The sequence below is a fragment of the Primulina eburnea genome, chromosome 9 (assembly GCF_022965805.1).
Source record: "Primulina eburnea isolate SZY01 chromosome 9, ASM2296580v1, whole genome shotgun sequence".
NCBI classification, from domain to species: Eukaryota; Viridiplantae; Streptophyta; class Magnoliopsida; order Lamiales; family Gesneriaceae; genus Primulina; species Primulina eburnea.
In genome coordinates, this window is record NC_133109.1 from 19635470 (window position 1) to 19707558 (window position 72089).

Sequence of the window (72089 nt, forward strand, 5' to 3'; positions counted from 1 at the left end):
ACAAACAACGCATAGGAAAGAAAGCGCTACTGCTGTATTCATTGGACAGCAAGTTGTGCTTCAGTTCAGAGGCTCGTTTAAGTTCTTGGTTGGATTTTAGCCTATGGCCTTGGACTGGAAAGTACCTCATCGCATTAAGAAGGTCATGTTTTTGGCCGTTTGTGATTCGGTTAAGTTTAGAGGTCGTACGAGAATTTACGGTACAATGTGCCAAAGTGACTCTCGAAAGAGCGTTGCATGTTTTTGGCCTCCATTCACCAAATTTCGAAGTACTGGAATTTTAGGAGCATTATTTCATCATTTTGGGTGAATTTTAATCATGATTAAATGATGGTTCGGTGTTGGTTCGGGTTGGCCGGAGTCATGATTAAATACCAAGTTGTTGGGCGTAATTGTCTCGTTTTTTGCCCAATTACGATGCGTTGGTCAAGTTAAATCATTTGCATATTTATCGTGTTAGATTTAGGTCGCAGCGAGCCTGGGAACGATCCAACCCATTTGGTGAAATAATACAGGATATTTAATTATGTCATTTAATATATTACGTGCATAAAAAATATAAAAGTTTATTTTTGAGATATATGCAATATTGCTTGTGGCCACCTCACTTCATGGGATAGTAGCTTATCATGGGATTATTAATTCACCCGGTGGTAACTGACCGGTTCATGTTCATGTATTGGTACGGATATCTAGTCCGAGGGCTGTGATGATATCTACCGCCCAATATACTGTGGTTTAGTCTGATCAGACGATTCAGTTCAGTTCATGGGCCACTCGCGTAGAACATATTCTCAACATAAAATTTTGTTATGCAATTTTATGACAGGGCTCTATTGAGAAAACATTTCACTTATGATTTTCAGTTAAGTTATGCACGTATTATAATTACTCATGATAAGATATTTTCACGTTACGCCTTACGATATGACATTTTTACTTTGCATGCGAGTTTATTATATTTACTTGTTATTTACGATATATGCATGCTGAGTCTTTAGACTCACTAGACTTGATTGTTGTAGGTACTGATGAGGTCGGGACTGAGGGCGGGGACCAGTAAGCCATCTTGGGTCGGCAGTAGTAGGAACCCTAGGACCTCATGCTTCATTTCATTTAACGTTTTTATGCTCAAACATTTTTATCGCGACTGCTTATGTTAAATGGTTGTTTCAGAATAGACATTTACTTCCGCTGCTATGTTGAACGTTAAAAATTTTGTCAGATTAATTCATGACTGAGGCATGTTACTTATTTTAAAATAAAATTTTTAATTTTTCCGTAAATTTTCAAATACGAATTTGGGGCCTCTACATCCATAGTGGGCTAGTTCAGGGCTGGTACGTCAGGGTTAGACAGATGGAGCGAGTTTTGGGAAAGGGAGTGCACAAGGTCGCGAAATAGGAGAGGCCGTGAGTTCTGTGATTTTTCTGGAACCGAGAGTTTTTGGGGCTGATATTATAGTATTAGGAGCTTTATTGTGTTTTTAAGATATGATAAAATGTTCGGAAAATTTTGGTTAAGTTTCGAGTCAATTCGGGTTAAAACCGGGACCCCGGTCCAAGTTTTAAAACGAATCGGTTAAGTTGTAAAATGGGCTTAAGTTTACGTCTAGGAATGCTTTAATTATGTTTTGGGACATTTTAAGGAGTTTGGTAAGTTTCGGGTCAATTTTAGAGGTCTATGGGTAAAACGATATTTTTTGGGTTTGTAGGGGCAAAATAGTCATTTTGCACCCGGGGTGAGATTTTGGTCCTTACATATCCATGAGCACAAATTTACGATATTTTAAATGTTTATGCATCATGTTTACGATTTTTACGAAATTATGATAAATACGTCGAATGCTTGGTTTAAAGGAAAAATTACGTTTATGCATGTTTTTATTAAGTGGTGATTATGATGTTATTTTTGAAGTATCGGATTGGGTTGTTACTGACGATAAATAAGTATATGATGATATGAGATATCATAAGCTGAGGCACGGGCTCAGTGGACGGGTAATGCTGTCGCTGTTGTCCCCCGCCGCCCGATACTGTGGTTACATGTAGATGGATCCATCGATAGAGCTGATACGAAAGTCACAACTAATGAAATGAATTCAATTAAATGAAAATGTATACGTATATGATGATATTAGATGACTTGCTTAGACACGTTACGATTTTACACTACACGTTTATGTTATGCTTTTAAGTTCATGGAAGTTATGTTGAGTATGATATTTTTCAATGCTGTGTGCCTGTATATGTACTTGTTATTCCTGGTACAGGTGTGTTGAGTCTTTAAACTCCCTAGGCATGTATGATGAAAGTGAGCTTTTTGCTGAGGAGACTGGAGGTGCCGAACTTTGAGTAGGCAGCCTGTTGCGACTTTGATTGTTGCACTCCCAAGAGCAGGTTGTCCACAAGTAATATAATTTGATGAGTCCGAATATCGTATCCACGAGGAAGCTAAGGTAATTACAAGTCCATTACAATGTCTTTTTATTTATTTTTTTTTTTAGTTGTTTGAATCTTTAATTGGTAATTTTTTTATTGTTCAAATTTAAATTTAAGTAGTTGAGATTAAAGGATCCACTCTTGGTATTTTAATAAAGTTAACATTAACGAACAATATTGAAATTCAATTAATGAAATGGTTCCAATATATTAAATAATCATATTTATATTATGTTATAAATTATTATCTTATAAGTATATAATATATACCAAAACTTATAAATGTGGTCAAGTATTTATTGTGCTATATATATTTGTAAACACTAAATCAAGGTTCCCACTTTAAATGGTTGGTAAAACCAAACAAACATTTAAATGGTACCAATAAATTAATATTATGATATATTCATATATAATAAATCAAGGAATCCAAGTTAAATGGTTGGTAAAACTAAACTAACATTTAAATGGTTCCAAGAATTTAATATTATAATATATTTATATATAATAACTCAAGGCATCCACTTTAAATGGTTGGTAATACCAAACTAACATTTAAATGGTTCCAAGAATTTAGTGTAACATATATCAACAATAAATCAAAACTCCCACTTATAAGTAGGGTATAAAAATGCTTAAAGAAATAAATATAACATAAACAATAAATAATGATTAAATAATATAAAACATAGATTCTTACCTTATAATAACCTTATTATCATGCAGAGAGCTTCACTTTATCATCTCAACATTAGGAAGTTAGCTATTCATTATTCAAAGTGTAAAACTTTGAATATGAAATTAACATGCTAATTATATTTAAATGAAGAAATAAAAGAAAAATATAGAGAGAAATATTATGAACTCAAAGATTTGTTTATAGAATGAGGGATATCCCAATACATTACAATGCACCCCTATTTATAGCCAAATTTGGGGAGACAACCACAAATAAAATATTATTTTTTACACATAAGTCTTCATTGGTGTTCCAAGAAATTAATATTATATTACACATCACTTTTGAAAATCTTCTTCTCCGAATTTGCTTCTTCACATAAAATGAAACATGTGGATAATTGAGTTGTCTAGTTGTGGTATTTTTTTCAGAATATTTGACCAAGTAATTTGAGAGATATGGTCAAAATACTAGAGCATGGTAAAACTGCCACTCCTTTGGTAACTTTAATTGTTGCTTAATTTGATCTCACTTGTGAGAGGATTTTTATCTCATGCTTGGCAACAATATTGTAGATCTTATAATCAACTTTCTACAGGTCCAAGAATCATCTTAATCCCATTTGCAACGCCAAGGTTATTCTTGTTTTATCGAACCTGTGAAAAATAGTAAAAACTTATAATTACACAACAACTTATATTTTATAAAATTTATTATAAAACATATAATATTTAAACATTTAATAAAACAAAAACTATATATTTATATTATAAAACATTTAATTAATGTACAATTTTTATGTTTATCACACCTCCCAACCAGCTTATTGCTAGTCCCTAGCAATTTAAGCGTTAATAGCATTACAAAACATATTGATTAATTTAAATAGAAATGTAATCAGAACTATCTAAGTGTTTAAATTAAATTTGAAAACTGTCAAAGTTATATCAAGATCATCATAATTATAATTTATGAAATAATTTGAGATGATTAATTCAAAGCTTATTTCAGGTAGTTAAATGTACACGGTCTTCAGAAATTCCTAGTAAGAGTCTCAACTCCATATCCTCACAGGTTTATAAATGTTTCAATTTATGGCAACGATTTCTCTCATGGAGCTGGAATACAGATAAATGCTCAGAAAAATGGTTTACAGAATGCAGACAGACAAACGAGCCAAACTAATCAAAAGATAGGAAATCCATTGATTTAAAATCCAGTTGTTCTTATTATATATATATATATTTTTTTCCTGATTTTTTATTATTTTTTTTTTACATCATAGAATCAAACTAAGTTTATGCTTCTTGAGCACATATTTATTTAATTTGTACAATGTATTTCTCTCTCTCTCTTTCTTTTTTTTTTAATTTGTCTTTTTATGAGAGAAAAATGGATCGCAACATATAACTTAAATTACATAAATCTTCAACATCTTTCTTTCTTTTTTTTTTCTTCGCTTTTTTTTTTCCAGGAAATATCAATTTTTTTTTTTCAAAATAAGAACTCAAGATCTAAACAATTGATAGCCTCTCCGATGATCAATAAAGGCTCGCAAGCTGTTTTCTCAATCCTCTCCACTCACTCACAAAATATGTGTGAGTTCAAAAATTTTATGCACTCTTATAAGGTATATCTTGGGCCATATAATTTAATACCTAATTTTATCACAATGGTTAATCACTCAAAAAGATTTCATAAATCATATTTTTATATTGATCAGAATATTAAAAATGACCTTTTTACAAATAAAAATTTAAACATTCTTAAATAGATTAATACATGTTCTAATTTAAATCTTTCAAATATGTAATGTATGACATTTTTGCAAAAATTACTAAGGTACAAACAATAAACATGGTTTTATTTTAAAATAATATTTAATTTTTTTTTAAATTTGTTTTTTTTTAAAATGTGTTCTCCCCCCAATCAGAATATGACATTGTCCCTAATGTCAAAATAGCTATTAATAAAGAGTACATAATGAAAGAGATATCACCTGGAATTTTATTGAAGATAACAAACTGAAACAAACGCAAACCAATCCACGACTTTTGAATCAATGATCCAACTTCCTTTTCTTACTGCTTGATTGCGACCAATTGATCTTTGTTATCATCGGATCAGGCTTATGAACAAAAGCTTCCAAATCATCAATTAATTGATCGGCAGTCGAAGCACAGATGAGCATCCGTCGTGAATTTTCTGAAATGAAATTCTGTTCCACAGCTTTATCAAGAAATGTCAACAAACTGTCATAATAATTATTGATATTCAACAAGCCCACAGGTTTATTATGGATATTAAGTTGTGCCCAAGAAACAGTGTGAAAAATTTCTTTTAATGTACCAAAACCACCTGGTAGTGCGATAAAAGCATCAGAATTTTCAATCATTTGAGTGATTCTTTCATACATAGAAGAAACTTTTAATTCCTCCCCAATCGTAACACCTGTAATATTTTCTTCAGCTAAAGCTATAGGAATAATACCCAAAACCTGACTACCTCCAAAATGAGCAGATGTTGAAACAGATCCCATTAACCCAATATTACATCCCCCATATACCAAGTGAATTTTTCTCTCAGCCAATATCTTTCCAAGATTATTCGCTACTTCTACAAACACTTCATTTTTTCCAGGACTCGACCCACAAAATACACAAATATTTTTCAATGTTTGTGCAGAGGATCCAGCCATGTTTTTACTTTCTTTTTTTTTTCTGCGAAAATAGAGAGAAAGATGAGAGATTTTATAGGGGTAATATGTTATCATGACAAAACTATGGGTCACTATCTGTAAACAGAATAAATAGTAAAAAAATAATGACACACATGCTTATAAACAGTAGTGTGATTGTGGCTCACAATTTTCCTCTGGTTTTACGTTCAGAAACGGCTTCAACGCCTTCTACGAGTCGATGATATGCTTCCCATCCAATTTTCTTATAAATTGGCAAACCGGGTCTTTTTTAGTCAGATTCCCAAGACTATGACGCTCATCTTGAAATTGTTTCCATAAACGGAGAAGTTCAATATGCACATGTCCACTAGAATGCGTCTCAAGAGTCAATAAGATGTTATCTAAAGACTCCTTACTCAGCCCATTCTTAATGAAATCAATTTTATCTTCTCTGTTATTGGAAACACATCCCAAAGATCTGCATCGTTTGTCACAAGTCCATCTTGCACACTTATGACAAACCCCTAAACTTTTTGCCCTTCGTTTTTTCGCATAAGTGCTTTTTCCTAATCCAGGCAAATACCGAATGAGCAATGATTGTGGAACTTCTCCTCCTAATCGGACCTTAGCTTCAATTACAAGACGAATATCTTCTAGAATTCCTTTTTGCATTAGCAATCTCAATCTTTCACACCTTCCTGCATAAATTTTTCTTAGAACATTTTCAGAAACAGAGGGAAAATATTTACAAATTTTTGAGAGAATTTCATCCATTTTGAAAAGAAAAGAAATGATTTTTTTTTATTTTTTTATCAGCAATTGTGGGAAACTGATTTAACCGACTATGAGAGTCACGGAGTACCGTTATCCGCCATTTAACCGGGAAAATAAAAAGATTAAGGAAACCTGAAATAAAAACAAACAAAATTAAATGCAACATAAAAATTTAAGGATTAGAAAGGGAAATAAACTCTTCTTGAAAGATTTCATTTTCCAAAAATGGTTTAAGCCTTTGTCCATTCACTTTAAAAACATCACCAATTTTAGGATTTTCAATATCCACAGCTCCATAAGGATACACATGCTTTACAACATATGGGCATGTCCATCTTGATCGTAATTTTCCTGGGAATATGTGAAGTCGAGAATTATAAAGCAAAACTTTTTTACCAATCTCAAAAGATTTTCTAAGAATTGTTTTATCATGAAATGATTTGATTTTTGCTTTATAAATCCATGAATTCTCATACGCATCATTTCTGAGTTCATCAAGTTCATTAAGTTGCAATTTACGCAATTTTTTGGCATCATCCATGCTTGAATTTAAAGTTTTGATCGCCCAATAAGCTTTATGTTCCAATTCCACAGGCAAATGACAATGTTTTCCATAAACCAACCTATAAGGAGACATATTCAATGATGTTTTAAAAGTTGTTCGATATGCCCACAGTGCATCATTAAGTCGCAGAGACCAATCTTTTTCTATTTGAGTTAACAGTTTTTTCCAAAATTTGCTTTATCTCCCTATTAGCTAATTCAACTTGTCCATTTGTTTGAGGATGATAAGGAGTTGTTACTTTGTGAGTAATACCATATTTTTTCATTAATGAAGCAAATGGTTTATTAACAAAGTGAGTTCCCCCATCACTTATCATAGCTCGAGGAATTCCGAATCTACTAAAAATATTTTCTTTCAAAAATTTGATGACGATTTTATGATCATTTGTTCGACATGGAATTGCCTCTATCCATTTTGAAACATAATCAACTGCAACTAAAATATACAAGTATCCAAACGACGGTGGAAAAGGTCCCATAAAATCAATTCCCCAACAGTCAAAGATTTCAATTTCAATGATAGGATTCAAAGGCATCATGCTTCTTTTTGAAATTGCACCCAATTTTTGACAATTTTCACAGATCTTGCAGATTTCGTGGGTGTCTTTAAACAAAGTGGGCCAATAAAATCCACACTGCAAAATTTTTGCAGCCGTTTTCTTTGAAGAAAAATGTCCTCCGCATGCTTCTGAATGACAAAATTTAATGACACTAATTACCTCATTGTCGGGTATGCAACGTCGAAAAATTTGATCTGGACAGTACTTGAACAGATACGGATCATCCCAATAAAAGTTTTTTACCTCATTCAAAAATTTTCTCTTATCTTGGGAACTCCATTGCGGTGGCATTTTTCCTGTCACAAGAAAATTTACTATGTTAGCAAACCAAGGTGTAGTAGTAACTGAAAATAGATGTTCATCAGGAAAATTATCGTTAATTGGTGTCATTTCAAAAGATGATCCTGTTACTAGTCTCGATAAATGATCGGTTATGACATTCTCGGTTCCTTTTTTTATCTTTGATCACAATGTCAAATTCTTGGAGCAACAAAATCCATCGTATCAGTCGTGGCTTTGCATCCTGTTTCGTCAACAAATATCTAATAGCAGAATGATCAGTAAATACAATAGTCGTTGATCCAATCAAATAAGAACGAAATTTACAGCAAGTAGTTCTTTTTCAGTTGTGGAGTAATTCATTTGAGCATTGTTTAATGTTCTACTTGCATAATATATCACATAAGGCTTACCGTTTCTTCTTTGACCTAGTACTGCACCGACTGCATAATCACTCGCGTCGCACATGATTTCAAATGGTAAAGACCAATCAGGAGGTTGCATGATAGGAGCTGATGTTAAATGTCGAATGATTTTATCAAAAGCATTTTGACATTCTTGAGTCCACTCAAATGCAGTGTCTTTTGTTAAGAGGTTACAAATGGGTTTAGAGATTAAACTAAAGTCCTTTATAAACCTCCTATAAAATCCAGCATGTCCCAAAAATGAGCGAATTTCTTTAATGGTTTTTGGAGGGGGTAAATTGGCAATGACATCAACTTTTGCTTTATCAACTTCAATTCCATGAGATGACACGACATGTCCCAAAACAATTCCAGAAGTAATCATGTAATGACATTTTTCCCAATTTAAAATAAGACCTTTTTCCTCGCATCTTTTTAAAACTTTTTCCAAATTTTCAAGACAATTATCAAATGTATTCCCAAAGACAGTTAAATCATCCATGAAAATTTCCAAACAATTTTCAACCATGTCGCAAAAAATGCTTAGCATACATCTTTGAAATGTTGCTGGGGCATTGCATAATCCAAATGACATCCTTCTAAATGCAAATGTTCCAAAAGGACATGTGAATGTAGTTTTATCTTGATCTTCGAGTGCAATGGGAATTTGACAATAGCCTGAATATCCGTCAAGAAAACAGTAGTAGGGATGACCAGCTACTCTTTCTAAAATTTGATCCAAAAATAGTAATGGAAAATGATCTTTTCTAGTGGCATCATTTAATTTTCTATAGTCAATACACATCAGCCAACTAGATGGGACTCGACTTCTTAACAATTCACCTTTTTCATTTTTTATCACTGTGATGCCAGATTTTTTTGGAACTACTTGTGTTGGGCTTACCCACTTACTATCAGAAATAGGGTATATAATCCCAACATCAAGTAGTTTGAGAACTTCAGTTTTCACAACATCTTTCATGTATGGATTTAATCTCCTTTGTGGTTGTTGAGATGTTTTTGCATTTTCTTCTAAGTGAATTTTGTGTGTGCAAATTAGTGGATTAATGCCCTTAAGATCTTTTAGTGTCCAACCAATTGCATTTTTATGTCTTTTAAGCATATCAACTAATTTACCTTCTTGATCACTTTCTAGTTTGGAAGAAATTACCACTGGATATGTTTCATCTTCTCCAAGAAATGCATACTTCAATTCTTCTGGCAAGGGTTTTAACTCCAATATTGGTGGTTCGTCTTTGTTCTCATATTCTGCATCAAATTCTTTCTCTGATCCTGTTAACGAGTGATACCTGATAAAATCATCAAGATCAATTTCAATATTTTCTTTAACAGTTTCAATTGAACAAATATCTAATTGATCACGAGTACTCTCTTCTTGAATGTTTTCTTCCACAAGAGTTTCAATAAGATTTTCATCTTCACTTTCATCTCCTTTGTCATGTGGTTGCTTACAAAGATTAAAAACATTGAGCTCCAAGGTCATGTTACCAAATGACAACTTCATTATTCCATTCCTGCAATTTATAAGAGCATTAGAAGTTGCTAAAAATAGACGACCCAAAATTACAGGAATTGCATTACAAGCTTCGATAGGTTGTGTATCTAAAACTATGAAATCGACAGGATATACAAAGTTATCAACTTGGACCAACACGTCTTCTACCATACCTCTTGGCACTTTAACAGATCTATTGGCAAGTAAAAGTGTTACCGAAGTAGGTTTTAACTCGCCTAGATTGAGTTCTTGATAAGCTGAATATGGAAGTAAATTCACACTAGCTCCAAGATCAAGCAAGGATTTTTTAATCTTTCGTTCTCCAATAATACAAGAAATAGTAGGACAACCAGGGTCTTTGTATTTCAAAGCATTATTATTTTGAATGATTGCACTTACTTGTTCTGCTAAAAATGCTTTCTTTTTCACATTCAATTTTTTTTTCACAGTGCACAAGTCTTTCAAAAATTTGGCATATGATGGTACCTGTTTTATTGCATTTAATAAAGGAATATTAAATTTTACTTGTTTAAAAATATCATATATATCAGAATTCAAATTTGATTTTTTTGTATTTTTCAATGCATGAGGGAATGGTGGTGACACTGTCTGTTGAACCTCCTCTTCGCAAGTTATGGGTTCCACTTCCTTACCCTTTGGAGTTGATTTATCATCATCTTCACAAGGTTCAAGAATGGATTTTTCCACAACCTTACCACTTCGAAGGGTAATAACAGATTTTACCTGATCCATCGGTTGAGTTCCAGAAGTTCCAGTTTGTGTATGATGATCCTTGGGATTAGGCAGAGGTTGTGAAGGAAATTTACCTTTTTCATGAACATTAAGTGCAGATGCAAATTTAGCAAGGGTATCTTTCAAATCTGTCATGGTTTGAGCAGTTTGAGTATTGATAGACTCTTGCTTTGCAATGAAAGAATTCAATGTATCTTCCAAATTTCTTTTCGGAGGAGGAACATAAGGTGCATAATTTTGAAAATTTTGTTGATTTTGAAAATGTGGTTGCGGAAATTGTGCAGCATTATCATTCCTCCAACTAAAATTTGGATGGTTTCGCCAACCTGGATTGTAATTTTGAGAAAATGGTTCAAAATTTGGCTTTTTGAAATTGTTCAAAACATTGGCTTGTTCATGGAGACATTCTTTAAAAGAGGGACAAAGTGGGACAATCTTTTGTAAAATGGTCACTTGTATCACAGATGCGACACGCAATTTCTTGAACAGATTTTAATTGACCATTCTTTTTCAATTCAAGTGCCTCAACTTTTCTTGCCAAAGAGGTAAATCTAGCTTGAAGATCATGTTCATCTTTGAGAGTGTACATACCTCCACCAGATGTAGGAGATTGAATCTTGTTTGATGGTTCGATTGTACCTATAGTGTCCCAATTTTGAGCATTTTCAGCTAATGAATCGAGATACTCAATTTCCTCGTTTGGATCTTTATCTTCAAATGTTCCATTACACATAAATTCAACCATTTGCCTATCTTTAGGTGTTAAGCCTTCATAAAATTGAGAAACAACTCTCCAAATTTCAAAACCATGATGTGGACAAAGATTAAGCAATTCTTTGTATCTATCCCAACACTGATAAAAAGTTTCTCCTTGTTTTTGAGTGAAAGTGATGATTTGCCTTTTGAAAGAATTTGTTCTATGAGATGGAAAAAACTTTTTCAAAAATTGTTGTTGCAATTCATCCCAAGTTCGAATGGATCCCGATCTAAGATTTTGTAGCCAAGTTTTAGCTTTATCTTTTAAAGAAAAAGGAAAAAGCTTAAGGCGAATGGTGTTCATGCTACAATTTAGATCATTATATGTGTTGCCTACTTCTTCAAACTCTCGTAAATGCATGTATGGATTTTCAGAATCTAAGCCATGAAAGTTGGGTAAAAGTTGGATAATACCAGGCTTAAAATTGAAATGAGATGCATCAGGGGAAAAACTAGACATGAAGGTGCACTAGTACGTGTAGGATTCATGCGATCTCTAAGTGTTCTTCGTCTATCATGATCATGTTGAGATTGAATTTCATCTTCATTTTCTTGGATGGGTTCTTCCGCCATGTTTTGTAAAAATAAAGGGTTATTTCGAATGAGTCGACCACTAAGTGTACGTGACCAAATGCTCATGCAAATGCAAATGCAAAAGAATAAAAACACACAAAAGCAATAAATATTCAAATAAATAAAAAAAAACTATAAACAAAATTAAATAGACTTGAAATTAAATTATACTTCCCCAGCAACGGCGCCAAAAACTTGTTGCGACTTTGATTGTTGCACTCCCAAGAGCAGGTTGTTCACAAGTAATATAATTCGATGAGTCCGAATATCGTATCCACGAGGAAGCTAAGGTAATTATAAGTCCATTACAATGTCTTTTTATTTATTTTTTTCTTTTAGTTGTTTGAATCTTTAATTGGTAAGTTTTTTATTGTTCAAATTTAAATTTAAGTAGTTGAGATTAAAGGATCCAGTCTTGGTATTTTAATAAAGTTAACATTAACGAACAATATTGAAATCCACTTAATAAAATGGTTCCAATATATTAAATAATCATATTTATATTATGTTATAAATTATTATCTTATAAGTATATAATATATACCAAAACTTATAAATGTGGTCAAGTATTTATTGTGCTATATATATTTGTAAACACTAAATCAAGGTTCCCACTTTAAATGGTTGGTAAAACCAAACAAACATTTAAATGGTACCAATAAATTAATATTATGATATATTCATATATAATAAATCAAGGAATCCAAGTTAAATGGTTGGTAAAACCAAACTAACATTTAAATGGTTCCAAGAATTTAATATTATAATATATTTATATATAATTACTCAAGGCATCCACTTTAAATGGTTGGTAATACTAAACTAACATTTAAATGGTTCCAAGAATTTAGTGTAACATATAGCAACAATAAATCAAAACTCCCACTTATAAGTAGGGTATAAAAATGCTTAAAGAAATAAATATAACATAAATAATAAATAATGATTAAATAATATAAAACATAGATTCTTACCTTATAATATCCTTATTATCATGCCAAGAGCTTCACCTTATCATCTCAACTTTAGGAAGTTAGCTATTCATTATTCAAAGTGTAAAACTTTGAATATGAAATTAACATGCTAATTATATTTAAATGAAGAAATAAAAGAAAAATATAGAGAGAAATATTATGAACTCAAATATTTGTTCATAGAATGAGGGATATCCCAATACATTACAATGCACCCCTATTTATAGCCAAATTTGGGGAGACAACCACAAATAAATATTATTTTTTACACACAAGTCTTCATTGGTGTTCCAAGAAATTAATATTATATTACACATCACTTTTGAAAATCTTCTTCTCCGAATTTGCTTCTTCATATAAAATGAAACATGTGGATAATTGCGTTGTCTAGTTGTGGTATTTTTTTCAGAATATTTGATCAAGTAATTTGAGAGATATGGTCAAAATACTAGAGCATGGTAAAACTGCCACTCCTTTGGTAACTTTAATTGTTGCTTAATTTGATCCCACTTGTGAGAGGATTTTTATCTCATGCTTGGCAACAATATTGTAGATCTTATAATCAACTTTCTACAGGTCCAAGAATCATCTTAATCCCATTTGCAACGCCAAGGTTATTCTTGTTTTATCGAACCTGTAAAAAATAGTAAAAACTTATAATTACACAACAACTTATATTTTATACAATTTATTATAAAACATATAATATTTAAACATTTAATAAAACAAAAACTATATATTTATATTATAAAACATTTAATTAATGTATAATTTTTATGTTTATCACAGCCCTGGTGCGGTGACATGACCCGAGGACCGCACAATTTTTCCGCATATTTATTTTAAAGATTTGAGAGGAGTTAAACATTTTATATACGTTGAGGATATTTTACGATTTTTACTTCTTTATGTTACATTTGATATTGGTTATTTTAAACTGTGAGATTTTTATTGTCAAATAAAGACGATTATTTTAAATGTTATTTTGTAATGGGGAGCTTTAAAAAAAAATATTTCCGCATTTTTAAAAATGAGTAGACGTTTCAGCCAAGCTTTTACGAAATTCTCATGTATAAAATGACCGTTTTGCCCCTAGACGTAAAATTTATCGATTTTGACTTTTTCTTACTTTTAATGACATGTGATTATCCCATTTTTAAGCTTAAATCTAATTTTTCATAATTTTATTCTGCTTAATTCGAGACTTTTCAATTAATTTTTTGATTAACAAATCGTGAGGCGTTTAATTCCTGAATAAATTAAAAACTTAATGTTCTCTTCCCAAATTTTAAACATAGACTTTTAATACCTAATCTACCCATGTGAGCCATGAACCACCCTCGTGGACCCATTGTTCCCATTTTTATTCATTAATTCGAAATATTGACCCATTATAGAACTCCCCAAGCCATCTCCTTATTCCACCGAGCCATGTTTGAGCCACCTCGAGCCAGACCCTAGCCAACCCACCTAGGCACCCTCTTGACCAACCCTGACCCTTAGAACCAGCCCCTAAGTCACGCACAAGCCCATCAACTTAGACACCTGAATCTGCGTGTGAACCTTCCACATAACTAGGACTCCTAGTGAACTAGGACTCTCCTAATTGAGCCACCACCGAGCCCACATGACCCTCACCGACCCTAGACCACGCTCAGACCTAACCAAGCCCATCCCAGACCCTGAACCAGGTTCGCGAGCCACATGAACTAGGAACAACATCATGCGCGCTCCTTATGTGTTTTCTCACGTCTTGATCGAGCCACGTCGAGCCACCTTGCACTAACCCATGACCCAACCCCTGGCCATCCTTCCTTGACCCTATCGGACCGACCACGAGCCACCTAGCCCAAGCAGCGAGCCCCATTGGCCACTGCTACACTTACCCGTGTGTGGGGGGAAGAGTCCCTCTTCACGTAGATTCTTTCCCAGCCCAAGACTCGAGCCCTAGCCCTCCTAGGACTCTTCCTAGGACCTAACCCCGACCAGCCTAGCCACCTAGCCGAGCCCTGCAAGCTAGCCTCCCCTTAACTTGAGTGCAAATCCTTACAAAACCCTCGGTCCTCTCCTTAGCCTTCCCTTTGGTTTTCCAGCTTGTTTTCCCTTTAAAATTAATCACATTTTTCATTCATATTTCATCTTATATTGGCAGCATAACCCTCGGGAATCAATACATTTCAAAACCAAGCATTAAATCGTTGAAACTTTGAAAATATTTGAAAAACCATTGAACAAATCGTACAAACGTATTTTTCATGCATAAAAAATTAAAACATGCATAATATGATTTGAATGATGCTTAGAAGGGTTTATAAAACATGCCTTTGCGTTTATAACGCTCGGATATTTAATCGTTGGCGAGGGTGCGAAGATGGACGACCGGACGAGGAATAACTCTAGCCTTTCCTTCCATGATGAATGTCGAATTTTGTGTGTGTGCAATTGAGTGATTTCGGCTGCTACAAGGCTGAATTACGGTGTTATGAAAGCCTATGAGTCCTTTTACAAATTTAATTAACATGATAATGGGCTTTGGTTTTGGGCCTCCAAGTATATGAGCAATTGGGCCTACTCAATTTGGTTAAATTGAGCCCAATAACTCTTATTTAATTAAAACATAAAAAAATATAAAATTATTTTCCAAAAAATAATATTTTGGATCCTTTAAAAACTCCTCGTTTTCCCAAAGCCGGCTTTCCGGGAAAAATCGAGCTCGACTAGTAAAATAATTCGAACTCTAAAATTTTCAAAAAAATTAAATCATTTTAATCATGTTAGGAAGCCTTGCAAATATTTAGTGAAAAATATTTTTTCTAGTCTTGGTCGTCCCTGGTCTCCTTTCCCCTACCTATTATCGAATATTCAGGAAATTTTTTTTAATTTCATGAATTCATGTTGTATAATCATTTAATCATGCAATCATACCTTTAATCATTAAAAAATCATGCAAGCATTTAAAATAAATTAAATAAAACAATTAATCGATCCCAGTAATTTGCATACATGTGGTTTACGTAGGTTTGGTTTTTCGGATGTTACACACATAACTTACCTTATTGGAGACTGAAGGAAATATATAGAAAGGAAGAAGCAACCCATCCCCTTTTGCAATTATCGTCACTTATGTAGCAGTCACCGAAATATCATCGTAACTCCTTCGTTCTTTGTCGAAATCTCAAAATTCTTGATGGGTTTTGTTCCCCACATCATAAGCTTTGATTCAAGCCATAAATCTTAGTTTTTTAGCAGAGATTCAGCCCGATCGAAGATGCCAGGTTGATTTAAATGAGTTTTCTTCATCCTTCAGACCATTTTCAGCATGTAATCGAGCCTTAGCATTTATTCGCTGATTTACCTAATTTTTCCAGTCAAGACTAGCTTCGTTTCCGGTGAGAAGTGGCCGGGAAGATGATGTTTTGATCTTTTTTCATTTAGCTTCGAGTTTGTCCAACATTTGAGCTTGATTTTGTAGCTGAAAATTACAGCCTTTTCCAACCCATTTTCCAGCTCGTGAACAGTGACTCCGGAGATTTTTTGGTGTGTTACCACCTCAAGACCGCTAGCGACTAGGGTAAGCTTCAATCTTGTGATTTCTAGGTCCAAAATTCCAGCTTTTGTTCGGTTTAGGGGCTGTCGAATTTCGGGTTTTACCCGTCCCGATTTAATTCGCTTTCGTTGATTAGAATGCATTATATTGATGTATATATTGGGTTTATATTATAGGTTCGATCGTCAGAGAGCTTTGTTGTAATGTCCGAAAATCAGTCCACGTATACCGCATACATGAAAATTATTAAATTGCTAAAATAGTTTAATTAAATGATTTTGGATGCATGAATGATATATTTTGAGTGAATAAATGATTAATTGTGTAATTTTGTTTGGTTTCATAATTTAAAGATTTTCAGATGATTATCGGTGTTGGCTGAGGACGGAGGACTGGAGACGGTTAAGGTGTTAAAGATTTAATAGCTAAATTTTAATTTTTGCTTAATAAAATATTTATTGTAAATAATTCAAGAATTTAAAGGATAAGAGATTTGAGTCCAACTGTTGGAAGACGGCTATGTCATTGTAAGAAGTTGGACTGATCGAATCATAGTTTATTTTTAGCTGAGCTGTTACTTCAGCCAGCTTCTTCACGCACATCAGATTAAATAAATAAGATCTCTTTTCTAGTGTCTGAGAGATGGTGATAACCTTAACTGTCTTTAGGACCAATGTTTCCAAAGCGATGAATCCATATAAAACTGATTTATTCTTCAATCGCCTGACAAACACTTCAGTCTGAAATTTGAACCGTTCATCGAAATTTTCCAACTTCAATTAGGCAAACTCATTTATTTCGTTCCAATGAGATCAATATGAGTCTGAATCGGGTTGGTTGTGTAGAGCCCAAAATCAATACACGTAAAACTCATGTATTCATTTAAATTTTTACTTATTTAATTAATTTTAAAATGATTTTTAGCGACACATAATTTATGAAATTGCAATATTTTGAATTATTACAAGTTTATGTGATGCACATTAAAATGTTTTCTTGAGTTTCATGTTTCAAGCGAATATTCGATATGTGATCGGGAAAAGAGATTGACGAAGATTTAGACAATTTACGAAAAATGTGGTATTTTATTTCAAGTCAATAAAATTAGTATTTTAAATGATTTATGAATTTTTAAGTATTTTAAAACCTAATTTAATTATTAAGTGATTTTAAGATTTTAAAGTTTCAAAGTTATCACTTGAGTATTTTATTCTAAATTATGGGATTTTTAGTAAAGTTAATAATGGGTTAATATTATTATTTAGCAAATTAATTATTAATTAAACCCTTAATACCCCACGAACCCACTAACACACACACACACACACTCACACTCACACACATTACACTCTCACACACATGCACTATATATACACACACTTGGCCTATGCACACACACATCTCTTGCACCCTTTAATTTCTTTTTTTTGGAGAGAATTGGTAGGGTTCTTAGTTCTTTGTCCAGCAGCCACCCTCCCCTTCAAATTATTTCAGCAACTACACGTTGATTTTAGTAGAAAAATCGTGCTTCAAGTCGCCCGGATTGCTTCCCGCACCGCGTCGCTTCGTTATTCGTCGTATCGTGAGTTTTAAAGTCAAAAACATGTATATTCTTTCCTTTTCGCATCGATCTTGTCATAGTAATTATTTTGATGTATATTGTATGAAATATTGTGAAGGTTATGCAAAAGTTTGAGCAAAAATGTTTGAAACGATTTTGGATAAAAAATTTTGGGCCTAAAAAACCGATTCTGTTGTCTCTTCGAATACTGTGAATTTCAGTCGATTTTCTGGAAAAATCTTTCAACAGATAAAACGTAGTACTTTTTGATACCTTCGATTCGACAGTAAATTCGTAATTTTTGGACATGAAACGAGTGAGTTATGATTATTTTCGTGAAACTACACAAGCTGTGAAATTTCTGCGTCATAAAATCTGTTACCCTCTATTATTTCAAATTCTGCGACTTATAGTTTGGTTTTCTGGAAATGTTTTTTTTACATATGATTTGTAGTACATTGTGTTAGCTTTGATTTGACAGTAAATTCGTATTTTTCTGATAAGAAATGAGGGAGATATGATTTTTACCGTGACATCGCTCAAGCTGCGAAAATTTGTGCATGTTTTTCTCGTTTTCTCAAGTTTTGGTTGCAAGCTTCATTGGGATCTTCTGAATCTTTGCTGCTTTGGTTAGGGCAGCATGTCAAGAGCATTCCAACGAAGCCCTCGACGTTTTTAAGTATTTTCGACGTGCAAAACAAAATGTTTTATTTTTGAGGTATGCTAAAGGACTTATGACCAAATATGGACGGGTTTGGAAGTTGGTGAACATGGCTGAGGACCTCTTAACCCCGGTAAAGTATGACCATGTTTGATCAGGATTGGAAAGCGGTAAAGTATGACCGGAGATCTTATGTATGTGTTAGTGGACATCCCTACCAGCCCAGTACTGTGGTTTAGTCTGATCAGGCGCATTTATGTATGAGTCACTTTCTTTGAAACATATCTCTACGTAAAATGATTATGTTTGTGTATGTCCAAGTATTTATGATGCAAGTATGTTTATGTAAAGTTTAACGATATGATGGCACGTCTACGTGTATGTAAGTATGTTCATGTTCAAGTATGTACGTCTTACTTTAAAATGCATTTGGTTTTATTATGTATCAGTTGTTATTCTCAGTTTATACATGTTGAGTCTTTAGACTCACTAGACTTGATCGATGCAGGTGAGAACTAATACGAGGAGACGATGGGTGAGGACCAATGAGCCGGCTCGGACTGCGCGGAGGCTAAACCCCAGGACCGCCTACGTTTTTAAGAACTTTATGCATGTTTCAAATACTCTGATTTTATGAGACTATTTTACGTTGTTTAAACGAATAATTTTTGCAAACTTTGTTGGTAATTGTTTTTATTTCAAATATTTTTAGATGAGCATTTTATTTTTATCGCAATTTGGAAGATTTTTATGTGTTTAAGAAAATTTTTATTTTTCCGTAAATTTCAAGTAGTTCAAAATACGGTACGTTACAGTTGGTATCAGAGCCAGGTTCTTGTAAAGGGCTATGCCTACTGCCAGTTGCAAGAATCTCACGAAGTCACACCTCAAGTCTGTAAGTTTTAAGTTTGAAATTCTTTCTAGTAGTAAGGCATCAAGTCATGATTTCAGCATGTTCATGTTTAAGTTCAAATTGTGTGCATATGATATAGATATTATGTTTATGCATGTTGGTTTACATGTTGGGTAAATTTTGGGATATTATTTCTCCTAGACGTATGATTGCACGTGGAGTAGGTGAAGAGAACAGAGAGGCTCGGGAAGAGGAGAGGGCCACTCCTCCTCGTCCACCGCTAGATATGCAAGCTCAGATGTTTGCTAGGATGACTCAATTCCTTGCACAGTTTGCGGGAAACAACGATGCCGTAGATACAGGTACTAGGCCCAGACCAGAGGCTGTTTATGAGCGATTCAGGAGGATGGGGGACCCAAAAGAGTTCTCGGGAACTACTGACCCGATCGTAGCTGAGGGATGGATTAAGTCCATCGAGATGATTTTCTCTTTCATGGAGCTGCAGGATGCAGACAAAGTTAGGTGTGCCACTTTCCTGCTGGCATGAGATGCCCTACTGTGGTGGGAGAGCGCATCTGTGTCGATGAATTTGCAAACACTGACTTGGGATAGTTTCATGGAGGTCTTCTGCTCCAAGTACTTCATTGAAGAAGTACGCTCCTGCCTCACTAGGGAGTTTATGACTTTGCGACAGGGAGACAGCAGCCTCGCAGAGTTTGTCAGGAAGTTTGAGAGGAGGTGTCACTTTGTGCCCCTAATTGCTAATGACGCCCAGGAGAAGCTGAGGCACTTCATTGATGGGTTATGGCCGATCTTGCACCGTGATGTGAGAGTTTTTCCTGGTCCCATCACCTATGCCATTGTCGTGTCGAGAGCCCTGGCAGCGGAGTAGGACCAGAGGGACATTGAGAACGACATGCAAGAGGCCCTATCAAGCACCTTAGCAGCCTCAATTTAAGAGACCTTTCCAGGGACAACAAGGGAAGAGGCCGTTTCAGGGACCCCCAAGAGGCAAGGGTCCTATTCCACAACAGAAGGCTCCTCAGAGACCGGAGTACCCAGTGTGTCCGAAGTGCAACCGCCAACACATGGGCCAGTGTTTATGGGGTTCTTGCAAATGATTCAAGTGCGGAGCCGGTGATCATATGCTGAAGGACTTCCCGCAGTGGAGGCAGCCTACCGAGGGGAGAGTGTTCGCCATGCAGGCAGAGGAGGTGAACCCAGATACAACTCTTCTGACGGGTAACCTATATAATTCAGCACCGTATTATTTTTTCTATGCATGTTTCGAATTTGAGTTGGGATTATTAGTGTGCTAGTTAGTATTTTCTGTGACTTGTGTAGATTTTCTATTATGCTTGTGGGAAAGATTAGTATTTTGGGATATAAGTTTGGTGCGTTGTGCTAACGTCTCTCAGGAAATATTTTCATAAAGAGAGTAGCCACGAAGGTCTTGATAGATTCCGGGGCCACTCACTCTTTTATCTCGGAGAAGTTTGCTAATCATTTGGACATCAAGTTCATTGGACTCAACGTGAACTATTCAGTGACAGTCCCATTAGGGGAAGAGTTATCAGCTACTAGCGTGGTCAGAGACATCGATCTCAAACTGAAAGGTTACCTAGTGTATGCCGATCTGATTGTGTTGACGATGCCAGAGTTTGACATTATCTTGGGAATGGACTGGCTAACAGAGAACAGAGTTCTTATTGACTTTAAGAAAAGATCAGTGTTGGTAAGACCATTGGGCATGGAGCAATTTCTCTTTGAGCCGGATAGATGGAGGAGTTTCTCTCGCATGATCTCTTGCATGCAGGCATAGAGACTGAAAGGGGATCGATTAAGTTGTTCAAATGCGCAACGGAAGTTTCAAAATAATTTTCTAGTATGAAAATTTCGAACACCCTAAGCCTATAATGTGTAGCAAATACGAAAACACCAAAATGTCATACATATGGTGTTTAGAAAATTACCTATCAATCACAAAGATTGATTTTGGCTCCAACTAAGTTGTAAACAATTTAGCTCTTGAAGATAGACAATCTACAACCTTCACCTTTATTTTGGAATCCTTTCTTAAAATTAGGTCCACCACTAACAAGGTAGATCCACTCTAATTTTGTACTAGAAAAATTAGAGCATTTTTCTTTGAGAAGTGTAAGCTTTCCTCAACCATCGAAGAACAAAAATTTGGAGAATTTTGGCTTCAAATTTTCGTCCATCACATGTGGAGTGAAGTGGAGGATGAGTTTTCTTGGTTTTGTGAAAAGTTAAAGCAAAAAGTTGCATGTCCATGCAATTAACTCAAAAGTTGCATCCAACCCTTCACCTTCCTAGCATGCTTTTTACTTGGGCTTGTAACAATTACAAAGCCCATGGACTTTAATTTAAACGTCTCAAACACATTTGAGACCATTTAACATTTACTTGATTTTACTCAAGCCCACTAGTTTAATAATTATTTTTAATTGGGCTCTACAAGGCCCATTGTTGTTTAATTAATTCAATACTTGAATTAATTTAATTATTTGGACTCTACTAGGTCCACTAGTATTTAATTAATTCAACACTTGAATTAATTTAATTTAGTCTATAATAATGTTTATGAAAATCACAATTTTCAAATACATTATTTGTTTGGTCAAATTTTAATTTAGAAACACTTTCTCAAATTAAAAGTTATATTCTCCTTGTAGAAGTCATAATTCTATTTTTCCTTACACTTATAAACTCCTTTATAAGCCGTTCAACACATTGAACTATTTTACTTCTCAACGGGATCTAAAAAGTTAGCACTTGTGGGATCTTCAATGGTTCATTGATAAACCTAGCCGTGGGTTCACATCTCCATGTGATTTGGACTAAACATGTCCTTATACGAGCATACCCCAATTGCTCCATTCTTACTTATAAACTCCTTGATAACAAGAACGTCAGAACTCAAGTCTGATAGTACCCAACCAATCATGTTAAACGCCTAGCAGCATCGCTTACATGATTCCCTAGGTATCAAATTATAGTGCCTACAAGAACCATTCAATTATGGTTAGCGTACAGTACGGTCCCTTCAACTCATATATCCCGACCGATTCGACAACCATTGGTATTGTAAGGCTTGAGATTATTAGTTTTCATTGAGCCGATACTCGAAGATATTTATTAGTCTTCATTGACGTGAGATTCGAAGATATGACTATGCATGACGTCTCATGAGAAGTACTAAATGAGATGGGAGTAGGAAAGACATGAGATGAGATGATAAAATATTGAAATTAGGACAGAACAGATGGCGCACATGCGCGAAGAAATGCATGTATATGCGCGACAATTCCAGTAGCATCGGCGCACATGCGCGTGATGAGGCGCGCATATGCGCCACACGTCCAGAAACATTGGCGCACATGCGCGAGACAAGGCGCGCATATGCGCGACATCTCCAGAGACTTTGGCGCACATGCGCGAGATGGAGCGCGCATATGCGCGGGGTGTTGTGATTGACATTTCCGAGACTGTAGGTCTCGCGCATATGTGCGAGTTGAGGACACGCATATGCGCGAGAAGTCCAGCATGCATACAAAGTTGACACATGTCTTGGACACCATTTAACATGTATCTTGACATTTATTCAGCACTTCTTCAGAAATGAAACCACCGAGAGCTCCCAAGGAAGAATGTTTTTAAGCTTCATGCCATAGTAGAAAAGTGATTGTGCAAAATCCAACCACCCGATCTTGAATCCGAATCCATATTTGTGTTTCTCTTGCTTCAAGCTACCAAAGTATGTAAGTATTATGACGTTCAGCATGTTTGGAGTTGAGATGATTTGGGGAAATCAGAGTTTGATTGTTATTGTTTGTTCTTATGATTATAGTGAAGGTTTATTCGTAATCGGATCGAAGAAATACTACCGCATGCATTTGTTATGAATTTCAGCATATATTGAGATGAGATTATGCAGATTTTGAGATCTTGATATAGATATTGTGATGGTTATGAATTGATGATATAGTCTTGTATTGATTCTTATTGTTTGAGTTGATCGGTATCGAGAAACTACGCCGTTATGCCGTCGAAACGTACCGAAATTGAATAATGATTGTTCAAGACTTGCTTTGGATTGTATTTTGATAGAATACATCTATACATTGCCATTTCAGATTAAGATTGACAGAGTTGCTATCACGACTTCGAGACTTCGTGTAGTGCCCAAATTCAGTACACGTATAACCCATGCATTTATTTAACGAGTAAATCATTTAATTAATTTTAAAATGAGTTTTAAGCCATGCATGATTTATTTGAATGCATTGTTTTAAATTATTTATGTTTATGTGATGCACGTTAAAATGTTTTTCGAGTTTCATGTTTCAGGCGTTCATTCGAGGCGAGATCGAGGAAAAGACCGGGGACGATTCTTGGCAAATTATAATGCGGTATTTTTTTATAAGTTAGGAAGGGGTATTTTAAATAATTTATTTAGTTTAGCATTTTAAAACTTTATTTATGTGTTTAGTGATTTAAGAGGTTAAAACTTTTAAAATTAGCATTTTGGTGTGCGTTATTTTAATTGAGTGATTTTATTAAAGTTTAAAGAGAGTTAGTATCTTAATTAGTTGTTAATTATTTAATTAAGCATAATTTACTCCCTAATTGCTAAAGCACACGCACACACACACTTTTACACACACCTGTACACGACTAAACACACACACTCACTTCACATTCAGATTTTATTTATTTTTGAGAGAGAAAACCTAGGGTTCTTACTCCTTCAAGTAGCCGCCCCCTTCCCCTTATTTTCCATCAAGTTTTGGTGGATTTTATTGCAAGAAAATCGTTGCACGATCGTCCCGGATCAACCTCGCTTCTATCTCCGCTTCGGTATCGCCGTTCGGTAACGTTTGATATCAAAAGGCACATATATTCTGTTCTTGATGCATCGATCATGTCATATTATGCGTGCATTGTTATTTATGCGTAAAACCATGTGTATGTTGTGTAGAAGTTTGAGCAATCTTGTTTAAATCGCTTTTGAAACCCTCTTTAGATCTGAAATTTACGTTTTTACTGTTCTGGTTGAAACTGCGATTTTTCAGTAGAGATTTTGAGAAAACTTTCAACTACAGAATTGTATAACTTTTTGATGCCTTCGATTTGATATAAAATTAGAGATTTTTGGATGAAATTTGAGTTAGTTATAGCGTTTTTCGTGGGACTGCTCAAACAGCGACTTTTACGAAAATTGTGTTCTTGAAGTTATTGTGGCAGGCTTCGTTGGGATCGACGGGCGTTCATTGATGCACTTAGGTATGATTGTTATGATGTTGGGTTGATAATCAACTGGGTTGGTTAGCGCCGTTAGGCCCTTGAATTCAATAGTGGTCATAGGTATTGATCGTTATGCCAAATTCGTGTCCATGAGTTTATTGTGTCGCTTAGGATGTGTGATTGTTTGGAAGCGATTGTAGAAGTTTGAGTCAATATTATAGTAGTCCAGGATGGGTCTTGAGGTGTCTACTTGTGTTCCATGTTGTTTGTTGGATGGAATATGCATAGTGTAAGATTTCTTCTCGCAGGTTTCGGCGTCCCGCAGGTTCACGGACCCGGACACGGACCCTGGCACGGGGTCCGTGCCCCTCTCCTTTCCGAGTATTCCCTTCACAGTATGTACACGGACCCTCACCCGGACCCCCACATGGGGTCCGTGCCCTTTGTCCACCCGAAGTGCATTATTCCAGAGTCTACACGGACCCTCACACGGACCCTGTCACGGGGTCCGTGTCCACCCTTCTTTCCGAACCTTTTCACCCGAGCCTACACGGACCCATACACGGAGGTAAGCACGGGGTCCGTGTCCTTCATATTTTGGGAAAAATACGATAACATGGTTGAGGTTTGATGTCAGGGTTTAGTACAAGGATTCACAAGGTCGAGTCATGGGAATTTTAGAACGTCCTAAGGAATTGAACGAACTCGTAAGTAAGCATGATTATCTACGTCTAAGTTATGCAATTTAAGTAAGTGAATTCATGATAGTATGTGCAGCGACGGCCTCGATCGAAGTCCAACGAATCCCACAACGCCAAGTAAGTATGTATGACGTGCAAGAAAATATTTTAAATTTTTGAGGTATGCTAATTGCCTTGTGACCAAATTATGTTTAGGATTGGAAAGCGTTAAATTATGAATGGGGACCAATCCGCCCGTTAAATTTTGAACGGGTTAGATCGTGGTTGAAAAGCGTTAAATTATGAACGGGGACCAACCAGCCCGTTAAATTATGAACGAGGATCTCATGTATGTGGCAGTGGATACGTCCCTGTCAGCCCAGTACTGTGGTTTGTCTGATCAGGCATTTATTATGTTATGGGTCACTTGCTTTGAAACATGCCTCTACGCAAAATGATGAAGTTATGTATGTTCAAGTATGCAGTATGTTTATGAAATTTTATGTTGATAGCACGTCTAGTTTTGTACGTACGTATGTTCAAGTTTATTATGCAAGCTCAAGTTTTAAGTTATGTATGTCCTATTTTAAAGTTGCGTGCGATTTTATTACGTAGTACTCGTTATTCCAGTTTATACGTGTTGAGTCTTTAGACTCACTAGACTTGATCGATGCAGGCAACTATGTTGAGGAGACAGGGGGTGGCGACCAAGGGGTAGGCTTGGACTGAGTGGAAGGCTAGACCCGAGGACCGCAATGTTTACGTTTTGTGCAAAGTTTAAAAATACTCTGATTTTTTTTAATATCTGGATGTGAAATATTTTGAGGCAGTTTCTTTTAGCAAAATTTTACTGGTGATGGATGATTTTGAGAATTATTTTTATGAACGTTGAGTGACGACCGTATGGATGTTTACATTTAAGAAATTTTTAATTTTTCCACAAATTTTAAGTATGAAAAGTACGGTACGTTACAGTTGGTATCAGAGCGGTGTTCTTGTAAAGGGTTATGCCTACTGCCAGCCGCAAGGAGCTCTCTAAGTCACACCTCTAGTCTGTAAGTTTTAAAGTTTCAAATTTATGTTATGTAATAAGCATTAAGTTATGATTTCAGTATGTGCATGTTTTAAGTTTGATTTACGTGCATCATAAAATATTGATATATGTTCATGCATATTGGGTTTACGTGTTGGGTAATTCATTGGAACAGGATGCCTCCTAGACGTGTAGTTGACCGGGAAGCTAGGATTGAGGACAGGGCAGCATTGAGATGAGGAGAGGGCTAATCCTCCACCTCCACCTCCACCCCCACCTCCGGACTTGCAGGCTCAGATTCTCACTGGTATGCCGCAGTTCTTCGCGCAGTTTGCGGGGAACCAGGCTGCAGTGAATGCAGGGGCAAGGCCTAGACCAGAGGCAGTGTATGAGAGGTTTTAGAGGATGAACCCTAAGGAGTTTTCGGGATCTACTGACCCGATGGTGGTAGAGGGATGGATTAAATCCATCGAAGTGACCTTTGAATTCATGGAGCTACAGGATGCAGACCGAGTCCGTTGTGCCATATTCCTTTTAGCAGGCGACGCCAGACGTTGGTGGGATAGTGTGTCGGTGGCAATTGATTTTCCGACCTTGTCTTGGACTGGATTCAAGGAAGCATTCTTCGCCAAGTACTTCACTGAGGAAGTACGCTCCCGCCTGACCAAGGAGTTTATGACACTGAGGCAGGGAGACAGCAGTGTGGCAGATTTCGTCAGAAAGTTTGAGAGGGGGTGTTACTTCGTACCCCTAATTGCGAATGATGCCCAAGCAAAACTGAGGCATTTTATTGATGGACTGCGGCCGGTCTTGCGCCGTGATGTGAGGGTAGCTGGCCCTACTTCGTATGCCGTCGCAGTATCTAGAGCATTGGCAGCAGAGCAAGATCTGAAGGATATAGAGGCTGACAGGCAGGGCAAGAGGCCCTATCAGGTACCACCACAGCACCAGCAACAGCAGAATCAGCGACCCCATTTTAAGAAACCGTATCAGGGGCCGCCAGGGAAGAAGCCGTATCATGGACCACCAAAGGGCAAGGGTCCGATTCAGCAGCAGGGGGCGCCTCAGAAGCCCGTTGCTTGCCCAGTGTGTACTAAATGCAACCGCCAGCACTCGGGACAGTGCTTATATGGGTCAGGCAAGTGTTTCAAATGTAGAGCTACTGATCACATGCTGAAAGAGTGCCCACAGTGGAAACAGCCAACTCAAGGCAGAGTGTTCGCCATGCATGCACATGAGGCGAACCCAGACACTACCCTACTGACAGGTAAACTTTTCTACCTAAGCTCAGTATTATTTTGCCTTCCATGTGGAATTTTTACTTGGGATTAATAGCGTGCTAGTAATGTTTTGTGGGCCTAGGGATATTGAGTTTTATTATGCTTGAGGTATGTTAGTAATTTCGGGGATATAAGATTTGTGTTGTGCTAACGCATCTCAGGAAACATTTTTATTAAGAGATTATCCACAACTGCACTGATAGACTCAGGAGCCACTCACTCCTTCATATCGGAGACGTTTGCTAATCATTTGGACCTCAAGTCCATTGGCCTAGACGTGAAATTTTCAGTGATAGTCCCATCAGGGGAAGAGCTGTTAGCTACCAGCGTGGTAAGAGATATCGATCTAGAACTGCATGGCCACCTAGTATATGCGGATTTAATCCTATTTCCTATGCCAGAATTCGACATCATATTGGGAATGGACTGGCTGACAAAGAACAGAGTTCTTATCAACTTTCAGAAGAGATCAGTGCTAGTCAGACCATTGGGCATGGAGCAGTTTCTTTTTGAGCCAGCCAGATGGAGGAGTTTCCCGCGCATGATTTCTTGCCTGCAAGCGAGGAGACTAATTTCTAAGGGGTGTCAAGCTTTCTTGGCCACCATCATCGCAACACCTGACATGCCCACTCCATCGCTATCAGATGTGCCGGTAGTCAAAGACTTCCCAGACGTCTTTCCTGACGACATCTCAGGCATTCCACTAGATAGAGAGGTAGAGTTTACAATCGATCTCGTGCCAGGCACAGTGCCAATCTCTAAGGCACCGTACAGATTAGCTCCAGCTGAAATGTTAGAACTTAAGCAGCAGATTCAGGAGCTCTTAGACAAGGAGTTTATCCCCCCGAGTTTCTCACCGTGGGGCGCGCCAGTAATCTTTGTGAAAAAGAAAGACGGAAGCATGAGACTGTGCATCGATTACCGTGAGTTGAACAAGGTAACAATCAAGAACAAATACCCACTTCCTAGAATCGAAGACTTGTTTGATCAATTGTAGGGAGCCGCAGTGTTCTCTAAGATAGATCTTTGATCAGGGTATCATCAGCTGAAAGTGAAGGATGCAGATGTCTACAAAACAGCCTTCAGAACCAGATATGGGCATTACGAATTATTAGTAATGCCATTTGGATTGACGAATGCTCCAGCAATTTTCATGGACCTCATGAACCGAGTAATTCAGCCCTACCTTGATCAGTTCGTCATCGTGTTCATTGATGACATTCTCATATACTTGAAGAGCCATGAGGAGCATAGCCAACACTTGAGAATAGTTTTACAGGTTCTGCAGAGTCGCAAGTTGTTTGCGAAGTTCAGTAAGTGTGAGTTTTGGTTGCAGAAAGTAGCGTTTTTGGGGCATATAGTATCTAGCAGTGGAATCGAGGTGGATCCAGCGAAAGTAGCAGCGGTCAAGGAATGGGTTGAGCCAAAGAATGCATCAGAAATCCGCAGCTTTTTGGGTTTAGCTGGTTACTACCGTAAGTTTATTAAGGTATTTTCATCCATAGCAGTGCCACTCACTTCACTAACCAAGAGAAATGCCAAATTTGTGTGGATTGATGAATTTCAGAAGAGCTTCGATACGTTGAAGCAAGCTCTCATTTCGGCGCCAGTGCTAGCCATGCCGACGGGACAAGGTGATTTTGTGCTATACACCGATGCATCTAAGCTCGGGTTAGGCGCAGTATTGATGCAGCAGGGTCGGGTCATAGCTTATGCTTCCAGGTAGTTGAAGGTGCACGAGAAGAATTACCCGACTCACGACTTGGAGTTAGCCGCCGTTGTCTTCGCACTGAAAATTTGGAGACATTACCTATACGGCGAGAAATGCCAGATTTTCACCGATCATAAGAGTCTCAAATATTTCTTCACGCAAAAAGAGTTGAACATGAGACAGAGACGGTGGTTGGAACTTGTGAAAGATTACGACTGCAAAATTAGCTACCATCCGGGAAAGGCTAATGTTGTCGCAGACGCTTTGAGCAGAAAAGTTGCCGTCATAGCTCAGTTATCAGCACAGAGACCTCTTCAGTCTGAGATTCAGAAGTTTGGTCTAGAGATTTATCGTGAGGGCAGAGCCCCTAGGCTGTCTAATCTGACAGTCAAATCTGATTTGCTAGACCGTATCCGAGCAGGTCAGTCTTCAGATAAGCAGTTATAGAAATGGAGACTGAAAGATGAAGCCAAGGGCAGTGATTGTATACAGTTTCAGACGGCATTGTGAGATATTAAGGTAGAATGTGGGTGCCTAGTGGTGGTTCGATCAGACAGGATATTTTGACAGAGGCACACGCATCTCCGTATTCTATCTATCCGAGAGGTACCAAGATGTATAAGGACCTCCAGATTCTGTATTGGTGGCCAGGGATGAAGAGAGACATCCGCTGATTTGTGTCAGAATACCTCACTTGTCAACAGGTGAAGGCAGAACATCAGAGGCCAGCGGGGTTGGTTAAGCCACTCCCCATCCTAGAGTGGAAATGGGAGAACATTACGATGGACTTCGTCGTTGGATTGCCTAGATCAGTCAGGGGCTTTAATGCCATTTGGGTTATAGTGGACCGACTCACCAAGTCATCACATTTTCTACGAGTGAAGACGACCTTCTCCATGAAGCAGTATGCGGAGCTTTATATCCGGGAGATAGTCCGTTTGCATGGGTTCCCAGTTTCGATTGTGTCCGGAAGGGACCCGAGGTTTACGTCGTCCTTCTAGAAGAGCTTACACGCAGCCATGGGAACGAAGTTGCTTTTCAGTACAGCTTTTCACCCGCAGACAGATGGTCAGTCTGAGCGAGTGATTCAGATTTTAGAGGATTTGCTGAGAGACTGCATTATTGATTTTCAAGAAACTTGGGAGTCTAGACTACCTCTAGTGGAGTTCACATACAACAACTTCCAAGCATCTAATGGTATGGCTCCCTATGAGGCGTTGTATGGGAGGAAGTGTAGATCACCAGTTCATTGGGATGAAGTCGGTGAAAGAGCAGAACTTGGTCCAGAGATAGTCCATCAAACTGCAGATGTGGTGGTCAAGATTCGTGACAGAATGAAGACTGCCCAAAGTCGTCAGAAGAGCTATGCTGATAAGAGAAGGAGAGATCTCGAGTTTGCCGTGGGTGATCACTGTTTTCGTCAAGATAGCACCTAGGAAGGGTGTTATGAGATTTGGAAAAAGAGGCAAACTGAGTCCGAGGTTCATTGGGCCGTTTGAAATTTTGGACAGAGTTGGGACACTAGCCTATCGTGTTGCCCTTTCGTCAAATCTGGCCGGGGTACACAATGTGTTCGATGTCTCGATGCTGAGGAAAAATTTGGCTAATCCTTCGCATGTTCTGAGTTATGAGCCGTTACAGTTGGCTCCAGACCTGTCCTATGAGGAGAGACCAGTCCAAATCCTAGACAGGCAGGAGCGTAGGCTCCGGAATAAAGTGACTAAGCTAGTCAAAGTCCGGTGGCTAAATCAATCGGTGGAAGAGGCCACTTGGGAATCAGAAGCAGATATGATACTTCGCTACCCGGAGTTGTTTGGTAAGACTTAATTTCGAGGACGAAATTTTTATAAGTGGGGGAGGAACTGTAGTGCCCAAATTCAGTACAAGTATAATCCATGCATTTATTTAACGAGTAAATAATTTAATTAATTTTAAAATGAGTTTTAAGCCATGCATGATTTATTTGAATGCATTGTTTTAAAATATTTATGTTTATGTGATGCACGTTAAAATATTTTTCGAGTTTCATGTTTCAGGTGTTCATTCGAGGCGAGATCGAGGAAAAGAACGGGGACGATTCTTGGCAAATTATAATGCGGTATTTTTTTTTATAAGTTAGGAAGGGGCATTTTAAATAATTTATTTAATTTAGCATTTTAAAACTTTATTTATGTGTTTAGTGATTTAAGAGGTTAAAACTTTTAAAATTAGCATTTTGGTGTGCGTTATTTTAATTGAGTGATTTTATTAAAGTTTAAAGAGAGTTAGTATCTTAATTAGTTGTTAATTATTTAATTAAGCATAATTTACTCCCTAATTGCTAAAGCACACGCACACACACACTTTTACACACACCTGTACACGACTAAACACACACACTCACTTCACATTCAGATTTTATTTATTTTTTAGAGAGAAAACCTAGGGTTCTTACTCCTTCAAGCAGCCGCCCCCTTCCCATTATTTTCCATCAAGTTTTGGTGGATTTTATTGCAAGAAAATCGTTGCACGATCGTCCCGGATCAACCTCGCTTCTATCTCCGCTTCGGTATCGCCGTTCGGTAACGTTTGATATCAAAAAACACGTATATTCTGTTCTTGATGCATCGATCATGTCATATTATGCATGCGTTGTTATTTATGCGTAAAACCATGTGTATGTTGTGTAGAAGTTTGAGCAATCTTGTTTAAATCGCTTTTGAAACCCTCTTTAGATCTGAAATTTACGTTTTTACTGTTCTGGTTGAAACTGCGATTTTTCAGTAGAGATTTTGAGAAAACTTTCAACTACAAAATTGTAGAACTTTTTGATGCCTTCGATTTAATATAAAATTAGAGATTTTTGGATGACAATTGAGTGAGTTATGGCATTTTTCGTGGGACTGCTCAAACTGCGACTTTTACGAAAATTGTGTTCTTGAAGTTATTTGTTGCAGGCTTCGTTGGGATCGACGGGCGTTCGTTGCTGCACTTAGGTATGATTGTTATGATGTTGGGTTGATAATCAACGGGTTGGTTAGCTCCGTTAGGCCCTTGAATTCAATAGTGGTCATAGGGTTTGATCGTTATGCCAAATTCGTGTCCATGAGTTTATTGTGTCGCTTAGGATGTGTGATTGTTTGGAAGCGATTGTAGAAGTTTGAGTCAATATTATAGTAGTCCAGGATGGGTCCTGAGGTGTCTACTTGTGTTCCATGTTGTTTGTTGGGTGGAATATGCATAATGTAAGATTTCTTCCTGCAGGTTTCGGCGTCCCGCAGGTTCACGGACCCGGACACGGACCCTAGCACGGGGTCCGTGCCCCTCTCCTTTCCGAGTATTCCCTTCACAGTATGTACACGGACCCTCACCCGGACCCCCACACGGGGTCCGTGTTCTTTGTCCACCCGAAGTGCATTATTCTAGAGTCTACACGGACCCTCACACAGACCCTGTCACGGGGTCCGTGTCCACCCTTCTTTCCGAACCTTTTCACCCGAGCCTACACGAACCCCTACACGGAGGTAAGCACGGGGTGCGTGTCCTTCATATTTTGGGAAAAATACGATAACATGGTTGAGGTTTGATGTCAGGGTTTAGTACAAGGATTCACAAGGTCGAGTCATGGGAATTTTAGAACGTCTTAAGGAATTGAACGAACTCGTAAGTAAGCATGATTATCTACGTCTAAGTTATGAAATTTAAGTAAGTGAATTCATGATAGTATGTGCAGCGACGGCCCCGATCGAAGTCCAACGAATCCCGCAACGCCAAGTAAGTATGTATGACGTGCAAGAAAATATTTAAGTTTTTGAGGTATGCTAATTGTCTTGTGACCAAATTATGTTTAGGATTGGAAAGCGTTAAATTATGAACGGGGACCAATCCGCCCGTTAAATTATGAACGAGTTAGATCGTGGTTGGAAATCGTTAAATTATTAACGGAGACCAACCAGCCCGTTAAATTATGAACGGGGATCTCATGTATGTGGCAGTGGATACGTCCCTGTCAGCCCAGTACTGTGGTTTGTCTGATCAGGCATTTATTATGTTATGGGTCAATTGCTTTGAAACATGCCTCTACGCAAAATGATGAAGTTATGTATGTTCAAGTATGCAGTATGTTTATGAAAGTTTATGTTGATGGCACGTCTAGTTATGTACGTACGTATGTTCAAGTTTACTATGCAAGCTCAAGATTCAAGTTATGTATGTCCTATTTTAAAGTTGCGTGCGATTTTATTACGTAGTACTCGTTATTCCAGTTTATACATGTTGAGTCTTTAGACTCACTAGACTTGATCGATGCAGGCCACTATGTTGAGGAGACAGGAGGTGGCGACCAAGGGGCATGCTTGGACTGAGTGGAAGGCTAGACCCGAGGACCGCAATGTTTACGTTTTATGCAAAATTTAAAAATACTCTATTTTTTTTTTAATATCTGGATGTGAAATATTTTGAGGCAGTTTCTTTTAGCAAAATTTTACTGGTGATCGATGATTTTGAGAATTATTTTTATAAACGTTGAGTGACGACCGTATGGATGTTTACATTTAAGAATATTTTAAATTTTCATCAAATTTTAAGTATGAAAAGTACGGTACGTTACACTTCGATTGATTCCAACAACAAGAAAGGTATAATTCATGTTTTGTTTGGGGAAGACACAACTCAAATGAGATTCCATTTGAGTTTTCCCAACAAAATCACATACTAGATTATGTTTATATTTGAATGTTTATGCCTTGTTTATAGAATTATGTTCAAGCCTTGAGATAGGAGTCATTGACAGATGTGTCAAACTAGATGTTCGGTAGTATCGTCGCATTGGAGCAGATCGACTCCGTGTGTAGACACCCGATACAGATATGACCGAAGTCTAGGAATAAGACGTACCGTTACCCCGATTGGGAGGGTAGGTGACAGACAGCGACGTCTTATTCACACCGGGATCCCTAGAGTTAGAATTGAGTCGAGTCAAGACATGAAATGAATGAGATTACATGCTTATATTTTGATATTTCATAGATTGTGGAATATGTTGTATTGATTTCACTCATGATAGTATGTTCATGTTGTATGTGTATAGTCATGTATCATGATTTATATTCCCTTGCATAATGTGTATGTATACATGTCTTATACTGGGATTTGTTCTCACCGGAGTATCCGGCTGTTGTTGTGTTTGTATGTGTGCATAACAACAGGTGGGGCAGGATCTGGGTCACGACAGAGATGAAAGGACAGGATAGCGTGGAGATCACGGGCCAAGAAGAAGAATTAGGAATTTTTACTTTTGAAAAGTAGTATGTTGTGAGTTAGAGCCCGGGTCCCCACAGGTATATCGAGATATGTCAATGAATCGATACTATGTGTCATGTCGTAGTTGCATCGATGGTGTAATCTATGAAACCCCTTTCATAATTACAACCATATTCTGATCAGAGATTTCAAACTACATACACATGATATCACATAGGATATCCATACCCGAAGGTAAGTGGTGAATCCCCGACTACAATGCATCGACTCCTATATGTTTCAACAAAACACCCAACCTTGTCATCTGATGACCCCATGAGAGTCGGTAAACAAGTCAAAGTGCAATGCTAGCATATAGAGTCTCAATGTTGTCCCGTGTCATAAGGACTAATGGTGTACAACCATAAACTAGGACATTTCCACTCGATAAGTAAGAACCACTTGGAAAGTCCTTTATGGAGGGTTGTTCAGTTCACTCTACCAGGAGCACCGATCTGCATGCTCGGACATCACAATGTCCCATACCAATGAAACATGGTACTCACATCGCAGATACTAGTCTCGAACTCGAGCGGCCTATATCCTTCTTAGCGGCGGCTGAATCGACTAGGAACTGTTTAGAATATACAGTATTGAAAATATGAGTTTCATGATACTCATCATATGAGCATCTCATATTCTTTCTACTATTTGTATATTCAAGGTCTTTATCTATGCAAATAGCATGGGTATACAGATAAGAAGTGCCAAAACAATAATTTTAAATATTATTAAAATAAAGAATGTTTACACACAGAGTTTCATTGTGAACACTCGGCCAACACTTGGCTCGACGTGCACCTACTATAACAGAGACTTATTCATAAGGGTTGTCAGGATTTCTTTGCCAGCATTGTTTCAGCACTTGACGCCAATCCGTCGATATCTGATGTACCAATAGTCAGAGATTTTCCTGACGTGTTTCCTGATGACGTCACATGACTTCCACCAGAGAGAGAGGTGGAGTTTTCCATTGACATTGTGCCAGGTACCTTTCCAATCTCTAAGGCACTATACCGTTTAGCTCCAGCTGAGATGTTAGAGCTCAAATAGCAGATTCAGGAGCTCCTAGATAAATAATTTATTCGCCTAGTTTCTCACCATGGGGCGCACCAGCGATCTTCGTAAAGAAGAATGATGTGATCATGAGGTTGTGTATCGATTATCGAGAACTGAACAAGGTAATAATCAAGAACAAATACCCACTTTCTAGGATCGAGGACTTGTTCGATCAGTTGCAGAGAGCCACAATGTTCTATAAGATAGATCTACGCTGAAGGTAAATGATGTAGATGTTCATAAGACATCCTTCAAAACTAAATATGGGCTTTACGAGTTCTTAGTGATGCCATTTGGACTGACGAATGCTCCAGCAATTTTATGGACTTGATGAATCGAGTATTTCAGCCCTACCTAGATCAGTTCGTCATAGTGTTCATTGATGACATCCTTATCTACTCGAAGAGCCATGAAGAGCACGGTCAGCATTTGGGTACAGTTTTGCAGGTCTTGCCAAGTCGCAAGTTGTTTGCAAAATTTAGTAAATGTGAATTCTGGTTGGAGAAAGTAGCATTTTTGGGTCATGTTGTATCTAGCAGTGGTATTGAGGTGGATCTAGCAAAGGTGGCAGCAGTTAAGGAATGGGTTGAGCCGAAGAATGCGTCAAATATTCGTAGTTTCCTAGGCTTGGCAGGCTATTAGAGAAAATTTATTCAGGGGTTCTCCTCGATTGCAGTGCCACTCACTTAATTGAGTAAGAAAAGTGCTAATTCGTATGTCATACTCACAATACTTAAACGCAACAGCGATCCACCAACGGTTCCCAACGAATCCTGCAACAAATAAACTTCAAGAATTCGTCAAGAACACATTTTCAGAAACACGTAGTTTGAGCAGTCCCACAAAAATGATCATAACTGACTCATTTCTTTCCAAATTATTCGAGTTTACTTTCAAATAGAAGGTATCAAAAATTTATACGTTTTATATGTTGAAAGATTTTCAACAAAACCAACTGATTTTTCTCAGAAATCGAAATAATAGCAGACACGTTTTCCGATCTAAATTGTTTATCCAAAAATCATTTCAACGTTTTTGCTAAAAATTTTCATAACATACATGGATTTTACACATAATAAACATCACGACACGTAATATGACGATATCGACGCAGGAATAACAGAATATACAAGCCTTTTGATATTTAAAACTCACGATACAGCGATACCGAAGCGGAAACTGTAATGCCTGGAATTTTACTACGGTAATTTGAGATTAATTATCTATGAATTAAGTTGATTACAGACGAAGAACTTCGAAATTGGGGCTTTGTATTGTTGAGTCACCTTATGCGTGACCAGAAGGTCTCGCGCATATGCGCAGATGTTGGGCGCGCATGTGCGCGTGCAGTCGATGAACTGAGCGTTGAGACGTAAGTCTCGCGCATATGCGCGAGGAGAGGGCGCACATATGCGCGAGAGGCATTTTGACGAAATTTTGGAGGATGGCACGTGTGACTCCATGCATGTAATATATATATAAAAACAACACATTTCCTCCATTTCTTAACAAAAATCAACCGAGAAAGGCTCCAAGGAAAAAGCTTTCATTTCGTAGAGTTAAATTGGGATTTTGAAGAATCCGCCCGTCAGAGTTTGAATCCGGACGTAGTACCGTGACCCTAGCGACGACAGCTATAACTAGACGTAAGTGTTTTAGAGTTTTGGTATCATTTGAAAATATGATGTTGTAGGAATTTGATATGATTCATATATGATGTTCTTGACATGTTAGACATCGTAGAATCGAAGTGAGATTGAAAAACAGACTGATTATGAAATTGTTATGATTTTCTGATTATATTGATTTGAAATCGGACAGATTTGAATTATGAATTACAGATTGTATCGGATATGAGTTATGATTTGTAATTGATGTATGTTGATTTGGTATTGACGGGGATACTGAGACTGTGTCGTTATTTCGTTGATTTGAATTAAATTCAAATTAATCAGATTCAGTGTTGAATGGAGAATGGAACATTGATATTATGATTCTCGATATGTCGTTTCAGATTTACAGAGATAGTCTTAAGTTCAGAACTGATATTGCTTCAGTCCGAGACTACAAACGAAAGGTATAAGTCAATGTGGACCGAGAGAATGACTCGAGTAGGATATACTTGAGTTTTCCTAAATCACATACTTATTGTTATTATATGCATTGATTTGATTTGATATGCCTGTTCTATTGATTTATAGAAAGCGCGTATTAGATGAGTATGAGACGAGTGATCTGGTGACAGAAAGTGCCTGATAGTGGTGGAATCGCCACGGGCACATTGCACGATGTCACAGGATAGTGAACTGGCGATAGTGCCAAAGTCTGTGACGGATAGGTCAAGACACTGGATGTTTGGTTATATCGACGTGGATAGAATTGGAGTTTCTTCTATTACTGTTGGTCGATATAGGAATGCCAACGTCTGGAAACCGGGATCCCTAGACTAGGATTGAGTCTAGTCTGAGTCGTGGAGTCACGAGTATGATTGACAGTTGTATATGGATTATGTTTCAGATTTTGATACATGTTGCCGTTATTTGTCCATGCTTTTATATTTATCATATGATTGCATGTTCGTTGATTTAAACTGGGATTATATTCTCACCGGAATTATCCGGCTGTTGTCTTGTTTGTATGTGTACATGACAACAGGTGGGACATGATCAGGGTCCAGGAGATGAGGAGAGATCGTGATAGAGTGGAGACTACAGACTTTGATGTAGATAGGGTTGAACACTTGATATTTAGTTTTTAAACCTTAGTGTAATTGAATGTATGTGGTACAAGACTTGTATTTTTATACTGAGATGTATATGAGTGCTATTTCACTACGTTCCGCATTTAAAGAAAAAAAAATTTATGACCCAAATTACTTGGTTAGTACGTTGATCCAAATGATGATTAAGAATTGAATTAGCGTCCGGGTCCCCACAACAGGTGGTATCAGAGCGATAGATCCTTTAGACTGAGATAGAAGCTAGTGAGCGAGGTAGATTGAGTTTTCTTTCCTGCTTTCGATTGCTAGCAAGATTTACTGCTTTAATACATGTTTACCTGAATTATCTGATTTTGATATGGTACTGTGTATTATTGAGAATGGATAAGGACCAATTCTAGATCAGCAGTAAGATGATCGGAGGAGGACTGAAATAGATTTGTGGTATTTGGTTGCTAACCCTTTTGACTATTAGATATGCCTTCGAGAAGAATACCAGAACAGGGTAGTACTTAGAATCCTCCGATGGACGTTACAGCCACTCCTATGGAGACATTATTGAAAAGATTTCAGTGATTCCATCCACCAACTCTGAAAGGTACCGAGACTTCGGTAGATTGTGAGAGTTGGCTAGACGATATTGAGATGCTGTTTGAGTCCTTGGACTACACCGATGACAGGAGAGTAAAACTAATTGGACACCATTTGCACGATATTGCAAAGAACTGGTGGATTACCACGAAGAAGGCATTGAGCATCGAGGTACAGTTATTACCTGGAATGTATTTAGAACTGAGTTTTATCAGAGATTCTTTCCAGTGTTGTATAGGAAAGACAAGGGTGCATAATTTGCAAATTTGAGACAGGGTCAGCTGAACATCAGGGAATATGTGGTCAAGTTCTCGACCTTGTTGCGGTATGCTCCACATGTGGCTGAAAATGACGAGGTCATTGCTGATCAGTTCATTAATGGCCTGAATCCTGAAATCTTCACCTTGGTGAATATCGGGAGACCAAACAATTTTACTGATGCCTTGAACCGAGCCAAGGGAGCAGAAGTCGGTCTGATGAGACAAAGACGAGCTTCATTTGTGCCTCCAGCACCGAGACCAGAGCAACCACCTCCTCGATTCGAGAGTGGCGGTGGAAGTGGAAAGAAAGACTTCCTGAAAGCTAGGGGAAAGTAGTTCAAGAAAGATAGAAGTAGTTCATCCAATTCGAGTGGCTCGAGACAGACTGGTCAGGGCCAGAGTTGTAAAGGCTCGTATTTCGTATTCATAATTTTGCGGAATTATTAAAATTTTTCTAAATAAAATTTATCTTGTCTTATTTAATTAAAATAAACATGTAAATAATCTTAACTTTAAAATAACAGCGGAAGCAAATATTGTTTTCGACCAACCATTTAAAAATAATCCAACGTAAAAATTAACTTAAAATAATCCAACGTATTAAAACTGAGTTTGAATAATAAAAGGTGCATAAACTAAATCATGAGGTCCTCGGGTTTACTATTGCTGTCCCAAAATCGCTCACTGGTCTCCGCCCGCGGTCTCGACCTCGTTAATACCTACAACAATCAAGTCTAGTGAGTCTAAAGACTCAACATGTATATATAGTGAATAACAAGTAAATATATCATAAAATCGCATGCAACGTAAAAATAAAGTATCGTAGAACGTACGGTGAAAATCGTATCATGAATAATCATAAATACGTGCATATCTGAAAATCATACGTAAAAGCTTTGCTCAATAGAGCTCTGTCATAACATATCATAATTTTTTCCTGGTAGAGATAATGTTTCTAAGCATGTGGCCCATAACATAGCGTAAGCGCCTGATCAGACTAAACCACATTATACTGGGCGGTAGAGATCAATCACAGCCCTTGGACTGGATGTCCGTACCCATACATAATCATAACCGGTCGTAAGTCACCGGGCGGAGAGGTCCTCGGCTGCGCCTACCGACTTCCAAACCCATAAGCGTAAGGTGGCCACAAGACATATAGCATATATCTAAAAAATAAACATTTTTATATTTTTATGCACGTAATATAATTATAACCTTATTTTTTTTACCGGATGAGTTGGTCGTTCCCAGGCTCGCTTCGACTTACTACAAATATGTGACACATGCAATAAATCTTAACTTGACAAAATTTTAACAATAGAACCAAAAACGAGACGATTCGGACCAACAACTTGATTTTTATCTATGGCTTCGTACCAACCCGAACCAACATTAAACCGACATTTAACCATGATTACAAATACCCAAAACATACTGAAAAATATGTATAATAACTGTAAAATACGAAAATAGGTGAAAGGAATCCAAAAACATAAAACACTCTTTCGAGAGTCATTTTGGAACCTTTCACCGTAAATTCTTGTACGACCTCTAAACTCGACCAAATCACGAATGGCCAAAAACATGACTTTCCTAACTTGTTGAGGTAATGTCCAGTCCAAGTCCATGGGCTAAAAGCCAACCAAGAACTCAAACCAACCTCAAAACCGAACAGCAAGTTGCTGTAAAATTACAGTAGGAGCAGCTTTTGTATTTGAGGTGTAACTCTGAAATTTAATGACCAAGGGCTTGAACCACCACCCAAAGACTCTTACCAACATCCTAAGGCATGGCTTGGACCATGGCTAAGGGCTAAAAGCCAACCACAAACCAAGCAAATACTTATGTCATTCCAAAACTTCTACCGAGAACCCGAATTCTGTGCATTGTGATGTGTTTGTAATGTTTGCTGTCTTGGCTCGTTCCAGTGGCTGTATGGTCAACCATGGCTCGATCTAGACATGATGGAATGTTGTATGAACCATGGATATGGGCTACGAGCAAGCCACAGCCCATCCCAACACCTCAAAACCGAAGTTACTCACACAAACCAGAAACAGAAATTTTTTGAGTGATGCTTGTGTTGTTGTTTTAAAAATCTGATGGAACCATGAACCAAGTTTTGAAAGGACACCTTGGTCACGTCCTAGACATGATATGGAAGGGTTATAACCGTGGCTATAGTCCTTAGGACATCCATGATTAGAACTCTCACCCTAAACAACCAAATGATAAAACCTTGACTCCAATCTGCACTTAAGGGAAAAGTTGCTGTCATTTATTTGTTTATGCGTGTATGGGCTTGAACCATTGAACCAAAAACACCCTAACACATTCTAATTCATGTCTAGTAGCAGCCATGTGAGCCTGTAATCGAAGAAACAACCTGTAATCAACAAAACATCTCAAACCGTGAAGTTGGAAACAAAAGAGTTTATAAAAATCTGTGCATATTTTTTTCTTTGAAAATGTTGCTGCCATAAATTCGTTTTGCCTCATGGATCTTGCACAAATGATGTTTAAAAATATTTATAGGACTTGATTGAAGAGCAAATAAACAACATATACATTCCTGAAATTTGTGGGCTTGAGTAAAATCAAGTAATGGTTAAATGGTATCAAATGTGTTTGAGACATTTAAATTAAAGTCCATGGGCCTTGTAATTGTTACAAGCCCAAGTAGAAGGCATGCAAGGGAGGCGAAGGGTTGGAGGCTACTTTTTCAATATCCAAGGCATGTCATGCATTTTTTTGCTTTAACTTTTTTCACAACCAAGAAAAGTCTCCCCCCTTCTCTCCAACAACAAAATGGCCGAAATTTTGCACCAATTCTCCACCATTTTTGCTTCTTCACTTGTTGATGAAAGCACACACTTCTCAAAGAAAAATGCTCTAATTTTTCTAGTGCAAAATTAGTGTGGATTTAGCTTGTTGGTGGTGGACCTAATTTTGAAGGAAAGATTCAAGAACAAGGTGAAGTTTGTAGATTGTCATCCTTTGAAGAGCTTAGTTGTTTGACAACTAAGTTGAAGCCATAATCAATCTTTCAAGATTGATAGGTACATTTCTTTAAAACACCCTATGTATGACATTTTGTGTTTTTAGTATTTGCTACACACTAGTATATTGAGGTGCTCGATTTTTCTTCTTGAAAAACATTTTTGAAAATTCCGTTGAGTATTCGGGCACCTTAATCGATCCCCTTTTAAATTGTGTGTGTGTGTTTTACGTGTAGGTGTGTGTGTGCTGAAGTGTTTGTGCGAGAGTCTAGGTTTAATTAGGGGAAAATTCGCTTAAATGATAATTAGCATGATATTTAAAAATACTAATAATCACTTAATATACTAACTAAAATATCACAAAATACTAGCATCTTAAATATAGAAATAAAATCACAATAGGTACACCTTTTAAAATTCTGAAATTTTAGAATCACCTAATAACCAAATTAGGATTTTAAAATGCTACAACTAAATAAATTATTTAAAATGCCCAATCCTTAACTTAAAACAAAATACCACATTTTAAAATTGCCAAAATCATTGTCGGTCCCTTTTCCTCGATCCCACATCGAATAATCGCCTGAAACATGAAACTCGAGAAATATTTTAACGTGCATTACATAAACATAAATAATTTAAAATAATGCAATTTCATAAAACATGCATCGCTAAAATCATTTTACAAATAAATAAATGATTTAACAATTAAATAAAAGTATGAGTTATATGTATACTGATTTTGGACTCTACAGTTCCTCCCCCACTTATAAAAATTTCATCCTCGAAATTAAATCTTACCAAACAATTCTGGGTAGCGATTCCTCATATCTGCTTCGGTCTCCCATGTGGCCTCCTCCACTCATTGATTCAGCCAACCTTGCCACCTGATGACTCCATGAGAGTCGGTAAACAAGTCAAAGTGTAATTCTAGCACATAGAGTCTCAATGTTGTCCCGGGTCATAAGAACTAATGGTGTACAACCATAAACTAGGACGTTTCCGCTCGATAAGTGAGAACCACTTGGAAAGTCCTTTATAGAGGGTTGTTCAGTGCACTCTACCAGGAGCACCTATCTGCATGCTCGGACATCACAATGTCCCTACCAATGAAACATGGTACTCACCTCGCAGATACTAGTCTCGAGCTCTAGCGGGCTATATCCTTCTTAGTGGCAGCTGAATCGACTAGGAACTGTTTAGAATATACAGTATTCCAAATATGAGTTTCATGATACTCATCATATGAGCATCTCATATTCTTTCTACTATTTTTATATTCAAGGGCTTTATTTATGCAACTAGCATGGGTATACAGATAAAGATTTGCCAAAACAATAATTTCAAATATTATTAAAATAAAGATGGCTTATACGTAGAGTTTCATTGTGAACACTCGGCCAACACTTGGCTCGACGGGCACCTACTCTAACAATCTCCCACTTGCACTAGAGCCAACTACCCATATGCTTCAAACCCTTTGATTCGCGATGCATCTCGAATAATGGTCCAGGTAAAGGCTTAGCTAGTGGATCAGCAACATTATCTGCGGAGCCAACTATGTCAAAAGACACTTCTTCCTCTTCCCACAATCTCTCCGAGGATGTGGTTTTCTCAATACATGTTTGGACTTCTGATGAGACCTAGGCTCCTTTGCTTGAGCTATAGCTCCCGTGTTGTCACACAACACCGGGACAGGAGCAACTCCATTAGGAATGACGTCCAACTCTTAGACTAAATTCCTTATCCAAACAGCCTCCCTTGCTGCATCTGATGCAGCAATGTATTCGGCCTCTGTGCTGGAATCCGCAGTATTATCTTGCTTGGAACTCTTCCAAGAGACATCAGCTCCATTGAGCATGAATACAAACCCAGAGGTTGACTTCGAGTCATCGATATCTCTTTGGAAGCTAGAGTCGGTAAAGCCTTCCAATTTCAGTTCTCCACCCCATAGACCAAGAACAATTTATTGGTCCTTCTCAACTACTTGAGGATGTCTTTCACAGCTTTCCAGTGTGGAATACCAGGGTTCGATTGATATCTACCCACTACACTTAGTGCGAATGCCACGTCAGGACGTGTAGATATCATCCCATACATGATGATACCATTTGCAGATGCATAAGGAATGCTTGTCATTGCCGCTATCTCTGCATCAGTCTTGGGAGACAGACTTGGATAGGGACACGCCATGACACATTGGTAGATGTCCTCTCTTGGACTCATCCATCGATGTACCGAGATTAAATATTGATCCGTATGTGTATCCTTTTGTGTTAGAAATTGATATGGTGCATTATATATATGTCATTTCAGATTTGGTTTTACAGATTCGATATCAAGAATACGAGACTTCGACTTCTACGAACGACAAGAAGGTATAAATCATGTGACTTTGGGGAAGACACAACTCAAATGAAATTCAATTTGAGTTTCCCAACAAAATCACATACTAGATTATGTTTATATTTTAAATGTTATGCCTTGTTTATAGATTTATATTCAAGCCTTGAGATAGGAGTCATTGACAGATTTGTCAAACTAGATGTTCGGTAGTATCGTCGCATTGGAGCAGTTCGACTCTATGTATAGACACTCGATACAGACATGACCGAAGTCTAGGAATGAGACGTACCGTTACCCCGATTGGGAGGGTAGGTAACAGACAGTGACGTCTTATTCATACCGGGATCCCTAGAGTAGAGTCGAATTGAGTCAAGACATGATTTGATTGATATTGCATGCTTATATTGATTTGGTTTCATAGACTATGGAACCTATTGCTTTAATATTATTCATGATAGTTTGTTTCATGATTAATATTTTGTTTATGCATGCATACCATGTTTTATACTGGGATTGGTTCTCACCGGAGTTTCCGTATGTTGTTATGTTTGTATGTGTGCATAACAACAGGTGGGGCAGGATCAGGGTCACGACTGAGATGAGAGATGGACATAGCGTGGTGATCACGTGCGTAGCAGATGAATTAGTAGTTGTACTTTTGACATGTACTGTATTTAAATACTGGTTTGTAGAATATGGATAAAACAAGACAAGTATATTATGTTTGTTGTAATGAAATAATAGAATATGGATAAAACAAGACTTGTATATTATGTTTGTTGTAATGAAATAAATATAGAACTATCTTTTGCTTGAGTTATAAACATTTGATTTAATGTTAAAAGCAAATATTTGACCCACATTTTCTAACAACGATCCGATTAATCCCGTAAAGAACTGAGTTAGAGCCCGAGTCCCCACAACAGGTGGTCTCAGAGCAGTAGGTTCTGTAGACTGAGATAAGATAGAATGAGCGGGGTAGATCGAGTCTTATTCCTTGCTTTTGATGTGCTAGCATGATTTAATGCTTTCCCTATTGTATGTTGTATTGTATCTGAGTTGATTTACAGCATATAATTGTCGAGACTGAATCAGAACCGATTCTGGATCAATGGCATATGATCGGAGGAGGGCTGAGACAGATTATATAGAGTGTATATTAATCTGTTTGATATTCAGATTTGCCTCCCAGAAGAATACCACAACCAGCTGCAGGTCAAGTGCCAGAATAGGTTAGCACGTCAGGTACTCAGATGGATGTTACTGCGACACCTATGGAGACGTTATTGAAGAGATTCCAATCATTCCATCCACCTACCTTGAAGGGTACCGAGAATGCAGTGGATTGTGAGAGCTGGCTAGACGACATAGAGATATTGTTTAAATCTCTTGCCTACCTAGATGAATGGAGGGTAAAGTTAATTGGACATCAGTTGCAGAAAGTGGCCAAGAGTTGGTATTTGACAACGAAACGAGCCCTGGAGCATAGAGGTATCAATATTACTTGGAAGGTATTTAAAGATGAATTTTATCAGCGTTTCTTTCCAGTATCTTATCGAAAGGACAAAGGGGCAGAATTTGCGAATTTACGACAGGGGCAATTGAATGTAGAAGAATATGTTGCCAAGTTTTCATCCTTGCTTCGATTTGCACCTCATGTAGCAGGGAATGATGAAGCGGCTGCAGATCAGTTCATTAATGGTTTGAACCCTGACATATTTACCTTAGTGAACACGGGGCGACCCAATACTTTTTCTGATGCACTGAACAGAGCGAAAGGAGCAGAGGCTGGCTTGATTAGGCAACGAGTGCTTCTTATAGTGTTCAGAGTCAGAGGCAGCCACAGCCCTCCGTGCAGTTTCCACCACCTCCTCCTCGATTTGATAGTGGAAGCAGCAGTGGCAAGAAAGAGTTTCTGAAGGCTAAAGGCAAACAATTTAAGAAATCAGGAAGTAGTTCATCGAGTTCCAGTGGATCCCGACAAAGAGGTCAGGGTCAAAGTTCAGAGTATAGTGGTGTTTATTGCAGTTCGTGTGGAGGCAGGCATGCCACTGAGCAGTGTCAGGGAGTCATGGGGCGCTGCAACATATGTAGACAGCAGGGGCACTTCACCAGAGTTTGTCCCCAGAGAGGTTTATAGCGATCCCAGAGTGCCGGGTCATCGGCATCAGTGCCTCAGATTGAGAGACAGACGTCCGTACATTCATTCCAGCCGCCATCTGCACAGTCCCGACAGAGATCAGGAGGTAGCCAGACTGTGAGTCAACCTCCTAGATAGCAGGCTAGGGTGTTTGCACTGACCGAGGAGCAAGCCCAGGATGCGCCATATGATGTTATTGCAGGTAACTGTTCTCTTTGCGGTTATCCTGCATATGTGTTGATTGACACAGGTGCATCGCATACATTCATATCTGAACATTTTGCACTATTGCATTCATTACATGTTGAGTCATTGTCGACTGTAGTATCTATTTCTTCTCCGTTGGGAAGTGGTATTGTATCGGTGACTACAGTTAGAAATTGTGTATTACAATTCGAGGGTCATGAGATTGACTTAGATTGCATTGTTCTTGGTTTGGCTGATTTTGATTGTATTGTTGGGATTGATATGCTAACCAAGTACAGAGCCACCGTAGACTGTTTCCACAAGATCGTCAAACTCAGACCTGAAATGACAGAGGAGTGGAAATTCTATGGGAAGGGTTCCAGATCTCGGATTCCCGAAATGCCCATTTGTAGAGCCTTGATTTTTGTTGCAAATTTCATTCTAATGCGGTTAGAAATCAATCTCAATATAATATCTTGTAAATGCTACACAAAATCGTAACCATAGCTCTGATACCACTTGAAAGCGGATCGGTTACGGTGACCGGAAGCGCAACGGAAATTTAAAAATCAAATTTTTACTAAGAAATTTCGGCCACCTAGTGAAAGTGTGTAGCAAATACAATAAAACACAAAATGACATTCATAGTGTGTTAAGAAATGTACCTATCAATCACAAGGATTGATGTATGGCTCCAACTAAGGTGTAAACACCTTAGCTCTTCAATGGTAGAAACTATCTACAAGCTCTTCTTGTTCTTGAATATTTCCTTCAAATTAGGCCCACCACCAAATTTAAAAGATCCACCTTACACTTGCACTAGAAAATGTATGGCATTTTTCTTTGAGAAGAGATTTCTTTCCTCAACACTTGAAGAAGAAAAATGAAGAGAATATTGGAGAAAAATTAGATGGAGATTTCGGCCATGGTGTTGTGGAGGGAAGAGTGGGAAAACTTGTCTGGGTAGTAGAAAAAGTAGATACCAACTTTTGCATGCCAAGCTTTTGTAGTTGCAAAAGTTGTCTCCCAACTCTTCACCTCCCATGCATGCATATATTATATGGTTTTTAACAAATTAAAACCATGGACTAAATTTTATTATCTCAAACATATTTGAGACTAATTAAACATTACTTGAATTTACTCAAGTCCACTAGTTATATAATTTATTTAAATTGAGCTCTACAAGACTCAATATAATTTAATTAATTCAACACTTGAATTAATTTAATTATTTGGACTCTACTATGTCCACTAGTGTTTAATTAATTCAACACTTGAATTAATTTAATTTAGTCCATAATAATGTTTATGAAAATTACAATTTTCAAATACATTATTCAATTGGCCATCTTTTAATTTAGAAACACTTCCATAAATTAAAATTTACATTTCTCTCATAGAAGTCATACTTCTATTTTTCTTTACGCTTATAAACTCATTTATAAGCCGTTCAACACATTGAACTATTTTCTTCTTTATAGAAGTCATACTTCTAATTTTCCTTACGCTTATAAACTCCTTTATAAGCTGTTCAACACATTGAACTATTTTTACTTCTCAACGGGATCTAGAAAGCTAGTACTTGTGTGGCCCTCAATGGTTCATTGATACAACTAGCCGTGGGTTCACATCTCCATGTGATTCGAACTAAACATGTCCTTATATGAGCATACCCCAATTGCTTTATTCTTACTTATCAACTCCTTGATAACAAGAACGTCAGAACTCAAGTCTGATAATACCCAACCAATCATGTTAAACGCCTAGCAGCATCGCTTACATGATTCCCTATGTAATAGCCGATCATTCATTTCTTTTATTATGAATTACGGTATTTTATGGTGATGGTTTATGGCTTTACATTATGATATGAATGGTAATGAATGTTACAGAATGGAATAGATATGAATGGGTAGAATAGAAGGTTGAATTTGAGTTAAATAGGTAATGGAAGTGCTTTTACGGTATGAAAATGTGGCATTAGTTGTGATTTTTAGCATAATGTTTCGTATATTGATCCAATTGATGTGAGGCTACTTTCATTAGAAAGATAAGTCATAAGGCTATAACTTTGACGTTTTGCGTTTTGTTCAAATCATTGTGGAAGATAGGCCAAAAGCGTCCCGAAGTGTGTCGTGCGTTTCGTCGTTCCTCCAGTGACACATGTTGGGAGATTTAGCATAACTTTTTACTCAGACCTCCAAATGACCTGAAAAGTGGGAGATGCAAGCCAAGACATAGAGCTACAACTTTCTAGTTTACCATTTTTCCAAATTATGAAGGGAAGAGGCGTTTCGGAGGCGATCTTTGAGGCAGCTGTGCGCAGAGTATGCGCCGAGACAGCAGGTACCGCGCTAGGGCGGTAATGTTTGACCGCCCCAGCGCCCCTGGCTCTGAAATTTTGTGTTTTGGACAGTATGGTCCGCGCTAGGGCGGTAATATATGACCGCCCGAGCGCCCAGTACAGTACAAAAGCGTGTTTTGGTGTTTGGGAAGGCATAAAATCGAATGGGACAGCAATTTTTACTCATTTCCCTCTCTTCTCTTCTCTCCATCGACTTGGAAGATAGGGTCTCTCATTTTCTTTTTTGGATACCTTTGATTCAAGCTTGTAGTTGGATAATTGAAGTGAGAAGAAGTTTATTTTGGGTCCAAGGAGATAAAGTAAGCTTGTGGCTTTAGTTATTGTTGGATTTTAGTGTTGGGGAAATTATGGAACTTATACTTGTGTTGATTTTATGGGTTTATTGGTATGATTAGTTGATTATTGAGTTGTTAATGGTATTATTATTGATATTGTGTTGTAGGAATCCCTCAAGACTTAGCAAGCACTTGTGTATTGGGTTGTAAGTAGACTTTTCCTTTGAATGCATCTTATGAACTATGTATATGTTAAATGGTGTTTTAAATGATGTTAGCTCCTTTAAATCATTGATTATATATATGGTATGTATTGATATGTTCAAAAGAAATGGAATTGAAGCCAAAGGGCAAAATAAAGGAGCTAAGGTTTTAGCACGCACACCACGTGTTTGATTAAATGTTTCAATGAATGTTTTTATGGCTTGATGGTTATATGGTATTGTGGTGTTACCTATGGTAATTCTAAACCCACTTGACTGAAGTTGATCAACATAATGACATGTACTGTGACTGATTTTGACTAAGACGTACATGTGTACCATTGATTGATGACCTATCAATGCCATACAAATGAAAAGAAATTAATTGTGCTATAGATGCAATCTTATAATTGTTATGTATGTATTTTATTGATTGATGGCATATCATGGTAAAGAAATGATACGGATTCTTCCATTGCACTATGGTATATGTATTTGTTATTTAAAGGTCTACTTGCTGAGTTTTATAACTCATTTCAGTTATGTTCATGAGATGCAGATGCAGGTAAACGGGATTGATACAGCGTGGTGTCAAGACAGAAGAAGGAAATGTGCCAAGCTTGGAGGAAGGGTGAAGGATTATTTTGGTTATGGATGGATAAGAAAGTATTTCGTTTTGTGATGGTTGAAGTTGGCTATTATATTTTGTTGTAAAGAATTTGGTATATTTTGGGGAGTTTAACTCGTCTCAAATATTTTGGTAATCACAGGTTCTACTTTTGAATGTGTATATTGTTATGTTTAGTTGTGATAATTCTATTGTGTTTTGGTTTTATTTCTTGAGGTAGGTTATGAGTTCTTTTTATGGGGAAACTTTGCCAAAATTTTTAAAGATCATATATCCTCCAAGTTCATTTATTTTAAAGCTTCCGCATTTTGAGTTTATTTTCTTTTAAAGCGGGTCAGGGCGTCACACCCTAGGTATCAAATGATAGTGCCTGCAAGAACCATTCAATTATGGTTAGCGTACAGTACGGTCCCTTCAACTCATATATCCTGATCGATTCGACAACCATTGGTTTATTGAGAGTTTTCAATGAATCGGTACTATGTGTTATGCCGTAGTTGCATCGATGGTGTAATCTATGAAACCCCTTTCATAATTACCACCATACTCTGATCAAAGATTTCAACCTACATACACATGAGAACACATAGGATATCCTATACCCGAAGGTAAGCGGTGAATCCCCGACTACAATGCATCGACTCCTATATGTTTCGACAAAACACCCAACCTTGCCACCTGATGACCCCATGAGAGTCGGTAAACAAGTCAAAGTGTAATTCTAGCACATAGAGTCTCAATGTTGTCCCGGGTCATAAGGACTAATGGTGTACAACCATAAACCAGGACTTTTCCACTCGATAAGTGAGAACCACTTGGAAATTCCTTTATGGAGGGTTGTTCAGTGCACTCTACCAGGAGCACCTATCTGCATGCTCGGACATCACAATGTCCCCTACCAATGAAACATTTTACTCACATCGCAGATACTAGTCTCGAACTCTAGCGGCCTATATCCTTCTTAGCGACGGCTGAATCGACTAGGAACTATTTAGAATATACAGTATTCCAAATATGAGTTTCATGATACTCATCATATGAGCATCTCATATTCTTTCTACTATTTGTATATTCAAGGGCTTTATCTATGCAACTAGCATGGGTATACAGATAAAGATTTGCCAAAACAATAATTTCAAATATTATTAAAATAAAGATTGCTTATACATAGAGTTTCATTGTGAACACTCGGCCAACACTTGGCTCGACGGGCACCTACTCTAACATAACACTCGAGAGAGGTGATCGAAACTAGGACAAGAAAAATCACATCGTTAGATGTTTATAACGTGCAAAAGACGTATACCTCTGGTGAATCTATAAAAAGAACCTTTGTTGCGTTTATTATGTGTTACGTGATTTTGAATAGAAATATTGAAATCAGTAATAGCTAATACAGTTCTATTTATCACTTGAAAAAGGAAATAGAAATTATTGTGAGTTATTGGTAATGAACATGGTGCAAATTAATAATATGTTAGTCAATTTTAATTTAGCATAGGGAGACTCGACGAAATCATATCTCTAGTAAGCTTTACTCACTGAATCTCGACTTTGTTTTAAGATTTACATAATTCGCTATTTTATCGGAATTGATTATAAACCATCTCATTGATTTTTCTAAATAAAGTTGAACTATGTCAATTATGGTAATTGATAAACAGTTTTAAATAATTACTCCTCGTGGGATCGATATCTGTACTCTAACCAGTACTAAAACTTTTCACCGTACACTTGCGGTAGTGAAAATACGCAACAGTATAATTTGTCCCCTTTTTCAACTGACTGTTCTTTTGATACCGTTTTTGAACTGGCTTACAGTTGTAGTAATTGCAATAGTCATTCCTTGAGTGCTGATTTTTGTAACTGAATCGTCTAGGTGACCAGTTTCTTGAATCAGTTGAACTCGCAGAGCTATATCCAATTCCATACCGTTTGCTTTGTTCTTACTTTCAGTCGATTGAACAGTTGGTTTCATTGGTTATGAGAATTCATTTAACGTAGTTGATTGTAAGGTAATGTACTTTCGTTTGTTTTCATTCAACCTTGGCTTTGTATCACTTACAGAATTTTCAACATGACTGTTAAAGCCTAAACCAGTTTTAGCATCAACTGATTTTTGTGAATTCTGCATTCAGTCAATGCAACTGAAGACTTGTTCCAAGCTTGAACAGTTCGGTATGTTTTGAAATTCAGTTTTTAATTGGTATATCAAAGCTTGGTTCTCAATCATTTCATCTTTTTGTTGTGCCATCTCCCTTTTTAGACTCAACACTTCAACCGACTCATCAATTTTAGTCTTTTTATCATTGGGATCATTTTACTCAGCTCTGACCTTCTCAAATGATCGAGCAAGTTTGTGATACTCATTTACCATGTCATGTAATGTGGTAATTAGTTCCTCACGAGTGAAACCAGTAGAGTCAAAGTCAAATACTTATTCACTTGTTGACTCCAGTTAAGCATCATCTGCCATTAAGCACTTGACTTCTTCTTCATCATCACTTGAACGGATTGGGCTTTCAGGTTCTGATTCGCCACTGTCAGTTTTTGCCCAGTTTGACTAACTCTCCTCAGCTAGAAGCACCTCATGTTTCTTTCTGAGAGATTTCTTGTCATCCTTGGTTCTTCTTTTGTGCTCATAGGGCTTCTTTCCATTTTGATTTGATCCTCGACTGTCCTTCTTTGTCTTGGGACAGTCAGCAATGAATGACCAGTCTTGCCACAGTTGAAGCAAGCATAAGGTTCTTCTGTGGAGTGATCTTTCTGATACTGTTTCTGGAAGTTTCCTTGATTTCTCCTCATGAGCCTTCCAAACTTCTTGACAAACAATGACATTATTTCATTGCTTTACTGATCAGCAGATTTGTCAACTGAACCAGTTGGTTCCAGTTTGACAACAGTTAAAGTAGTTGTGACATTTGATGTAGAAGGTTCCTTGTGGCGCCCGGTTTAGGAATTCATAATTATTCCCTTACTAGGTGCCACATTTACCTTCAATCTTTCTTTATTGAACTTCTATTTTTATTTTTACCATTATTATTATTAGAAAGATATTGTAGATAAAAATTTAATTACTTTCTACAATAATTTAAGGATTATATACAAATATTTACATTCTTATTTCAAATATGTACAATTATTTTACAGCGGAAGTTTAACATTCATATGTACAATTATGTTACAGCAGAAGTTTAACATTCATTTATAAACAGATCATCCGAACTTTCAAATGCTCTTATTTCAGCTTCAGTTATTTTCCTCTTGTTCCAATTCGAGGGTTCCTGTGTCTGGAAATTGCAATAGACGAAAAGAAACAGAGGGTTAAGTCTTTGAGGACTTAGTGAGTTTAAATTAGTATATGGCTTTTAAATAACACTTCATCATAATTATACATGTAATAATAGGCATAAATATTTAGATATATGAATGATATGCAATGAAATAATAGATAAATGAAAATTCCATAAATTAACATTGGTGGCTCTAATTGAGCACTTTTTATGAGCCGGGTGAACCATTCTCCGGGCCGAAATATTCGGTGCGCGTTGTTCAGATGAACCATATACCCGGGACTTTTGACCCGTTGTTCATTGGACTCATTTTCCCGGCCGAAGGCACGTTGTCCACTGGACTCAATTTCCGGACCGAAATCCGTTGTCCATGACTTCATTCATTAATGATATATCAATCAATTCATAAATATGCAAGAAAATATATCAATAATTGAAATGAATTGTGGATGATATTTGAACATTAAAAAAATGCTATTGAAATTTCCAGGCCAAATGCCAAGGGCTTTAATAGAATAATGAATAGTAATTTCCTCACCTGTTAACTTATAGTTTAGGCTTGATTAATAATCCGAGTTGCTGGAGCAAGTCCTAAAAATAAATTATGAATGATATTTATATGTTAGAGTTTTTAAGTAATTAGTGGATCATTTCCAGATTATTTTTTGTTAAAAATTTAATCCGGTTGATTTTAATTAAGTTTCAAAAATTCATATTAATTAGAAGGTATATCCAAACATTACGAAAGTTGGCCAAAAATTCGGAAATATCCTCAAGAACGTTCGGCTGCCTGAAATTCGCCGTTCTGGCTGGCCGTCCGGCGGCCACGTGCAGCCCGTTTTTTCCAGCATGTGTAACTTTTTATGATCTTGAATTCTCTTATTGAAAGTTTAGTCAAATTCCTAACCGAACGATACCAGATTTAAATATCGTCCTATGGTGAACTAGGGTACTCCGACATTCCGAAAATTTTAGTTCCGGCAATATTTTGGGACGACGGGCGGTATGCGCCTCATCTATGCAACAAGAGGTACAACTTTTATATTCAAGTCGACCTCTAGTTTGGTGTGTAGCTATAAGAAATAAGAGCGAAAAATACCTAGCTTGAATACGGGATACCGTTGCCGTTTTGCGGAATATCTTTGTTTGATTTTCTGGTTTTTGAGCGATCCTTTTGCGTCACCTCCAGTGCTATATTGCTTTACGATATGAGGTGAGTAGTTGGTGATTTATTGAGATTTTTCGGAAAGGGTATGGATTTTTCTTCTATTTTCTCTCTCTTTTTCCCTTTCCTCTCTTCCTCCTCCTCTCGTTTTCTTCTCTCCCTTCTCGGCTGGTGTCGTTAATTTGAAAGGGTTCAGCTATATTTATAGCTGAAAATTCATACATATCTTATTAATTTTATTATTATTATTTTATTTATTATTATTATTATTATTATTATTATTATTTTATTAAATGAAAAAAATGTTATGTTTATCCAAACTTAATATTATTATATTCGTGTATCTTATTATTAAACCTAATTATCTTATATTGAACTTAATAATTATTATAATTAATTACTTAACATATATGTTGAGTTCAATTATAATATTTTATTATATTTTATTATATTTTGGGTATTTGATTTTGGAATGGGAACCTCATAGTGCTTAATGAATATTTAAGTGTATTTTGATGTATTTTAATATATTTCTAGATACTTTGGACAAATAAAATTTGTACCGAAAAATAATATGATAAAATTTTAAAAATGAAAATAATAAAATTTATACTAATAAAAATGCATTCATGCACCTTTGTTTTTTGGGTGTCACAATATCCCCTCCTTTTAAAAATCTGGTTCCCCGATTTAAGAGTTATTGGAATAAATGAGGATATTGACATCTCATATCTTTCTCTGTTTCCCACGTTGCTTCTTCAATGTTGTGGTTTTTCCATTAGACTTTTATCAACTGAATTGGTCGACCACGAAGTTCCTTTATTCTTTGGTCCAAAATCTTCACAGTTTGTTCTTCATATGTTAGATTTTCTTCCAGATCTATCTGTTGGTGGTCAATCAATTGGGCTGAGTCTACTTTGCATTTCCTTAATTGTGATACGTGGAATACGTTATGTATACCAGAGATATTTTCTGGTAAAGATAGACGATAAGCCATAGTGCCTGTTCGTTCTATTACTTCAAAGGGTCCTACAAATCGAGGATGCAACTTTCCTTTCTTTCCAGTACGCTTGATTCCTTTTCTTTATGATATTTTTAGTAATAAGTAATCTCCGACTTCAAATTTCAAATCTTTCCGCCTCTTATCTGCAGAACTCTTCTGTCGACTTTGAGCTGTTTGTATTCGTTGCCTGATAAGTTGTATTTTGTCGATAGCTTCTTGTATAATGTCAGACCTAATTGCTCGTTCTTGTCCATTCTTTGTGCCTCTCCATTCATCCATATCCCAGTTAAGAGAAGAGCGACATTTTCTTCCATATAATGCTTCATATGGGGCCATTTTTATTGAGGATTGATAACTATTGTTGTATGAAAATTCAAATAGAGACAAATGTTTTCCCCAATTTGCCCCAAAATCCAACACACATGCGCGAAGCATGTCTTCCAATATTTGAATGGTTCATTCAGACTGACCATCGGTTTGCGGATGTGCTGCTGTGCTAAAATTTAATTTGGTACCAAGGCATTCCTGAAGTTGTTTCCATAATCTTGACGTAAACTTCGGATCTCTATCAGATACTATGGTAGTGGGGATACCATGTAATCGTATACTTTCCTTCTGATAGAGTTCAGCCAGTTTTTCCACCCCATATTTGTAACTTATGGGTATGAAATGTGCTGACTTGGTCAAGCGATCAACGATTACCCATATGCTATTAAAACCTCCTGTGAGCTGGGGTAATTCGGTCACAAAGTCAATAGTTATTTGATCCCATTTCCATTCTGGTATAGGAAGTGGTTGCAAAAGATCTGCTGGTCTTTGATGTTCATCCTTTATCATTTGGCAAGATAGGCAGTGTGAAATGAAATCTGTAATATCTCGTTTCATTCCTTTCCACCAGAACTGTTTTTTAATCTCTTGGTACATCTTAGATCCTCCTGGATGAATGCTGATCCGAGACTGATGTGATTTTTCCATTATTTCCTTTTTCATTGAGCTAGGCACACAAATACGGTCATGATAGCATAGTATTCCTTGTGAATTGGTGACGAAATTGGTATCAGTACGGAGTTTTGAAACTTCTTGGTCCAATTCTTGATTTTTCTTAATTCTGGTATGAAATTCAGGTTCAATTCTCAATCCGGCCAAGTGCCCACGAGAATGGATGTGTACCCATTCTCTTACTTCTTTCATTTCCAAACAAGCCATGCTGATCTTTCTACTTAAAGCATCAGCCACTACATTAGCTTTACCTGATTGATAAAGAATGGAACAATCGTAATCTTCAAAAAATTCAATCCATCTTCTTTGCCTCATGTTCAGCTCTTTTTGAGTAAATAAATACTTCAGGTTTTTGTGGTCTGTATAAATATCAAAATTGGAACCGTACAATTAGTGTCTCCATTTCGCTAATGCAAACACTATTGCTCCTAATTCCAGATCATGAGTGGGATAATTTAGCTCGTGATTCTTTAATTTTCTACATGCATATGCAATAACTGTATCGTTTTGCATTAATACACATCCAAAGCCTTCTTTTGAGGCATCTGTGTAAATCACAAATCCTTCTGTCCCTTCTGGTAAAGCTAATACAGGTGCACTGGTAAGCATTTCTTTTAATTTGCAAAAACTTTTCTCACAATCATCATTCCATAAGAAAGGGTTGTCTTTGCGAGTTAGCTGTGTCAGGGGAACGGCAATTTTCGCAAAATCTTTAATGAATCTTCGGTAGTATCCTGCTAAGCCGAGAAAACTTCTAATTTCTGTGATGTTGATTGGTTGTTTCCAACGAGATATGGCTTCTATTTTTGCAGGATCTACTTCCAGTCCTTTCTTAGAGATAAAGTGGCCAAGAAATGACACTTTTTCTAGCCAAAATTCACACTTACTGAATTTGGCATACAGTTTGACGCGATCCCGGCCACGAGATCTTTGATTTTTTCCCGATCTTTGAGACAAGTAATTGAGATAGGTGTGATAATCAACTCTAGATCACACGGTCTAGCAACAATTAATCAGCGATAGGAACAATCGCGTTCAAGAGAACCTCCAAAGAACCCGTCCTTGGCAACCCTCGTGATGTTCGATTGACAAACGCCACAAAAGATAAATCTTTTGATAAGTTTGATTTGATACAACGCAAAAGTTATAACGAAACTTAAGCTTGTTTTTTGAGAGAATTCTCAAAGAAGTTTTTATAAACTCAATCAATGAACAAAAGTTGAATTGTTTACATGGTATTCTAGATTATATATAGATAACAAAAATCCTAATTATAAAATTGCATATTTAAAGATATCAAATCTACTTGCCAAAATAATTAAAACTCTAAAGAAGGAAAAATCTTCTCTCCAATTCGTAAAGGACACGGACCCCGTGTAGAGGTCCGGAAGGGGGTCCGTGTAGGCACTGTAATTTTCATGTCTCGAAAGTAGTGGACACGGACCCCGTGTACAGGTCCGTGCTCGGGTCCGTGTAGGCTCGGGATTTCTCTTCCTCAAGTGTAATGGACACGGACCCCGTGTAAAGGTCCGTGTACACGTCCGTGTAGCCTCGGTTGACCAGAATGATGCTTGAATAATGTTCTTTTGATCTCCAGACATACTCCCATGCATCACGACCTTGATCATCACTCCTTGTAGTGCCACTTTGAATTTCTTTCCAACCATTAGCACGTCATGCCTGGCCAGATTCACATCACAGTTGATGCTCTTTCAAAGTTTTGAGAATCAATCGTAGATGTTGAGCATGTTTCTCATGACTTCTTGAAAATATCAAAATGTCATCTATGAATATGACAACGAATTTGTCCAAGAATGGTTGAAATATTCGATGCATCATATCCATGAAAGCTGCAGGAGCGTTGGTTAATCCGAATGGCATTACCACAAACTCATAGTGTCCATAACGGGTATTAAAAGCCGTTTTGGAGATTTCATCCTCCTTAATTCTCAATTGGTAATATCCTTATCGCAAATCAAGTTTTGAATATACTTGAGACCCTTGTAAAACATCAAACAATTCTTCGATATGCGGAAGAGGATATTTGTTTTTGATGGTAACATTGTTAAGTTCTCGATAATCAATGCACATCCTTAGAGTTCCATCTTTCTTTTTGACAAATAATACAAGAGCACCCATGGAGATGTACTAGGCCAGACGTACTTCTTGTCCATGAGCTCTTGTAGTTGAAGTTTAGTTCTTTTAAATCTGAAGGTGCCATTCTGTATGGAGTTTTAGATCTGGGTTGTGCTCCAGGTATTAGATCAATGGAAAACTCTACGTCTCTCTGAGGAGGTAAAGTATTGATCTCTTCATGAAAAACATCTGGAAATTGTTGTACATATGAGATTTCTGAGATCTTGAGTTGATCTTTTGGCTTATTTATCAAATAAGCTAGAAATCCTTGTCCGTTGTCTTTTAGTATAGCTCTAGCTTCTACGGTTGATACTATTCCCATGGTATGATTAGCTTTGGAAATGATTGGATGAGAAGTTTGAAGATAAACTTCTTTTGTGTAGCAATTGAGCTGGGCTTGTTGTCTATACAACCAGTCCAAGAATAATATCATAGTTTTTTAAGGGTAATTCAATCAAATCTGCTAGATATTCTTTTCCTTGAAATTTTAAGAGACAGTTTTTGTAAATGATGTCAGTAATCATCGTTGTCCCTAAAGGTGAGCAAATTTCGAAGCTATATGGTAGCTGCTCAAATAACAGTGGTAATTTACGTACAAAAACTTTTGAGATAAAAGAATGAGTAGCTCCTGGATCAAATAAAGTTTTTGCAGAACTGGATAATATGGTAACAGTACCTTCTACGACTGCAGTGGGGTCAACTTCCTCCTCTTGGTTTCCTAAGAGGGCATAGGCTCGAGCAGGTATCTTTGGCTTTGTTGTGGGTTGAGTCTTTTGCGTTCTTTTTGGACAATCTTGAATACGGTGTTGCTCACTTCCGCATATAAGACATTTCCCACCTTTTCTCCAGCACTTTTCTAATTCATGATTTGGTAATCCACAATATCCACACTTTTTATTGTTGTTTCTTGGAACTTTTCCTTTGACAGCTTCTTCTTGCCTGACTGGTTTTGTTTTCTTTTCAAATTTTCTTTTCCGGTTATTATCCTCAAAAGGGTCGGGCTTCCTGATTTTCTTTTCTTTTTCCTCTTTTTTAAGAAGTGTCTTGATGTCTTCTTCCACTCGTAGGGCTTGATTAACAGCAGAAACATAACTGGTAACTTCTGTGGACAGTTTAGCCCAACGAATATCGAGCTTTAACCCTTGAACAAATTTTTTCATTTTTCTTACATCATCTTACATGTAGTGTGGTGCATAATGTATAAGATGGTGGAATTCTGCCTCATATTGAGCTACGGTCATGTCACCTTGGACTAAATCCATAAATTCACGTTCTCGGGTATTTAATATAACTTGAGTTATATATTTACCTTCGAACTCTTGCAGGAAATTTTCCCACGTTTTTGGGGTGTGATTCTTTGTCCACTTATGTTCCACTGTACGCCACCAGTTATGAGCTGCTTCTTCAAATAAGTAAGTGGAAAAATTCACCTTTTGTTCTTCAGAATAATTGAGAATAGAGAATATTTTGTTGATTTTGCTTAGCCAAGTTTCTGCTTGACAAGCATCTAGTTTTCCTTCAAAATTTGGCAGTTTGAATCTCAAAAATCTCTCAAGAGCTCTATCATTCGCCTCAAAGTGATGTTCTTGAGCTTGATCATGAGGTCGTTGTTGATTTTGCTGACAAAACTGCACAAATTGATGCATTATTTCAAACATATTTTGTATGTTTTGTTCTTGGGGGGGATCGTGTTGAGCGTTTCTGGAATTTCCATCAGTTGCCGAGTTGTGGTCATCTTGAGGGGGGATGTCTTGTCCGATTCTGGCTTGAGTACTATTTTGTGAAAACGTCATTCTAAACACATAAATATAAAATATGAACATATCTTGCAATGAATGTACATAGTTATGTCAGAGGGTAAACAGTCAGTTTTATTTATAAACAAGACATGTTTCAAATATTTACAATACCTAAGCAAAATACAAACAGAACAAGCAAACTGAGTCATCATGCCTACAAAATATGATGACCATGATAATCATCATGCCTACAAAAGATGATGATTATTAATACTAGTTATATACTAGTGCTAAACAGTCATTGTCTTCAGTCGTCGTCAGAGAGATCTATAAAAGTTGTGTGGCTCGAACCTTCATTTGTGCCTGTGGTTTCCATGGTAATATTTTGATCAGTATTCGGTTGTGATGTATGTGGTTCAATTGGGTACGGTTCATAACTAAGCTCATTTTCATTTTCACTTTCAGGTAGGAGAGTCATTGGAATAAGTTCATCTACTCCAAATACAAAGTCTTCCCACATGGGGTCAGGATGAAATTCAACTTCCGGTGACTACAACATATAATATTTTATCATAAAAGGGGTCTTGATCTATTGTTGTGTTCATGATTCCAGAATATTCTGCAAAAGGGGCTGGTACATACTCTGGAATACTACTACCTCCGGTTTCAAATATGCTAGTGATGGGAGGAGTTGTGGTCTCATTTGTGTAAGATGGACCGATAACACCAGGTTCCATTCAGTGGATAGATTGATAAACTAGTTCACGCCCATGCATGATTAAGTGATCAATGTGGATCGAAGGGTGTGATACTCCCTTTAAGAAACTAATTAAACCTCGGTCATAAAATTCATGCATGTCTAGTAAGTATATCAGAGTGTGGTCTCTTTCATACAGTACATGACCTAATTCTCCCTGATATGCTAGATTATCAGCCCTCATCCGCTCCTCGATAAATCCATGAAAAGTTTCAGTTGTTCCAAATGTTTCAAAATGCTTCCGATACATATTCACTAGACATTTCAAATCTGAGTTTTCTTTGCTTAATTTTTCTATTTCTTCCTCCATTTGTTTGATGATTATAGTTTGTTTTTTCTTTGATGTCCCACTAGACTCCGTCATCCTGAAAGGAAAACATTTCAATTATGAAGACAACATAAAGATTAACGTATGACATTATAATAAACCTTAGGCTCCTGTCTCTAGGCTCTAAGATACCTAGGCTCTAAGAAACCTAAGCTCTGATACCACCTCTCTGGCGCCCGGTTTAAGAATTCATAATTATTCCCTTACTAGGTGCCACATTTACCTTCAATCTTTCTTTATTGAACTTCTATTTTTATTTTTACCACTATTATTATTAGAAAGATATTGTAAATAAAAATTTAATTACTTGCTACAATAATTTAAGGATTTACTACAAATATTTACATTCTTATTTCAAATATGTACAATTATTTTACAGCGGAAGTTTAACATTCATATGTAAAATTATGTTAAAGCAGAAGTTTAACATTCATTTATAAACAGATCATCCGAACTTTCAAATGCTCTTATTTCAGCTTCAGTTATTTTCCTCTTGTTCCAATTCGGGGGTTCCTGTGTCTGGAAATTGCAATAGACGAAAAGAAACAAAGGGTTAAGTCTTTGAGAACTTAGTGAGTTTAAATTAGTATATGGCTTTGAAATAACACTTCATCATAATTATACATGAAATAATAGGCATAACGATTTAGATATTATGAATGATATGCAATGAAAAAATAGATAAATGAAAATTCCATAAATCAACATTGGTGGCTCTAATTGAGCACATTTTACGAGCCGGGTGAACCATTCTCCGAACCGAAATATTCGGTGCGCGTTGTTCAGATGAACCATATACCCGTCTCAAAATTTGTATTTTATGCACGTAATATAATGAAATAACTGAATTAAATATCTTGTACCCATTTACTGATTGGATTGGATCGCTCCCAGGCTTGCTGCAACCTAAATATGCCATGAAAAATATGCAATAGATTTATGGGACCAAACTATGCAATAACCTTCAAAAATATGACAATTATGCCTACCGACTTCGTATTTAATCATGACTCCGAACCAACCCGAACCAACACTAAAACATCATGTAGTCATGATTAAAATACGCCTAAAATGATAAAATAATGTTCCTAAAATGGTAAGGGCCGAAATCTAGGTGAATGAAGGCCAAAACATGAAATGCTCTTTCGAGAGTCAATTTGGCACATTGCACCGTAAATTCTCGTACGACCTTAAAAATGATCCGAATGACAAACGGTCAAAAACATGACCTTCCCAACTCAATGAGGCACTGTCCAGTCCAAGCCCATAGGCTAAAAGCCAACCGAGAACTCGAACGAGCCACCGAACCGACGCAGCAGGCTGCTGTCCAGAAATTCCAGCAGCTGCGCTTGGGTTGCTTGTGTCGTTTGCGAGGCTAATGGCCATTGGGGCTTAAACCACCGACCAGAACCTCTTACCAATATCCTAAGGAATGATTTGAACCATGGATATGGGCCCTAGACCAGCCAAAATTCGCACCATTCAGCAAACACCAGAAACACTCCAACCGAGAACACCTTGCATGTGTGTGTGGTGTTGTGCTTCGCTTGCTGTCTCGTCTCGTTCCAGTGGCCATTTGATTGACCATGGCATGATCTAGACATCTTGGGGTATGGTATGAACCATGGCTAAGGGCCATAGGCCAACCAAGATCCACACCAAACCACCAAAACCAAACCATACATGCTGTAAAATGAGAGGGGCGAAAGTGGGGGGGTGGGGGGGGGGGGGGTGTTCTTGAGTTTTATGTAAAAATCGATTAACCATGGACAAAGCCAGCAAAAGGGCTACTTAGTCACGTCTTGGAAATGCTATGGAAGTGATCTAACCATGGCTATAGGCCCCTAGGGCAGCCATGATCAGATCCATTTCCTTGGACAACAACAACAGATTTTCGAAACTCAATATGGCAAAGGTAGTGAGTTGCTGTCATTTTCGAATTCTATCATGCATGGGGCTTGTTTGAATGGACCAACATGGTCTTGACACACCCTAGTATGTGTCTAGATGTAGCCTAGTGAGCCTGGAGTCGAGCCAATACCTGAAACCACAACACCAAAGAAAATCGTGAAGCTTGAAGAAAAAGGGGCCGAAAATCTGCATGTGTAATTTCTGAAATTTCTTGCCATGCTTCGGTTTTTGCTTAACAAATCATGATCATGTAATGAAAAGAAATGATATTAGGAGTTGATTGAAGAGTCAAGGAGAATATATGCATGCCTGGTTTCGTTTGAAAGAAAAATGAAAGAACGAGACGATCCGGCGCGGAGGAGGTGGAGCGCTTTCTTATCTTGCTTCTTGCTCGATTTTTATCTCTTGTTTCTAGCTATGAGGGTCACGATTTTTCTCTCAAAATTACTCTGAATTTCGTGAATGAGGGTGGGGGAATGATGGTTAGGAGTGTGAGGGAGATCCAAAAATAAAGGGATGCAAAGGTATGACCAAGTCTTCTCTTTTTGAAATTTGAATTGGTTGATATCAAATGGCTTCTTGGATGGATCTAGAATGAGTGGCCGATTGTCTCATGCAAATCTAGACTAGGATACAGTTTAATAATTAATTAATTAAGGTTGTTTAATAATTAAAAAGGTTAGCATGCTAAAATAACAAAGAATGGGTCAAAGGGTGAGTTGGCATATCATAGTTGACACACTAAGGGGTGGCCGAATATTAGCAATAAAATGAATGAGAAAAGTTGCTTATTTAGTAAATTTTTTTATCCCTTTAAAGCCTTACCTATCTTTTAAATAATTTAGTGAATTAACCCCTTAATTGTGGAACTTAAATGAACTTAGTTCCTACTCACCTCACGGTGTTTAAATAATTCCCTAAATCTCTTTTTAACTTAAATTAACTTACTTTCTAGTTAAAATAAAATCTGGAAAGGTTTTCTAAATTTTAAGTTTTATCTCAAAACTCCAACTCCAGTCCGGCCTCACTGAAATAACTGAAAAGATGAAAATTAAACTACTACGTAAAATAATTAAATTTAAATACTCATGCAATAAAAATTATTTCAATTTAAATACTAGAATTATGCATGACTTATACGTAGTCTGATTTAAGGGTTCTACAGTATAAATCAATGTTAATTGGGAGATGCGACTTGAGTTTGATTCAACTTGAGTTTCCCTAAAACTACATACTTGTATGTTATTGTTTTCATACCTTTATGTTATTTGAATGAGTATGTTGATTTTATTGATTTATTGAAAGCAGAGGATAGCAGATAGTGATTGAGTGAGAGTCGCTGATAGAAGGGTCAGATTGTGACAGAATGATCACTGGTCCATTGCACATTGTCAGAATAGGGCAGATCCGCCTAGTCTTTGGTAGAACCACCATGGCAGAACCGCCAAGTCACTGGACTTTTGGATATATATCTATAGACTGAGGAGAAGACCGACTCATATTACAGATCTTTGATATAGACAGCCAAAGTTTGGGACTAAGAACGTACCACCATCTAGCTGGGGTAAAGTAGATGGGAGAACGTTGCGTTCTTATTCAGATCGGGATCCCTAGATTAGATGAGAGATGAGTCGAGTCTGAGATGCCGAGTCAGGATTTGAATTACAGATTGTATAGGTTATGTTTCGTAGATTACGATCCATGTTTTAGTTACTGTTTGATATTGAATCAAGTTTCAGATTATGATACATGCAGTGGTATATGTTCCATGCTTTTATGTTAGTTCAGTTGATTGCATGTATACATTGTTTATACTCGGATTTATTCTCATCGGAGTTATCCGGCTGTTGTCTTGTTTGTATGTGTGCATGACAACAGGTGGGACATGATCAGGGTCAAGAAGATGATGAGAGAGGACAGATTAGCGTGGTGATTCCGGACTTATTGTAGATATGGTTTTGACACTTGACTAGTAGTTGAACCTTAGTCTAGTTGAATGCTTGTTGTACATTATTGTACTTTTATACTGATATGTATATTAATTAAATTCCATTACGTTCCGCACTTGCATTTTTAAAAAAAAATAAATTCTGGACCCTATTTATCTTAATTGATAATTAAATCCCAATGATGATTAAGAAAATGATTAGTGTCCGGGTCCCCACAACATGTGGTATCAGAGCGATAGATCCTTTAGACTAAGATAGAAGCTAGTGAGCGGAGTAGAATGAGTTTCTTTCCTTGCTTTTGCTTGTTAGCATGTGTTACTGCTTTATATAATACATGTCTACCTGATTTATCCGATTTTGATATGGTAATGTGTATTAATAAGAATGAATCAGAACTGATTCTTGATCAGCAGTAAGATGATCAGAGGAGGATTGAAACAGATATGTTGTATTGGGTTACTAATTCTTTTGGTAATCAGATATACCTCCTCGAAGAATTCGAGAACCGGGTGTTACTTCGAGTTATCAGATGGATGTGTCAGAAACTCTGATGGAAACACAGTTGAAGAGGTTTCAGTCGTTTCAACCGCCGATTCTGAAGGGTACTGAGACGCCAGTTGATTGTGAGAATTGGCTAGATGACATAGAAATGCTATTTGAATTTCTTGGTTTCACAGATGATTGTAGAGTTAAAATGTTTGGGAACTAGTTACTGGAAGTCGCAAGAAGCTGGTGACTGGTAACCAAAGAAGCCTTAGAACAGCATGGTCCATTGTTTACCTGGAAAATTTTTAAAGTTGAGTTTTATCAAAGATTCTTCCCCATATCATACAGACATGATAAAGGTGCAGAGTTTGTAAATCTAAGACAGGGTCAGCTGAATGTTGATGAGTATTTGGCCCAGTTCTTCACTTTGCTACGTTTTGCCCCTCACGTGGCTAGGAATGATGCAGCTGTATTTGATCAGTTCATTCAGGGATTGAATCCGGAGATACGTACATTGGTAAATGTGAAACAACCGAATAACATTACTGATACTCTGAACTGGGCTAGAAGAGCAGAAACAGTTCTGATGAGACAAAAGGAAGCTTTGTATGTTCTTCCAGTACAGAGACCACAATAGTTGCCTCCCAGAATCGAGAGTGGCAGCAGTGGTGGAAAGAAAGAACAGTTGAAAGCGCAAAAGAAACAGTTCAAGAAGTTAGGGAGCGGTGCATCTAGCTCCAGTGGTTCGAGCCCGAGTTATACTGGAGTTTATTGCAGAACCTATGGAGGGAGACATCCCACAGAGCAATGCCAAGGAGCATCTGGTAGTTGTCGTATCTGCAGACAGCAGAGACACTTTGCTAGAGTTTATCCACATAGAGGTTCCCGAAGATTTCAGAGAGTAGAATCATCTGGTGGGAGTGACCGAGGAACAGACCCAAGAGGCACTTGATGATATAGTGACAGGTAACTGTTCTTTTTTTATTATGATACGTACATATTAAGAGATATTAATACATCTTATACATGATTTTGTATGAATTGCATTGAGATATGCGTTAGCTGTTGGGTCTGTAATTACTGTAGTATTTATCTTTTTACCTTTTGGGGGAAAATTAAGATCAGTGAATTCTGCGAAATATCGTATACTGCAGTAAGATAAGAATGAAATCGAGACAGAATGTGTTGTACTTGTGTTGTCTGATTTTGACTGCATTATAAATATTAATATGCTGACCAAGTACAAAACTATTGTAGACTCCTTTCAGGAGATGGTAAGATTCAGACAGATATGGCTGATGAGTAGGAATTCTACAGCGAGGGTCCTAGATCCAGAATTCTTATGATATCCGTATTGTCTGCGACTCGATAGATACATAAAGGAGTAGATGGAATCCTTATGTATTCAGTAGATGTACTGAAATCGAGCCTAACATTGGCAGATTTGCCAATGATATATGAGTTTGCTGAAGTCTTTTCAGGTGAGATTCTGAATTTTCTTTACGTCAGGGAGATTGATTATAACCTTGAATCGATAGCAGAAACTGTTCAGATATGATTCTTGATTGAAACAGATTGTATTTGTGATATGTGATATCCGAAGATAGTATACCGATTGATCTTAACGCAGTTAAGATAGTGATTAGTGGCTGAGAACAATATTGGTGTCAGAAATGTCAGAAGTCCATATTTGCACGAGTGTAGCAAGCTATTATACATGATTGTTATATTGAAGCTATTTGAGCCTCAAACATTATATTTGAAGATGATATAGCAGTTGTGTAATGCCCAGAAATTATAAGAAATGATAAGATAAGATTATAAGGTGTTGCAAGGATGGAAAAAATGAGAAATCCTGGAAAATTCCAGACTGCACCCGCGGTGCCAGACATCTCCGCACCCGCGGTACATGGACAGTAAGTTGGCATGAAATTCTGTAGCATCACCGCACCCGCGGTGCTAGCAGTAGCGCACCCGCGGTGCTCGAATCCTGAAAAATAAAGATAATGCCGAAGCATGAGCGCACCCATGGTGCATGACACCACCGCACCCGCGGTCATGCGTGTTGCATGAAAAACGATGCCACGTTTCAGAGTTTGCATGCAGTATATATAGAGGTGAATGGCACGTTTCATTCTTTAAAAATTCAGAAAAGGGCGAAGCTTTTGGAGAGAAAATCGTTACGTCTTTAGATTTGTGATTTGGAAATATTCGTCCGTCAGAATTCAAATCCGACTTCAGTTCTGAGTTCCTCGTGACAAAAGCTACACAAGGACGTAAGTTTTATTACGTTTTGAGATGTTTTGACATTATGATGTTGTCAGAATCAAATAGGACTCAGATATGGTGTTTCTACTACCGTAGACATTGTAAAACTGAAGTCAGATTAAAGAACAGATTGTTTCTGTAATTGTTATGATTTGTGAAAGATATTGAATGAGATTCTTTATCAGAATTGTGTTAATATTCAGAGTATGAATTATGTTGACACAGATTATGAGTTCCAGTATTATATTTGTGATGTTCAGATTGACGGGGTTATTCAGATTGTATTAGTATGCCGTCGAAACATCAGTTGATTTAGATTAATCAGATTCCGATATGATTCAGATTGTATTGTGAGTACTTGGTCAGCATATCGATACCAATAATACAATCAAAATCAGATATCCCAAGCACAATACAGTCTAATTCAATCTCATGTCCATCATACTGCAGTATACATGATTTAACAGACTTCACTGATATCAAACATGTCCCCAACGGAGAAGAGACACACATTACCGCAGACAATGACTCAATAGGCAATGCACGACTCAATGCAAATTTCTCAGAAATAAATGTATGCGATGCACCAGTATCAATGAATACATATGCAGGATAACCAGAAATAGAACAGTTACCTGCAACAACGTCATCAGTTGCATCATGTTCCTTCTCCTCAGTCAAAGCAAAAACTTTGTCCTGCTGTCTCGGAGTCTGGCTCACTGTCTGGCTTCCTCCTAGCATTAGCTGTGACTGAGCTGGGGCTGGCTGGAAAGAATAAACTGCAGATGTTCGTCTCCCTGTCTGAGCCACTGATCCAGATGACTCAGCACCCTGTGATCTCTGAGAATCTCTCTCGGGACACACTCTGGCAAAATGTCCCTGCTGTCTACAAATGTGGCAGCTGCCAAACACTCCTCGGCACTGCTTTGTGGAATGCTTCCCTCCACAAGTGCTGCAATAGGGTCCTGTATAACTCTTGTAACGTCCCGAAAATCAGACTACGTATAAGCCATGCATAATTACTGTTATTTAAATTAAAATGAATTTTTATGCATGAAAGTTTAAATTCATTCTTTTAAATTTATCGAGTCATGATTATTTATAAAAAAAAAATAGATGTTTAGTTTTATCTTTTCAGGATAAATACGCGAGGCAGGACCGGAGTTTGGAGATTAAATATAAGATTAATAATAAGAAAAATATTCCTAAATTTAATTTAAGTCAAAGAAAATTTAATTTAAAGAAAAAGAATGTCCTTGTGATTTAATAAATTAATTAGAGTTAAGTTGGTAAATAAGTTCTTTAGGTTAATATTTAATTAAAGCTTAAATTAAAATGTGTAAACAAATAAGGATGAATTAATCTAGGTATAAAATATTCAAGAAATTAATCATAGCATTTGAATATTTAAGTTTGAGATCATGAATGCCATGCAACAATCTATCCTAAATGTAATGTGTAAATTCACTAGAATATATAATGAGGGTGCTAAACTTTAAGCAAGTAAAATACAAGATTTAAACAATAAAATACATGCAAAGTAGTAGTAATAATAATAATGAGTCCAACATTTAAAATATTTCAAAGGTTTGGGAACTCTCCATTCAAACCACTCTTAATTGCACTTCATGGAGTATTCATTCCTATTTTTAATTCACTAATTAGTAGTAATTCAAACACAATACTACACCTCATTTCTCTCCAACTAATTACTAAGGAAATCATAGAAAATATACAGCAAAACAAGTGCAAGAAACCAACGGCAAGGGGAATAAAGAACAATTCAAAACCATTCACCTCCTTGACTTGTAACTCTCCACTAAATGCACTTCAAGACTCCTTTATCACCTCCTATAATACTTATCTCTATTGTCTAGCAAACACACACCATTACCTTCGAAATATATCAGCAACAGCAGCTTAGAATCGTGACAGAACAGCAACAAAAAAATGTAGGAAAGAAAAGAAGATCCAACTCCGACTCCGTCGCGTCGTATTGTCGTTTTGATTTGTTTTTGTGTCAAAACAAATTTCAGGCATGTATATGTTGTTTATTTGCTCTTCAATCAAATCCTATAAATATTTTTAAACATCATTTGTGCAAGATCCATGAGGCAAAACGAATTTATGGCAGCAACATTTTCAAAGAAAAAAATCTGCACAGATTTTTATAAACTCTTTTGTTTCCAACTTCATGGTTTGAGATGTTTTGTTGATTACAGGGTGATGCTTCGATTCCAGGCTCACATGGCTGCTACTAGGCATGAATTAGAATGTGTTAGGGTGTTTTTGGTTCAATGGTTCAAGCCCATACACGCATAAACAAATAAATGACAGCAACTTTTCCCTTAAGTGCAGAATTGGAGTCAAGGTTTTATCATTTGGTTGTTTAGGGTGATAGTTCAAATCATGGCTGTTCTAGGGACTGTAGCCACGGTTAGAACCCTTCCATATCATGTCTAGGACGTGACCAAGGTGTCCTTTCAAAGCTTGGTTCATGGTTCCATCAGATTTTTAAAACAACAACACAAGCATCACTCAATAAATTTTTGTTTCTGGTTTGTGTGAGTAACTTCGGTTTTGAGGTGTTGGGATGGGCTGTGTCTTGCTTGTAGCCCATAGCCATGGTTCATACAACACTACATCATGTCTAGATCGAGCCATGGTTGACCATACAGCCACTGGAACGAGCCAAGATAGCAAACATTACAAACACATCACAATGCACAGAATTCGGGTTCTCGGTAGGAGTTTTGGAATGACATAAGTATTTGCTTGGTTCGTGGTTGGCTTTTAGCCCTTATCCATGGTCCAAGCCATGCCTTAGGATGTTGGTAAGAGTATTTGGGTGGTGGTTCAAGCCCTTGGTCATTAAATTTCAGAGTTACACCTCAAATACAAAAGCTGCTCGTACTGTAATTTTACAGCAACTTGCTGTTCGGTTTTCAGGTTGATTTGAGTTCTTGGTTGGCTTTTAGCCCATGGACTTGGACTGGACATTACCTCAACAAGTTAGGAAAGTCATGTTTTTGGCCGTTCGTGATTTGGTCGAGTTTAGAGGTCGTACGAGAATTTACGGTGAAAGGTGCCAAAATGACTCTCGAAAGAGTGCTTTATGTTTTTGGATTCCTTTCACCTATTTTCGTGTTTTACAGTTATTATACATATTTTTCAGTATGTTTTGGGTATTTGTAATCATGGTTAAATGTCGGTTTAATGTTGGTTCGGGTTGGTACGAAGCCATGGTTAAAAATCAAGTTGTTGGTCCGAATCGTCTCTTTTTTGGTTCTATTGTTAAAATTTTGTCAAGTTAAGATTTATTGCATGTGTCACATATTAGTAGTAAGTCGAAGCGAGCCTGGGAACGATCCAACTCATCCGGTAAAAAAAATAAGGTTATAATTATATTACGTGCATAAAAATATAAAATGTTTATTTTTGAGATATATGC

General features: G+C 37.2%; 1 protein-coding gene and 1 long non-coding RNA gene across 2 annotated transcripts; both read left to right on the forward strand.

Moving 5' to 3' along the window:
• Positions 1 to 16015: 16015 nt before the first annotated feature.
• LOC140840447 (uncharacterized) lies at positions 16016 to 16846 on the forward strand. Its single transcript, XR_012119984.1, has 2 exons — positions 16016 to 16524; positions 16677 to 16846. It is a non-coding gene; the product is annotated as an uncharacterized lncRNA (long non-coding RNA).
• Positions 16847 to 20720: 3874 nt separating this feature from the next.
• Positions 20721 to 26958, forward strand: LOC140840786 (uncharacterized). Its single transcript, XM_073207951.1, has 3 exons — positions 20721 to 20817; positions 20994 to 21310; positions 26848 to 26958. The coding sequence occupies exons 1-3, from the start codon at positions 20721 to 20723 to the stop codon at positions 26956 to 26958; spliced, it is 525 nt and encodes a 174-aa protein (XP_073064052.1).
• Positions 26959 to 72089: the final 45131 nt, after the last annotated feature.

Coding starts and splice junctions, on each gene's coding strand:
- LOC140840786 (XM_073207951.1), top strand. CDS start 20,721: ATGCTGAAGGACTTCCCGCAGTGGAGGCAGCCTACCGAGGGGAGAGTG. Junction 20,818..20,993: donor AGATACAACTCTTCTGACGG/GTAACCTATATA, acceptor AACGTCTCTCAG/GAAATATTTTCATAAAGAGA. Junction 21,311..26,847: donor TTAAGAAAAGATCAGTGTTG/GTAAGACCATTG, acceptor CCGGACTTGCAG/GCTCAGATTCTCACTGGTAT.